Below are 72,089 nucleotides of genomic sequence, written 5' to 3'. Positions count from 1 at the left end.
TCACTCTTACCTCTGTTTCAGGACATACTGATCTGATTTGTAGCTTAAGGAAATACAGAATGACAACTCTCCATCTTCCACCACAGCATAGCTCTTACCTCTGTTTCAGGACATACTGATCTGATTTGTAGCTTAAGGAAATCCAGAATGACAACTCTGATTTATATGCTCTTACACCAAATGCATGTAGGTATAAGCAATCATTTTGGGCTCATTAAGACTCATTCATTTTAACTCACGGGCTCATGCCACATGTTTCTGCAACACTTCTAAGACAAAGCTGATGTCACTTGAGTGCCTGGGGCTCAAAAGTTAGGATGCATGCAAACAATGCCCTGAATAAGGTGTGACTGTGTTAAAGTTGACTGCCTTTGAAATTATAACGTGCCTCAAATAGATCTTTCATTCTGTCTTTTCAGTATACCCATTGTACCAACCTACAGTCCCTCAGAATCACTCCTACACAGGGAGTATGAGACTGGGAGTGATCTAAATGAGTCTGCAGGGGCATCAGGGAGTCTCAATTATGGCAAAGTAACTTCCGCCACTTCACCTATCATCTCTGATGTGGGTATTGAATGCATGTAAATCCCTTCTCAGTGGGCTCTCTCATGTCTCTTACCTTTAATCCTCTTTGTGAGACTTTCCCCCATCCTGTGCAGGTAACTGAGATCCACCTTGTTCATCTGGTCTTTGCACCTCATTGTAGAAATTGATGCTTGAGATAACATAGCTGCGTAATGAGCACAAATAGCTTCCAAGAGCCTATTTGGTGTTAAAATAACTTATTTTAAGGTACTTTCTCTTCTGCCTGCTGGGTTTAAAAACTTCCCATGGCACACATTACACGTAGGACTGCAAATTCTTGTTGCATAGTTTCCAGAACAGCTTTTCAAGGCATCAGTGCCTTAAATCTAATCAAGTACATTATCGAGTACATTAGTACAATTGCGAAAGTGATGCAGGGACAGCTCCATCACCTGCTGCAGGTATAAACATCCCCTGTACTACTAGTTAAACAGTGACTAGGGGGTAGGTTTGGCAGGAACTGAGCAACTGTTACTTAATTAAAATCACAAGTGTTTTATGCTTCTGAAAATTACATCTTGCAGCAACTTGCTGCTTGTTTCCTTCTGGGGCATAAGAAGTCTTTGGGAATCTGACTGCTTGAAACAATACAGACACACAACCTATGAGCAGACAGTATTTGATATGAGATTTTCACTGCAATAACTAGAAGTTAATTCATCAAATCCAAAAGGTTCTGATCCTCACAGTGTAGGATGGGGGAATCCCCAGTTCCCTCACAGCCCCTGGAAAGGTCCTAGTCATCTCTTAGAGCTTTTGGATAGTACAGATGAGAGACTAAATGGAGAAAATGATTCAGAATGGGAGGTTCACCTTAAATCTGAAGAGCTACCCTGTTTATGACACAAAGAATTCTTGGCTTTTTCTTCTTGTGGTTAAACTGCCATGTTGGCTTTACATTCCCATACACATTCTCCTGCTCAAGGAAACTCAGCTGCAGGCTCATTGTGTTTCTGCCTATATGTCCCTCCTTTCTTTACTCCTTTGTCTTTAAAGCCAGAGTCTACCAAAATCATATCTCTACGGAAGTGCATCTCCACTGAACAGAATATGTTCTAAGGTCAAGATTTAAATACCTGGAGTTTCCACAAAATGGTTCAGGAAGGAGGCAAGATCCTGAGTTTGGCTATTCTGAAAAATAAATAAATGAGTAAAAATAGCAGCCTCTGTGTTTGAGAAAAGGGCTTTGCGATTGCTATGAGAAGTCAGGCTCTTGGCAGGATGAGCCCTCTGCTGTTCTTTAATACAAAACAAAAGCCTTGCTCCCATTTGGCTGACCTAAGCCTGGGAGAGTGCTTGGTTATCACGGCCAAGTCCAAAGCTCAGCAAAGATGAGAGATGATCCTGAGCATGCCAGAATCAGCAGCACTCCCTCTGCAATGGCTCTTTCCAGCTCAGCAGAAGAGCACAAGGGAGCCAGTGGAAAGAAACAGCTTGAGATGGAGAAATAGGCATGAGGGATGCTGAGCTTACAGGGGAAGAAATGAAACACAGAGTATGCGAGGGATAGTGAAGAACATTAGAGGTGCCTGGAAAACATCCAGTTTTAATTTCAAGGAGTTAACTGCTTTTCAAGTAAAAGAGGAGAAGCGCACTTCAAAATGGGGAGGTGTAAGAAACACCGTGCAAAGATTTTGTGCTGGAATGAGCTGAGTTTTGCTGTTGCTGTGTTTTCCAATAAGAAGATTTCATCAAAATTGATCCAGTTTTATCAGACACTTTGATGTCCCTGGATCCACAACAGAGGTGCTACAGCTAAAAGCTGGTGCCATGCACTAACTATGCTCTCATTATTTGAGGTGCTACACATACTGCCCTAAGGAATTAGCTGTTTTCTTCTTTTGTGACTCTTCCCATTTGGCTGTGGAAAGTCTTCAGCCTCTAAAATATAACACACCTCCTGTTTCAGATCAGCAAGGAATCATTACGGTGAGGCTCTAATGCTACATGCGTTATCTGAGCCTACAGTAATTACTAGAGCAAGACTGCTGGTCTTGACTTATCTTGTTTGCTAACCTATCTATTGATAGTGAAATAAACAGCAGTCAACTTTCCTAATGAACACAATCAATCACAGTACACATACACCACAACCAAGGCCAAAATGTTAAGGCATTCTACAGCCCTGCAGAAAAAGAAGCCTCTGACAGTGTCAGAACAGAAATATAGGAAGAAGACACCAAAGCAAAACAAATATCAAATTGAAACCAACAACTGTGGATTGTTTTGCAAAATAAAAGTGCTGCTGTCTTTGTGACAGCTTACTGAGCCATGTGCTTTAGGCAGAAAGCCAGCATGAAAGTGGGAGCAGGGAAATTGAGCTCTCTAATGCTGCCTGCAGTAAGCATCCTTCTCTGAGCACAGGAAGCACCTTTCATTTTTCCATGTCATTTTCATGTTCAATAGCTAAAAATCTATTAACGAAATATCAGAATTCATTTAAAGAGGACACTGTGCCATGGGAGAAAGCTGTAAAGGTGTATGCCATGCAGGGCTCCCTCCCCGCTGACCCAAATCCTATATTTCTTTCGGAAGTGACTGCTACTGGTCTCTGTCACAGGTTGAATACCCGATACTGAAACCTCTTCTCTGACCCAAGTACAGCTCTTGTGCTCTTCCATGTCGCCAATCAGATAAATAGGGATTGAAGTTAAACACGCTGGCTGAAATTTCATCCTGGTGAAAAGAACTAGCAGCCAGCCTATGCTCAATACCTCAAAACAGGCATTAACTGGAGGTTAAGCAGGGCAGTGGCACCACATCACTCTTCTACTTGTACATGCTTTTCCTTTCAAGCCAAGAAAGAGAAGAATCTACTTCTCTCACCACTGCCCCTTGCAGGCTCCTCAGAGGCAACTGAGAAGAGGGAATGACCAGCTTGTCAGGTCACCCCGACATCTGTGGCAATAATATAGCATATAATTCAGAGCCCAATTCATTTCAGAGTAATTCCTCCTCTCCTTAAGTGTCCTTAATTAAATGCTGTTAATTATGTTCATAAATGCAGCTATGTAGCCCCATGCTTTTCACATCATGTTGGTATCAGTAGCCCAGATAAGCAACTTCTTCCCTTTCATCTTAGCTGTCGTTCCACTACAGAAAGCACTGCTGGTGGCTGTTGGCACAGACCATGCATGCCTGGCTGCAAAATAACTGCCGCAGCATATGGGACCATGTGTTCCTGAGCACAGAGGTGGGCTTGTTGGCAGCCAGACAGGCTTCCACCACCTCCCTGCAGAAAGTCACTCTGCAAGACAGACAAATGTCCAGAGACAATAAGGATGTAGCCACAAGATCTAACCTGCATCACGTGCAGGCAGGATGCTTTTAAGGTTTTGGAGATGACAAACATGCTGGTATTGGGCTTTATGTCACCGTGGTCATAATATGAAATTGTTGACTCTGTGTTGTTCTGTTCCATAAAATATTAATGCATTATAGAAGGAGGGGAATGAGGCTGCTGTCTTTGTGGACATGGATATTCAGAGTGAAGTGCTAGTACACTGGCTGAAGCTTAGGACCTTATTCCATCCCTGCATTTACTAAAATAAGATAGAATCAGTAAATTTTAAAAGTTTACCATACCATACAGCATGCGCATGCACGTATCACTCACTTATTCACATATGCATGGAATAAAAATGTAAAATACATCTATATATATAAAAATCATATGAGTTTATAGAGAGGATGGATATGCACCTTTGCGCATATGTGCACTCTTCATTTTCATCTTACAGTTTCCTTGGAAAAAGAAAGCTGTGAATGATAGGTAGATACAATTGGTTTTTGCTTGTTTTCACAGCACATAGTTAAAGATTGTAGCCAGTTTTAATAGCATCAGTATTATCATAAGACCTAGAAATCTGAGCCAAGGTCAGCAGCAGTGGGTAAATATAACCACACAGACGGGATTTTATCCCTCAGAAAAGGTGTTTATTGCACCTAGGCCTGTACTGGTGTGACCTTAGTTTGATTCTCCTGTGCCCACTATCATCAGCACTATCATCCTTGTCTATGCGGGTCTCTGGAGGACAGTAACAGCCCAGTGCATCCATGGATAACTTAATGTCTCTCCTGCGTTAAAAACTTCCTCTGCTGGTAAAACTGAAGGCATTATTGCTGGTTGTGTTGGAAGAAGTTTGAGTCAGAGCTGAGAGTCCCACTGCACCAGGACTGACCTATGCAAAGACATTGCATCCCAACTCTGAGGAATTTAATACCTATGTGCATGTTTTCAATATCAGGTCAAAGCAGTGTGGTGGAAACCCAGCCTATTTAATGCAATTTCCTCAAGCCAGGGGGAATGCATGTGAGACAGTGGGGAAGCAGAGGCCATTTTGCAATGGGGAACAAGTTGTGCTCTGCATCCCAACTAAGCATCAGTTGCAAACACTTTTGACTATGCACTTTTTTTCCCCCACAAGATGGCTTTTAAAATCCACCTCTGCTTAATTTGTCCTACATCAGGAACATTCACGACCTCACTAGGCACACCTTAGCTATCAAACACCTTAGCTTCACTCTGGTCCCCATCTACAAAACCCCACTTATTCCCTAGTACGCTGCTCCATAATAAATATTACTCAGTAATTACTGAGGGAGTCATAAAAGGGAATTGGCATCCTAGCGACAGAATTTTTGCACTCCTTAGAGATTTGTGACTTTAATATTGAAGAGATACATCTTGCCTTATAAAATACTCCCCAGGCTGCTTGTTTCCTTCCACTGAAGGCTGAGCAAACGCATCATAGTTTGAAGAGCATTCACAAGACAGCACGAAGTAGCATTCCATTTACAACCAGCATCACTGGCCAAACAAACAACAGAGGAGGATTTACAGGGATACATTCCTGAGAGCCTGCTGTTGAAATGTGTCAGCAAATCATCCACATTCTTAACCAGATTTGGCAGGAACATCGAGATTCAGACTATATTTTATTATACAGGTTCACAACTTAAGTGTACAGGCATGGCAATACATTAGAAATTATCATGACTGCGAATTGCTAGGAAATCAGCCTACATTTATCAAGGGAATCAATGCAGATTTTCATACCTTGATGAAGAGAAATTCATGGTTCTTTCTGCAAGAAACCGTTCGAAGAAAATCCCTGCCTAGATGAACATACACCTCTAAGAGAGCTGCTTATTATTAAGCTGTGCCTCCCAACCTCTTAAGTACTCATATGTCCATGTCTACTTAAACGTAGGATGCATCAAAACATTACACCGGTATAAAGAACAGTTCAGCATGATAAACTGGAAATAACAATCAGCAAAGATTCCTACCACTCTATAATTCCTACCACTCTTCTCAGCCATCGTCCTTTCTAAAATCCTGATTGCGCTCTTGACACATTCAGAAAGACCAGGTTATTTTGGCCCAGTTGGAGCCCTAACACGTGGACTCTATAGGGACATTCAATCTTGGGTATCTTGCCTGGAAAATGCCACTCATTCTCATGCCTCTGCTGATCACCAGTCCAGCAGATTCACTTCAGAGTCTCAGACAGCTCCCAGATCTCTAAGAGCTTTATAGGCCAATAACCAACAACTTAAAGTCTTTCTAAAAATTAATAGGCAGCCTGAGGACAGACAACAGTGCAATAGTGTAAAGTGTCCATGGTACGAAGCATCTCTCAACAAGCAACTGACTCAATTGCCCACTAGAGGCTTACTCCAAAGCCTACTAGCTAGGAAAAAAACCCTCTTTCCGACTTTCCAGGGCCTTGGATCATGTCCCTAACTTACTTTGGATTCACAGGAGAGTGACTGGAAGACGTGTGGATTCAGCAATATAGGCTAGATACAAATGGAGAGATGGCAATATTATTGCCAGAGAGATTAAACAGAAAACCAGGTCTGTACAGATCTCACATTAAGAAGCAGCAAAGCTTTTCTAAAAAGACATTGCTACACCTCAAATTTACTGATTATATTGAACAGAGCCGCTATTAATATACAAATGAAAGCCTCCACATCATAGAATTATATGATATATCTAATCATATTACCTTTTAAGAGGAAACTCACATGTCCATATTCCTTTGAGTAAAGGAGGTTCAGTACCTTTCTCCACACCCAGTTAATGATACCACCTCAAATCAGGAGCATCTCCTGACTTACTGTTCTTCTGTAATTAGTAAAACAAAAGCCTTTTCTGTTTGAAGCAAGTAGGAAGAGAAATGAACTCTGTAACTAAAAGCTGCTTGAGCTGCTATGAATTTGACAAGAAAATCTGCTCTGTTGTGGTCCATCAGGAAGGCACTGCCCATGCCCAGCAGCACCGTTTCATGCTGTATACCATTTGTATGGGACAGCAGGCAGCTTGCTCCCAGGAAACCTGTACAAGACGTGTTGCCACAGTGGTCTGATGAGGTTGGGAGCAGCTGGTCCAACTCGCTCCACTTAGCCTCTTCCCCACAATGGAGCTAAACAGGGACCTGTAATCAACAACCCTTCTGATGACCTCTTGCATGGTACTCAAGGATGTCTAGACATTTTCTGAGAAGCAGATGGTGCTGCTCACTGTGCCAACAAGCACAGCACAGAAGAGCAGGTGATGATGGTAAAAGGAAAACCCTGTGCTGTGGATTGAGACTGGGCAGATGCAGTAGAAAAAAAGTATTATAGATTGGAAAGAAGAATGAGGTCTTCATTTTTTCCTAACCTACCTGTAACAACCTTCTGATAGCTAATGGAAAGGATGAGGAGGCAATCATGTCGGTCTCTGTAAGATGCTTGGAGCCCACTTGTGACCGCACATGAACTGTAGACTTAATTTGTGTAAATGGGCATAAAAACCTGTACATCTGACTATTTCAGATTATTATGCAAAATTATTTGGAGATCAGGTTTCTTCGGAGCTTATATTCACTTCATCTTCACTTTATTTTAAGCTTCAATCATACTTCATTATAAAGCCAATACCATTAGAGAAAAAAAATGACTTAGAACTCAAATTGAATTAGAAGGGATTATCCACAATTATTTTCCTTAATTTAAAATGTAAATTTTGATTCAGATATCTGAAACCAGAATAAAAGAAATCCCTGTTTGATGATTCATACTGACTTCTAGGATGCATTTAATAGGAAATGACAAGAGCTCCTGTTCTGCACAGCTTGATAGGCTCCTCTCATTCTGTGCTACTACATTTCTAACTCAAACTTTACAATTTCCATCCCACTTCCCACGTTTGCAGACCACCTGGGTCATGCTGGACCAAGCATCTTCTGTGCTAAGTGCAGCAGTATATCTCCTATGAGGTGTTACTGACTACTCTTTAGTCTCTTGTACATGGTGGTCAAGGGAATGGTCACAAGGAGCATGGCTTCCACACAGGCCTGAGTTATCCACCATAGCTTATTATTAATTCATTTGGGTTATTTTGCTGCAAATGAAGCTTGAGTGTAGAATGACTGCTGTAACATCCATCAAAGCTACTTGCACTTGCATAGCTGTGAGGCTGAAACTTGTCCCTCATTCTGGAAGTAAATGCATTTTGGTTGAGCTTTTCATTGTTACCAGTGCTCTACATTCCCATCTCCCCCATCAAACTGAATTAATATGTAGTCAACATCTCTCAAAGAACATGACAAAACCACATGAATGAACCTGATTAAAATTCAGACAGCACCTGAACCATGATATTATCATCATAGATCAAGAAAATCAAGATAGAAATGAATTACAGACAAATTGATACATACATATTTACTCCCTTTTTTCATTCATTTTCTATTGTTCTGTTGTATCTGTGTATTTCTTGCTGGTTCTGGCTGCGCCTATCTCTTTAAAATGACACCTAGAAAGATCCACACTCCTATGTAAAAACCCTCTACAAATAATACTATTATTTGTATTACAGTGCAAATCAAAATGAAGGACACTAATGGTGGGAAAAAACACACTTTGTGTCTCAAAGGTCTTTCAATCCAGCAGAAAAGAACAGTCAGTGTTCTTTTCCTCTTACTCTCCTTTGTGTGTAAGAAATAGATGGAAGAGCAATAGGAGTCAAAACAAAAGAAAAAGCAGTCTTGAAACAAGTAAAGCAACTAAAAATAAAGTATGAACTCAAGTAGAGCTTGTTCTTGATGCACTGGATAAAATCAAAAGCCATCCTTGGAACAGGGCTACTCCCACCATGCAAGTTTCACTCTTTCCCTAAATACTACAGGCAGAGTCACAATATAGGTTTTGCCCTATGGGGTATCCATTCAGTATGGATGTAACTCCCTGGGGTAGTTACAAGCTTTGGAAAGTTCACCCTGCAGAATTTACCATCTGAAAGAAGCAGGAAAAACATAGCAAAGACACGGCATTAGGGCAATCACTCATCATGGCCACTTTTGCTGTATGAAGGAGTATCAATAATATGTCTGCAGTGAAGTTTTCTTTCTCTTTCTTAAAGCTCAGACCTGTCCTGGCTTTTTATGAGCTCAGTATAACATCACCCAACACCACACAGTAGTGACTGTGGAGCAGAACCTGCCTTTTCCTTTCTTATTTCATCCATCATTTCAAATTCACTGCAATAAGCCCACAAAGCCAGGAGAGGCTTTAAAAAATTAATAAGAAAGATGTAAGAAAAATGTATGACTGTTTGTTTCAGAGAGGCCTGCAACGTTGGTGGTTATATACTCTGAGACACAAATGTCAGTTCCACACCATGGGGTTTTATTGTATTACTCTAGCAGCAAACCAACATAATATTAATAACCAAATCTTTGTGTTCTTACTTAGTGCTGCTTTTGACAATAGTGATATCTGAATAAGGGGTTCAGGCTTGGCTTTAGTTTCAGTTTTCCAGCACAAACTGGGACGAATCTAACCCAAAAGTTATTAATACAGTTTGAGTATCAAGTAAAGCTTTGCATATTGCAGAAATCCTGGTCTCACAGCTTTTCTATGCTTTTCTGGCTCCATCAAATCAAGAACAGGGCCAAAGAAACATTAACAATAATAAAGAAATGATAACCAAAGATGTAACAGCCTTCCAAAAAAACCTGTCCCTACAGAACCGGGTGAAGGTGTAAAACTGGGAAACAGTTTTAATTTGTCTAAATCAATGTGCTTGTACTCAGAAACCAGCTGTGCCTCTGAAACAAGCCAGTCTTTATTTTCTGTAGATTCAGTCAACCCAAATAAAAACTGTTACTGAAACAGACATTGGTGGTAATGAGTTTTGGTCACTGCACTCTCTGCCACACTTACGCTGTTTTCAGTTCCTTCAAAGCCATGAGTCTGAAATCAAGAGGATTAATTTTTAATATATCCTGGGATTTTCCTTAATATTTCAACAAATTTACATCTCACACCTGTTAATTAATATAAATAATATACTACATCTAAAATAGCTAAATCTAAAGACTATTAATTAACCAAAAATAGAACTTCTAGCACCAGTACCATCTTCCATCTTAAGGAAAAATAGAAGAACCAGGAATACCAGAAGAACAAGTATCTACTTGTTGTCTGGAGTGCAGCTTATTCATTTCTGCTGCTTTACTTTTTATTGTGGAGTGTTTATCCCTTTTCCCTTTCCATCAAAAATGAATAATGGGCCATTCCTACTCCTACAGATGCCAGTGATAGAAGTCTGTGGTTTGTGTTACACCTCACTGACACAGGTTTGATTCATAAAGATAACAATAGACACATTATACATTTTCCAGAAGCTGAAAAAAATGATTTCTCATTTGTGAAAGAATATATTTAAACTTGTAACAATGGTCAAAAAGAATGCCACTGAAATTCATTCACAGATCCCTCCTGTTTTAAGTGGCTTAGGATCTGGACATGGCTGAGATAAAGGTTGTGATTTTATTGCCTCATTGTGACCAATGCTTTGCATCCCCCTATTCCTGACACTAAAGAGATAACTGAGATTGCCCAACTTTGTCCCTGCCCATGGCAGGGGGGTTGAAACTTGATGATCTTAAGGTCCTTTCCAACCCTAACTATTCTATGATTCTATGAAAAATACACATAATTTAGTTCCAATTGTTCCTACAGAAAGAGAGGCCCAAACACTACTTAAAAAGTTAGAAACAATACAAATAGAGGAATGCATCTATACACAGACACACACACAAAACACTGTGGGTTTTGGTTGGGTTGGTTTTGCTTGTTTTTAATATTAATTTTTAAGGTCTCAATTCATAGCTACCAGTGTCTAGGGCACAATTTTTATATGTAGGTCACAAATATATACTTAAGAGGAAAGGGCATGATTCATATAGCACATATAGTGGTTGAATAGTCTCCCCATAAAGCTTACCTGCTCGCTATGCCAGTGGGACTGTCACTCCAGATAGTGACAACTGTAGACATGGAAGATTTTCAATCAGACTTCATGCATCATGACCTGATGACACTTTTACTTTAGGGCATGACTGTGCTAAATCATACACTGTCTCTGCACACATATCTCATTGGATGAAGTCTGACACAAAACCACTTTTTTTCAGGAGACACATTTGATGAACAGACACATGAACATCGAAGACCCCTTCTAAAGGGTACAGTGCTGCTACTGCAAAAGGACCTGAGCTTTATATCACTGCACACACACATGAAGTCTCATGGAGGGCTCTTGCCTGAATAAGGTTTTATACAGGGGCTCAGGGGGAGGCAGGGAGCTCCCTCCTGAAAGAGCTGAGATGGCCAAGCAGAAATGAAGGGGATGTGCAGAAGTGTACCTGGTGTTAGAAGTGTCTGGGAGGGAGCTCTGACTTCAAGTTAGTTCCCTTCTTCCAGCTATTTAGCTGGGGCAGACTAATTCATTTTCCAACCACAGCTGCACTAGAGAGTTCATGGAAGCCGAAAATACTTATTTTGGAGCCATAGACTTGTTTGCTCCAGACAGAAGAAGATAACCCCTCCCTGCCTGCCATCTTATACGCAAAAAATCCCTCTCTGATTTCACCAACCAAAATGCACTAGAATCTGAATATATTTAACTTTTTTCTATGCTCTCTCTACTGCTATGGAATTGCTCATATGCATGAAACTAAGGCTGCAGTTGCCTATGACTGTTTTGCAGAAAAAGTCTACTTTATCATGTATATTCTCCCTTTTCTATGCTCTATCTTCCATTTTCATTATGCTTCAATTAATACACTGAAATATGCCAAGCGGTTTCACATGAAATATGCTTCTCATTTTAATCAGTTTAGCATCAAAGGTTTTAGGCTGGTATTTTCTAGGTTAGTGCGTAGGGTGTTTATTAATTTGTCTGCGATGCCTTCTCTCATTAGTGTTTAATGGCATTTCAAGCAGTCCCAGCAGCTAGTAGCTAATTTATTTTTTAAACACATTCTTATCAGTGTATTAAACAATCAGAATGTCTATTGTTTCTGAACATTCTGGAGTGCTTGTTTCATCTCTGCATTAGAAAGCTGCTACACTCTGGAGTCCTGATTGCTCAGGCCTGAAAAAGAACCATTTATTTGACTCTAGGATGGCTGAAAAGCAGCAGCATGACAACCCCTGAGGTTTGGATCCTCCAATATGCCCTTTGCAAAGAACATGACCAAAACAAATGCCATCGAGCCCTGATCCAGCTAATCCACTTACTGGCAAGAAAGGCCGTGCCACAACCTTAGCCAATGCACAGGACCTCTGTGTGCTGGAAACCTGCTCCAGCAAGGCAGGCTCAAACCAACACCAGCGCCCACTGCCTCTGTTGTCTGTGGCTCTTGCCTTTCTCCCCATATCAAGGAGGCCTGTGTTACGCAAATATTCAGCAACTGAGAATGTAGCAATGCCTACTGACCTTTGCTGCCCTTGAACCCAAGACAGTGAGTTCAGACAGCCGCGAGTTTGAGCATCCCTAAAATAATGTCAATCATTTAGAAAGAAATCAAGTATTCCATTAATAAAGTGATATTTTAAAAACTAGCTTGTGTCCCAAGAAGATTTTTAAAGGATCCCACAATAGCCCAAACAGACTTTTAAATACTTTAATGAGTGCTTAAATCATACGCTTGAAAATACGGACACAGTACTACAGATTGTGAGGGCATCATTTTTTCTCATTGAGGAACTTTTTAAATCTAAGAGTATTCTCTATAGTGGAAACAAAAAATATGTGTTTTCTATTTTTGGACGAAAGAATAAAACCCAAGAACACTGATGGGTTTCCATGGACAGAGCCTGTGAGCAGTAATCAAAAGGCATGATTTGGCATATGGAACAGTAATTCCAAATGTTGGATGGAGGTGAAACAATTACTAAGCAAACAAATTAAGGTTATTTTTGTTTTCATTTCTCTGACATTGTCTTCTCAAGCCTGCATGAATAAAGAACTGCATCTTCTTGATCACAATGCCATGAAATCACATTTACATTCTCATTCCCAGCTCATGTTCTTGTTTCACTTGGTTTAGTCTGCCAGACAAGAGTCAGAAACTGACTGCAGCTTGATGAAAATGGCTTAGCTACATGTGTATGAAAGACAGACTCAACAACCATTAAACCAGGTCTCATGTCTTTGTCAATGATCTATGTGTTGCTAAAGTTTTGCTAAAGAAGACAGCTCAGCTTTTTACGTGGAAGCTTGGTTCATCCCTCCTGGTACAGAAAGGGCAAGCTTCAAAACAGTGAGGCTACTGTTTTCCTGACCTGATATTTAATGTGTTGCTGATATTTACAGTGCTCTTTAGCTTTTAACTTTCCTCTTAGTCCCTTTTGACCTGCTTTTCTGTGCAGGGCTCCGCTTGCTTTTCCCTACTAGCGTGCTATCTAGCACAGTCCTCAAAGATGCTTTCCCCCGGTTATCTTCTTGGGGCTACTAGAAATGGGAAACACCACTGTAAAGACAGTTCTCAGGTGGACCAAGCCTCTTGTCCCCTGTAGATAGCCTAGATGCAGTATTACTCAGGTAGATGGGCTTGTATCTTTGATTGTAACACAGCATCAGAGATCCTTGCCACAGTGAACGCCCTTCTGTCTTTGGAAGCCTTGAAGTCAATGCAGAAATCACGCCAGCCCTCACAGGGCTGGTCCCTCTGCACTATGAAGGGGCACCAGCTCCTATGGTGGGGGGCTCGTAAAAGCAGGAATGGTGAGGAACAAAGAGACCAGCACACTGCTCTACTTCACCAAAAAACAATCGAACACTACTGCAATTGTGTCAAATGTTTGGGCAAGGTTAAGTGGAGAAATGACAGTAAAAGAGGAAGGAAATCTATCACTGGACTGCCTGACCAGTTGTTTCTCAGGAAAGTTATTCTTTTCTATAACAACAAGTCAGAAAATGGTCGAAATCCGGTTTAGAAAAATAACTGCAGCTGATTAACAAGTCCATTGCTTTCACTATGTTACACATTGAAATAACTAAGGATTTGCCTCAGTTACAGAGAAAAGCAGCCATTTTGCACTGACTGTAACGGAAGGTATTGCAGAAGAGATATACACGTTACATTTATCTCATGTAATGGTCAAGGACTTTTCAAATCAGATGCATATCCATTTTTCTCATTAGACAGTAGGTTTCAGGCGTCTTACCCAAGTCCAAACAATACCTTTGAGCGCATGATGGTAAGAACCTGGCTTATCTCCTGTTATTTTGTTAAAAAAATAGTAATAAAAAAGTAGTTTTGTTCTCATTTTGTGATGCTTTTCATCTAAAATAAGAGCAATTCCACAGGACTGTATCTTCTGGTATATGGGAGAGATGTGACTATTATCACTGCAGACAGCATGTCCTTCGGCATGCACTCCTTGACTTTTTCCTTCAAAGAAAACAGCAGCAGAAAAAACAATGGGGCTTGACACTCAAGGAACACTAACAAAAGGCTAACAAATGCCAACCTGCATAATTAAAATTATCTTTCTGTCAAACACCCAGATAATATGAATACGAAATATGGCTTTACATGCGCTCAGGAAATTTCCAAAACCTCAAGACTCATCATATTCTTCCTCTGACAGCACTAAAATAATTCTCTCATTTCTCTAAGCTCAACTTTAGCTATAGGAATCTGACCATTGCAATATAGGACTCAGCTCAAGAAATAGCACCTTTTAAGGCAAATTCCTTATATGATTACTGCAGAAAATCTTTGCAACACCTTAATGGGTTTACACTGGTTGGTTGATTTCTCAAACCATAGGGTTAGGTTTGATCACACAAAAACCGAGGATAGATCTGGAAATCCAGCCCGCAACTGGAAATCAGAATTTCCATTCCAGTGGAAATGGAAAGAAACTTTTTGTGTCTCAGATCAGAAAAAACACAAAAGTCACAAAATTTTCAGCCGAGCAGAAATTCGCAGTGATACAGTCCTGACAGTGTGGAAACCTTGCATTGAAAGGGTAATCACAAGGGACAATACACAAAAGTCCAAGTGGAATAAGGCGAGATGCAACGACAAAGTTAAATCTACTAACTTCCACATTTTTCCACCTATGATTTGTAAGAAGTTTATGTATCCCTGAGAAACACTTACATTTTGATTGGTTTGCATTTCCTGACAGGACGCTTGTGTCAAGAATGTGTACCTGTGCTACTCATCACATTTTGGATGTGTTGTGACAGTCATGGGAATGTTCCCTACAGGCGGCAAGTCAGTTCCCTCAGAATGACAAAAAGGAGCAGGAGACGTTTTCACTAGAATGAGACAAATTGAATGAACTGAAAACTTTCTGGGATATCTGAATTTTAAATTTTAACCCCAAAGAGATCTTTAAAACCTCTTGTATTTCTATCTAGAGCTATAAAATACACTATTTTGATGAACAGGATAGAACTTTATAGACAGGAAATACGGGACCCTCAGTTGATACCTTTCAATGGTTTATTTTTTTGTCAAAATGTATTTCAAATGTGATCAAGACAAAAAATGTCATTTGAGATTGATTTTTTTCTCCTCCACAAGATAAGTGCATTTAATTGCCTTTTGCCATGATCAATGTTGACTCAACTGGAACTTAACAATAATTCTTATTCATGAATATGCATATACTTTTCTGTACAGGTTGGCATTATTAAATTTGACTTTTCCCAAGAGCAGGGAAATGAATTGAATAAAAGGGGAATTAAGAAGAACAGGTGATAAACAAATGGATATGAAGAGAAACCTGTCACTTCAGCTGCTTTGGCACACATATCCCCTTCTTGCCCCAAGATTCACACACTGCCAGGTCCCATGTTGCTGTTTACTCTGTCTTTTGGTTTAGTGAATGTCTTGGTGAAAGCCTTTCCAGCCAACATTAATGTGCAGCAATTGATGATGGAAATTGCACCCAAATCTACTGTGCCAAAATGCCCTGGCCCTCATAATTTTAAAACAACTTAATTTTGCTTTCATCAGCCAAAGTTTACCATAAGTTTGCAGCTCAATGGAAAGTAAAACACTGACTATGCACTTTGTTTCCTTCACAAAGAGAAGCCATATCTGTCATTCCTGCCATAAAGTAGTTGTCTCCAAATATAAAACATTCTGTTCATGCAGGAAAACTGCCTGGAACCACAAAAGACTGATTTTTCTCCTAGAACAACTCTGACACATTTTATGTTAGCATCTGCTTTAGTTTACATGCAGCATATGCAGTAAGGACTTGGTATGCAATGTCCAAATCATGTCAAAGCATTTCTGAAGCAATGAATGGGGACCTCACCCATTAAAAATTGGGACAAAAACCTGTGAATAGCCTTTGATTCACTTAAACCAAGGCAGTCATCCTCTACCGTGTCTAGGATTTCAATCTGGACATCTGACTCCAACAAATATTTAAGGCTCTAGATTCTACTGCCAAGCACAGTACCAGGCTGTGAAAGCACCCAGCACCCTCAGCATTCAGCTATACTCAGTATCTGATCTGTGATTCTCAGACAAAGGAAGATTTTCAGTAGGGAATGTCATTACCCAGGATTCAGAATCGATAAGAACATTCCCCACCCTCTCATCCCCCAAACACCCAACCCAGAAATCTGTAAGAGATTAATGAAATTACTTCACTTTCAGGTTTATGACACTGAAGAGAACTGGGGTTCATGTATTTCAGACACATCCAAGGAGCCAGCTCTGAGCACTAACAGTTTTTCAGGAAAGTGAATTGTACTATATGTGAATAGGAAACTAATACTTGAGAAATAACAACAATTAAACAAGAAACAAACAAACAAACAAGCTACCAGAACCCAGTCAGAATATCAATAAGCACCCTACCCTGCACCCCTAGCTCTAGAGCTGGCATGAGACAGAGCAATACCAAACACAAAAGTGCAGCTTCCATTCAGGGAAGCCAATAAGTTTAATACAAGGAAAGTGAAGAGGAAATATCACATTTAAAAATTTGGTGGCTCACTTAGAAATAGAACTCCCTGATTTTCCTTTAAAATCTCCCCCATACATATGCAGTGCAGTGAATTATATTAGAATGGATGAGCTCCTGTCATCTATTATTTGAAATGTGAGTTGAGGTTCACTTTAAATCATTCCTCTGCCAGAGAACAGATAAAAAAAGAGGACCCAATAGTTTCGACTCTGAAAACCATTTCACCATAAATATGTCTCCTGTTGACAATATATTGGATGAGCTTGTTTATGGATTCCTGTTCCTATGGTCTTAGATAGTCCCTGGCCTCTTAGTTTTATTCTCATCACAATATGTATTTTAGGTAGTCAGGTATAGGGGAGAAAAAAAATGGTTTTAGAAATACCTCTACTCTTCTTCCCTACATTAATAAAAACTAAAAGAAATGAGTGGATGGCACATGAGAAGCTTGTATGCGGAGAACTGTACTTCACAAGTGTCTTTGCTAAATCATATTGCTGTGTGGACTCTGACCTGGGCACTGCCTCTTTCTGCAGAAGGACAAAAGTCACATCCTATGTATTTTATTTTCAGTAAACTTGCTAATAAAAATAAAAGGTATTCATGGAGGACTGGACAATGTAAGACACTCAGAGTAACAGAAACCTGGTTTAATCCTTCTTTCCTTCTCCCCCTGTACAGGATGTGTGATCACTCCCAAACTTGTACCCAGTGTCAACACCTTACTTCTTTCTCTGCTACTTCAAAACTCAGCCCCAGTGCTGGCCACCTGTTAAAACAACCTCAAGAAACTAGTGCTTTCCTTTCACAAAGATATGGACAGAGGACGACTTGATAACTTGGAAGTGTACTCACTAGCCATCAATCCACAATTTCATAATAACAATAAATATGCCATGTGTCCAACTGATGGATGGCTCAGTCACTGGCTGCTTCCTGGTTTTAGCATCACTATGACAATAAATATGGATGGGCTGCGATGGGTTTGGGATTTGTACTGTTTGTTTGTTTTTAAAGTAACACTCATTCTTCTCATACATGTTATCAGATAGAATTATCATCAAGTGATTTCCTTAAATAAAACAACCAAATAACCTAGCAATATATTTTCTAGCAGTGCTAGAAATTATATTCCATGCCAGCAATTGGGACGAAGACAACCATCTCCATTTCTTGCAACAATGCATGTGCGTTTTGATAAGAAGTAATGGAAATTATTTGCCTGAATTTTCAGATGTCAAGAATTACATTAAAATTAGAAGCTATATAGTGTATATCACAGACCAGTGGCTGAAATGTATACGTAACTATTGGGTATATGAAACTATCAGAACAAGGATTAGTATTTTTCATGGTAAAACATGAACAATTACAGCAGGTTAATAGATCGAGTTTTCATTTACATTTGAAGGATTATTATACACGTGTACATATACATGTATATACACACTAATTTCCAAATAAAACACACTTTGCCTATTGAACTATGAGTTAAATTACTGTTTTCTCTCTGAAAACACAACATTTTATCAGAAGTCCGTTCATTATGTTTTGGAATACCTTGGTCACTGGGAATTTTGCTGCACACGATTGTGCGCATTTCAATTGTGAGTTTTGAATAAAGTTTTAAAAGAAGCCCTACCTTCAGGAAAGAATTTAATACCTAAATAATTTGAATGAAATCATATGCCTAAATAGTGCATGCGGATGCAAATACAGGACCCTGCTTTTCAAGGCTGTCAAACATAGGTTAAACTGCTACACCCAAAAGCTTAGAAGGAAAAGATCATCTCAAGTGATTTTCTAAACATCTTTCCAGAGCTACTGCTTGAATCTGCAGCTTTCCCGCTGAATTTTGAATACTTACAATTAAATCAGACATATTTCTGCCACACATTTGCTTTAAAACACTGAATACATGTTGAATTAGAAACATGGCTTGTTTCAACATACGTTAAACATTCCATATCTCATTGAGCACAAAACAAACAGCTACAGCTATAACCACACCCGTGTTTTCTGTGCTAGGTTTTAATTACATAAAACTGGAACTCAGAGCATTGCTCAGTCCAGTAAATGCTATTAATAGCCATGGATTTTGTATATCATTCCTGCAACACAGTTTGAAACACTGGTATTGACGATTTCAATATTATAACTATTCACTCTAGGCTGTTTAATAGACTTATCTCAACATTGTTCTACTGATTGAAATAAACTCTAATTAATGTCTGTAAAGCACTTGATTATACAAGACATTAGGTGAATGCCAGAGATTTTGCCTGCAATGTAATTCTAACAAATACTTCTACTATTCATTATTTATGAATCATGAAAAGATGTTTGATACTTCACAGACACACAAAATGACAGATTTTCTGTCCTTGTATGTTTCATGATGTAAAACAATATCAGAACAAGTGTGTTGGTTTGCTTTTTGTCAGTTTATCTTGAAATAATATCAGCTCAAGGATCTGCATCATCAGAACAGCTTGGTGGATCTAAGCAGCAGCTTAAAACTCTTCTGATTTGGAATCAGCTGTGTTTTGATTCCAGGTACAGAGTCAGCCACTTCATACTTTGAAAGATGGTTGACTCTTTCTGCTGGCTGAAAGATGTTTAAAGGCTTAGAATAAACAACTTAAAAAACCCCAGCTAATTGCAGCAGAAAAATATGAGATTTGCTTCAGAGAATCATCTTTTATTTTTCCTAAGCTGGTAATTCTAGCATTTCTCAGAGGGAGTTTTTCTTCCTTTAGGTATGCAAATCAATTTTATACATATTACTAATTAGAATTATAATGAATGTGCCTTTGGAAGAGATGTTGGCCTATTTGCTCATTAACTGGAGGGTAAAAAAGCAGTCTTGTGATTTGCTCTCTTTATTCATCACATTGCACTCTCAACCACATACATCCACTCTGTGTGGTACTTTGTTGGGCACACAGCAGCAGCGTGAGGTTGGGGAGCAAATGTTGTTCTAATGCTAGAGAGGGGCTTAACCCCTATTGTGGTGAATATAGCAGATTCTGCTACTGTTTTTCAGAATTAGAGATTATAAACCCACCACCATTCCTGCTTTAAGCCCTTGCCAAAAGATTTCACTGTGCTGTACATTTTATTACAAGGCATTCCCATATACCAGCATCCTTATAAGAACTTCAAGTGAATGGTAAGCAGTCCATTAATGAGTAAGACAAACACTAGGAGAAAACATTAAGGGCAGTGAACATGCATGGAGAGAGTTGGCAAAAATCAAGAACAGAGCCATGGCTACAGCTTCAAGAAGATTCAGGAGTTTCTTATGAGAAATTGTTAATTTAAAGCACTCCAGCATAACCCTACATATGCCTCAACAAACCAGGATTGAAATGCTTTAAGATTACCAAGCGTTTGGAACCATCTTGGAGAATGCTAATTAAGAGACTGGAAATCAGCATCGATCAACCCTTGCACAAGGACCTACCTCTAGTGCATTTCTTCAATTTTAGCTCAGAGTCCACATTTTGCAATTGATAACTGAGCTCTTTCCAGCTCAGAACCAGTAAAAATATCTGCTTGCTCCTATGGCTACCTTCAACTTCAAATTCTAAATTCAACCCAGTCTTAATCCCTCTCCAGAATCCCCAGCTCACCCCAACCCTTATTCTCTCCCCAGATCCACTGCTACAAGATCTTCCACGTACAGCCACCTTTATACTATCTCTGAACAACCGAGGATCTGGTTTGCATTGCAAACACCTGCACCTGCAGTTTAAAACAATCCCCTGATGAGCTGCAAAACCTCCTACAAAACTATTCAGGAAGAGAGTAAATCTTGAACTCCATTACATCAGCTTTTACAGTCACTTGATGGGAAAGGTACACCTCACCATGAATATTTTAGTGAGAAGAAGCCACGTCTTATCACCCCATCAAAATATATGCACATAATTCTCTTCTATTACTGTTTTATAAAGCAAAACTGTGTTTGCATGTAACTGGATAGGAGTATTAATTCTCCACTCTTTTACAAGACTCTTCAAAGCACTTTACCAAGGCGAGCATTGTCATATTCGTATTTCCAAGGTCATTTGCACATGGCACAGCTAGGAGCAGGGTTTGATCCTCATTCCTTCTTTATTTACCTACTGCACTTGACTGCCAATGCAAAACATTCCTATAGTGCATACCGTGACACTGGAATATAGATATAAAGTTCTCATTGTAGCCATATTCCTTACTGTTTATAATATGGATGGAGTTTATCGTGAATAGGATGGAATTTTATCTCAACATTGCTTTAGGAAATAACCTTTAATGGTTAGTGACAGTACATTATCATACCACTTCCCAGATCATCTATTAAGGAAATGCAGAACTTTCTAGCCCCCACACTGATATCTCACACTGAGCTATTTGCTTGCCTTCAGGTGTTTGTTGAAAGGCTGTTTAGCATAATGAGACCCAGCTCCACTTGCCATGAATTCCACAGCAACCTCCAAGAAAATTTATGGGGAAACTATTGGCTGAAGTTATGTGCACAGCATACTTTTGGCTGCACATTGTGACTAGCAGACATGAGCATATTCAGGACCCACTTATGCAACATCCAACTGGTCTCAGTAGCAGAAAGAGGTAGGGATAAACAGTTCAATTGATTCTGTACTGGACAAGTAGTACTGGTCACTTAACAACCTTCACTTCTTGAAGAGATACAGATGGTTAAACACATGCAGCTATCTTCAAATTACAGACTAGGTTTTCCTCTCATGCCACTTTGACATTTCAAAAACTTCTTCCATTTTACACTGCTTCTTATGCAGCATCCTCGTAAGAGGAAGGCAAGTCATCAATCAACTACAGTAGCCAAGGCTGGAGTAACCCATTCAGTCACAATGAGTGTGTTAAAGCGAAAGTGAATATAGTCTTGGACACAGAGTGTTTTCCCAGGGATGGTTTTTGTTTTAACATCCTTTTATATAAATATAAGAGGAAATATCAATCTGTGTGTGTTTTATGCAATTCAGTCTCACAGCAACCTTTAGATAGCTAGAAAGAAACAAGAATAAAAAGATACTGACTTGACTGTCCCTTGTTTGGCAGGTTACATTTTGATTATTAACAATCTATCAGCAAGACGTCTGCACTATGTTCACTCCTTTTACTCCTCCTCTGCTAATTTCATAGGCAATATAAAAAACAGAGATTAAAGAACCACAAAGTACAGTGCTTTACTGCATATTACTGGATAAGTTACATACTTTGTGGTGTTTATCACTTAGCGACGGCTGGCAGTGTATGGGTAGTGTATTAGCCTAGGTGAGCAGGGCTGTATTCCTAGTGCTGCCATTGACCTGATGCATAAATTCAGGAATGACACATTGCTTCCCTCAGCCTCTGAGTGGATCCACAGCTTAGGAATCGATGTGGCTGATGTATCGAGGATGTGGATATTCTGCTGAACACTATTATGGTAACTGTGCTACTACTACCATTTTGCAGAGGGGGAACAAAGCTAATGAGCTCACATTCCTCTTCCCAGCAACACTAGATGTCATTCTCAAAACTGATAGCAAAACCGAACAATCAGGCTGTGGGATTTCTCGACTCAGTGTATCTGTGAGTCTGAGAGCTTACAAGGAGTTACAGAGAGATTAGACATCTATAATTTGGGTTGTAATTATGAGTTCAAAACAAAGGTCTCAAAGTGCTTTAGAAGGCAGATAAACTCCTGTGCCGCAGGGAAGATTTCTAGAGCTTTTTGTATCTTTGAAGATGGGAGAAAATTTCTCCTTAGAGTTCCTTAGACTACATGTGCCTTTTGTTTGGGCTGCCTCTGAAGCCCGCGGTTTAAACCCTGTCAGTGACAGCAATGTGTTACATAGACACTGCACTGATCCAATACATTAACTCCCATGTCTCTGTTCTGAAAATACTATCAATTTTATATACAACTTTCTGCTTTCCTCCTTCATCGTATTTACCGCATGAACGCCCCAGCGTACAAATTTAATCTCTTCTGAAAGACTGAAGACAGCATCCCAGCCAGATACTGATCTCAGGCTCTTTCATCTCTCCAATGGTCAGTGCTGACATGTATTTAAGGAGGCTGAGAAAACAATGACAAAATAAACACCAGCTAAAGAAAAATCTTTTCTGCTGCCGATTCAATAGCTCAGGATCTCTGCACATTACCCAGGCTGCTATGAGTGAAGTCTGTTATGAGCTACCCAGATACGATGACTTTGGTTGGCTGTGGAGTTTATTGCAATTCTGAATGTCAGTCTTGATTCGGACACCACTGACATTTTTCTGCATTGACAGACATCACTTTAAGAGCTGCTTTGTTGTTATGGCTAAGGTATTTGGGGGCAAGCTATTCACCAGATGACCATGGGCCTGATTTTCTACCATTATGTCATAGAACCATAGAACCATTTAGGTTGGAAAAGACTTCAGATTACAGAGTCCAACTGTATGTCAATTATATTCCAATGTGTATCTCCCTCAAGAAGGACTCATTATTTCATTAGGAATACTGGTTCTGTTTCATCACTGGTTTTACAACACCAAGGTTTCAGTTTATGGGTGTTTTGGAGCTTTTCCCTTAATTTGATAACCATTTTTTTTGGCAATTTAAGGTGCATGTGCACACGAGGATATGATGCAACACCTGAAGATGCATCAATGGCAGCCTTATGGAAACCATGTTAATAAAATGATCCACAGCACTTTGTGATGTGGATTAAAAGTGACCTCTGGTTAGGCTTTATTCTTCCTACAGAGTCAAGTGGAGATTTCTGGGGTCCTTTTAAATAAGTTCTCACTCTCCTATTGGACCTAATTTTACTGGTGCTCTATTTTTAAATAGGAATTATGGGGGTTTCTCATGATTATGTTGTGATCAAACACCTTAGGAACCAAGCACCTCACACTTTAATCATCTCAACTAGAGGCATGTTGAGATGTTGAAGCTGATTGAAGGAACTCCAGACCTTGAGTTTACCAGCTGTGTAAAAAGATTTTTAAAGCACTTCTATATATCCTCAGCTTTCATGAAGAAGTTACGCTGAACCATTTGTGATGACATACTAAAAAGTGATTTATTATCCTGTATAGCTCTCTATACAGCCAGTACACGAAGGCATCTGTCAGGTTTGCTCTTAGGACAGAAATAGACTTCATGGTTTAGATGCCAAATTACATTTGACATTTAATTTACCATCTATGAAGCTGTAATATTTCACCTAAGCAGAAAAGGAAGAAAACAGCAGGAAATTCCATTTGCCAATGAGAAATGCCAACACTCCCTGCTCTCAATAATCAGACATCTAAAGTAATAGATTATTGACCATAACAAAGTACATCTAAACACGATGAATGTAATGGAATACAAAGGACATTTTGTATATACAAGTGAAAGAATAATGCATGTAACAAGCGTGAGCATCATAATTCTTACCTCTTTTTCCTCATTTGATCTGGATGACAGCAGTAGTAACAGCATTGCCAGACAAGTGCTCATCCCAAGCAATAGAAAGTTCTGAGCAAGACTTATTTCCAGCATCAGCAGACTTGGAACCAGTCCTGGACCAGGAACAGGGGAGCATTCTGTATAGGATTCCTCACACCGGGCAGCAAGGAGCAAGCAGGGTCACAAACTGTTCATACATCAGTATTTTTCACGGTTGCTCTTTATGATTCTCTTTTACAGCTTTGGAAGGCAAAGCTGGAGCTGTTTCTGAGAGCTTCATGCACTGCAAAGAAAATAGAAAATATTCATTGCAGCATTTATCAAATGGATTCATGTTGTTTACACCCTTGAGGGGTTGAGTTACTTTTCCCAAAAACATTTTATTCAATCTCCTCAAGCTGTAACTCTGAAGAAGTTGGCCTGGATGACTTTTAAAGGTCCCTGCCAATCCAAGCTATTCTGATTTTATGCTTCTTCTTGGAGAAGCCACCTTTTCCATTTTCCTTGGAAAACTCTGCAGACATTCTTGCAGTTACCAAGCTTTTCCAAACATGAACTTAACACACACCTTCCTCGGTCTCCATTTTTTGAGGGACCAAAGTCAGAAACTATAGAACTGTTTTTCAGTTACCCCAAAATGCACATAAAGCTAGCTCTGCCAGGGAACTCACGCACTTACTCGTGGTATCCCTACTGACAGCATCGGCATTTTTCTGTTTCCCAGTTCTCTTCCCCTTCCAGACACACCCTAACATCTCTGTCCACAGGACTATTTCTCCAGCTCCATTCAGAAGCAGGTAAGGATTCTCTTAGGAAACCCTGTAATTATATTCAACCAAACATCATAAATACAAAGGGAAAGGTGATGCTCTCATGTAGACAGTTCATTTCAGTAGTGTTTACTATTCACTATTGTTCACCAAAGAACAACTGCAAACTTCTCTCAGGAAGAGTCAGGAAGTAAACCTGGACTATCCTAATGCCTTGTTCCATATCTGTTGTTGCCAAAGTGATTTGGATGTTCTGAGCTATCCAAGTGATGATGTCATTAATGGAGAAGAGAGAATTATTCTTACAGAGCATATCAAAATTAATTATTCTTCAAGAGCAGAAAACCGGAACAAAAGATTCAGAGGCAAATAAATTAATAACAAATCTCACTGAAAACAAACTATGGGGGTTTGGGGTGCAGAGAATGTGGTAGAACTTTGAAAATCTCTCCTGCAGATCACTGATAGGAACTTGTGCCCAATACTGTGCAAACACTGAAGCACTACTTCACATTCACGTGCGCACCTTAATTATTTTGCCTCCTTTTAAAGCTAGATAAACGACAGAAAATGAAAACCAAGTGAAGAAATGATAGAAAAAAATCAGGTATGTTTATGAAGTAAGGCCCTGGTGCTGTAACACAAATGCAGATTTCACTTCATTAGAAGAAGTGGTTTCACACAGTAGCTCCAGTTTGAGAGCAAAACACCCCAGTCATCATTTGATATTTGTTCAGAGGGATGCTTCACGTACGTGACCTTCTCAAGAAGCCTTTACTGTGAATCCTAAATTTTGTTGCTGCATAAGGATTAGACTCTGGTGTCAGTTTAAGTGGTACTGCAGGTGAGCACTGAATGGGCTTCATAAACAGTTCCTTAACACAAATACCAGCTTGTTTCATTTCCTACAAGCTATTAAATCTTGCTTTATTTTTTTGATGTTAACCAATTAAATAATTGTCACTCATCTGTGAGACAGAAATATAAATGTCTTATTGGACCTTTAATCAGTTTTGTTTTATCCGTCTGTCAGCGGCTACCAATAGTCTATTTGTCTTGACCTTTAGTTCTGCTATCATCTGGAGAAGTGAAATCAGTTGAGATAGTTTTATTTCAGGATACATAAGCTGAGGGCAATCATAGACATTCAGGTAGCTTGATGTCTCAAGCTTTACCTTGGAAGTTATTGAAGGCTCTAGGCCTGAGCCAGTAAAACATGCCTGATGTGAAACACACAACAAATATCTATTATCTAGCAGCTTTTCTTGTTTATATAATTTCACAAAGAATAAAGCAACTTGAGAAATAAAGATGCTGAGATGCAAATGAATCTGAAAAATATAACCTACAATGTAGTATTAGTAGCAGAAACAAAACTCTTTCTTGCTTCCCGGTCTAATCCTTCTCCCACACCACATGATCTCTATATTACTTGCTACAATCGATGTTCCTTTCTCAGAGCTGGGTGGGCTAATCTATTCGTACCTCATCCAACATTAATATGCAATCACTTTTAAAATGGTGTCTGTTTAATTAGACTGTACTGGATGAATCAATCTGCAAATACTGTAAAGAAAACAGGTTCTGATATTCATAGTTATCATGAAGAATTTACTGATGACAGTACACTACATCACCGACACTAATTTCATTACATATAAATTGTATCAGTATGACATTGATATACTGTAATTAAAACTAATGTTCCATTGATTCTCATCCAGAAATCCAGTTAAGATGACAAATATCCTCCTATTAAAGACCAAAGAATAAATATTGAAAGCATTTAAAGTTCCAGGAGGTAAATTCTGCATTCAGTTATGCCAAGGTTCATATGTCAGTAAAATTATTTAAGGCAGGGCTTACAGTATGAATAAAAGGGGAGTCCATGATGTTTTGGAAGCACACTGTCAGAAGCTGCATACTGCCAGCTCCCATGAGACATCAGCTGGAGCGTTGCTCCTGTTTCACTGTATGAGCTATCAGAGGAATTTTAAGCTATAAAGAGGAACCTCTTCTGCCCCCCAAGTTCACAAATAGTGTGCAGAGTCACTATAGATTAGAACTATTCCGATGTAAAGGAAAGAAATCTTATTTGAGTAACTTGTTGAATGCAGTTTCAATGTCAGCCATATCTAGACTCCTCTGTGATCACATCAGCTCTCTTGGAGAAAAAAGCTGTTGATGGCTGCCCGAGATCTAGTGCTAATAATCCCCAAATGCTTTACTATACTATCAGAAGAAAATGAAAAGGAACAACAGGAATGGATATGAATCAACCCAAAATGCACTGTTCTTCATTGTTTACCTTAAGCGTCATTTGGACAAAATGCAATGCAGATTCTTCTTTCCTCTCAGATAAAAAGCTACTAATCTCTTGGGTGACACAGACACAATTACTCGCATCTCTTGCTTTCATGCATCCTTTGCTTTTGTTACATGATTTTCCTACATTTTCAAAGAATTGACCCTCCTTTCACCATAAAAGACAATTTCTTCTGAATGTTTAACAAGAGGTAGTAAGAACAGACTACACAAAGTTTTTAGATGTTATAGTAGGGGTATCACCTAGATTTCAGCAGCTGTGCCTGGACCTACTGTTGACTTGTCAATTGGCCATGAAACAAATCTGCCAACTGTTTAAAAGCTTAAAGACTTGTATTGATTGCATAGGTACATGTGTATATGCTGCAGGCCTGGCACATTTAATTCTCAAATTAGAAAATTTGTTTGACTGAGATGGTCACAGAGTGGGGAAAACTTCTCTATCTGCATACCTGAGAAGGATAGTCAACCTGTCATTCATTTCCATGCTACCTGGCTGAGCAAGTCCCTTTACCACCAGTCAGTGGTAAAAAATTAAACACCTTCATGGAGGGATTCAGAGCAGCTGATTTAGGAGCCTACTTCTCCCATAAGCTACACAAACTAGCTATGCTACACATCAAAGTTATGTACTTTACACGACAAATGACCTTCTCTTCCCATATGCCTGAATTTAGATACATGATGTGAATGCTCTATCTAACACTAGGAAAGAACATTAACCAGTGTCACCCTCTTTTTCCTTGGCTCAGCAACAACCACCCTTGCACTTCACACTGCATTCACCATTGCTTTGGCAATACAAATATTGAGTGTGTGTTAAGATGTGCTGAGGACAGCAGTAACCCATAAAGCCCATATCTGAACACAGACAAATGCAATCAGAGATGCGTAGGGCATTTCCCGTGGGGCGGAATACATATGTAACTTAATTAAGCCTTTTCCTGCAGGCCTGATTCATTGGTCCAACAGCTATTGTTTTTAGGAGAGCACATGTTTAATTTACAAATTAGTGAATTACAGTAATATGTGTACCAACACATTAAATGAAGTATTACTGTAATACAACCCAAATGACACATGATAAACTGTATAAGCTTATATACAAATTTGATATAATACGTTAGCTTCTTTTGCCCTCTGTCAGTCTGATTGCCTTTGCATAATCCATGTTTCTAATTATCTCCTGCTATGCCTTGCATATAAATAGCTAATTAGGTAGTGTCCCTGTCACCTATGAAGTATGTAATATCTGAAAAAATACTCCTTTGGAAATTTAATTTAGGATAACAGATAGTGCTATCCAATTGAAGAATTAAAGCTTTCAGTTTACTGATATGTTTTTGCATTTAATATCAACTATTATATTAGTGCCCCCACATGCACACAGGAGATTTATTCTTTTATAGAAATCATTGTGTCAGAAGCTGGTAGAGTAATTACATTAAGATGCTTAAGATCTAAAAATCACATTGAAGATGATTTTACATGCGTGTCAACTGCTGGATGTATGAGAGGCGGAAAAACCTCAGATGCAGCTCTGTCATACAGAGTGCCACATAGTTTTGTGTGCAGCTCCTTGTCATAGACAGATGTTCCAGGGATTATACTGGTGTTCTGCCAGACATAAGGTTACCTCACATCAAATGCCTTTTTCATATCTTGCATTATCACAGTTATTGGCAAGTCTGAATGCCATTCTGATCACCTCCAATGCACACAGAATGCTTCCAGGACTGTCTTACATATTAAAATACACATATCAAATCTTGTTGACTATTCTCTTCCCCATTTGACCTGCATTCTTCTACAACTTTATACTTTTTTCCACCTTAGTCTTTACTGGACTTCCAGACTTTTACCTTAACCAGTTTAAAGAAACAATAATTTACTGCAGTGAAAAGAAATCCCAATCTGTTGCTATAAGTAAATTGTTGGCTACAACAATTAATTTCTCTTTCTTGGCTCCAAAGAGCAGATATTAAGATAGTAAAAGTTGGAAGGAATACACAGAAAGGGCCATAGGCCTGGAGGAGGTGTGGCAGGGCAGATGCAATGGATACACAACCACTTGCTGTCATCTCCCTGTACAGCCGAGAGCTCCAAAGCCATAGATGAAACTTAAACAATATTCCTTATTTTATGTGCAACAGAAGTTCTTCAGCTTTAAAAATCTATTTCTCATATACAGATATTTTCATCTGAAGGGAGCATAAGTGCCTTGTAAGGGCAGGGAACATGAACTACTCTGAAAAATAAATATAATTAAGCCACAGCCATGTGTTCCTCTCCCAGAATTAACTGGGAAGATTGCAATTTTGTCTTTAAATTAATCATTACTAGGGCAATTTAAAAAACACCATTGGATTTCTTACTCATCGTGTTGTGTCTGGTAGGTAATATTAATAGGGATACTCCCAATCTAGGCCATCCTGCTGGGAATGAGACCAAGGGGAACAAAAAGCCGTTGGAACATTGTGCTCTCTGGTTTGCATACAGCACACCAGTCTTCCCTGATGCAGCTTCACTGCAGAAACAGCTCACTATGTTCTGTTGCATGTATTATATAGCCGACGTAAAGGGCAATGATGCACATTACAGAGTAATTATGGTTAATAAAGCACTGGGATTGCAAAACAAGTTCTTATAAATAGCACAGGAATAAACATTAAAAAGATGGGAATATTTTCCATTGAGGGTGGAAGGGATTTTTAGCAGCAATTGCTTCATGAGTCCACGCTCCTTTTTAAAAGTGGCCCATGTGCACAAGGGAGCACAGGAACACGATGGATACTCTGGGATACTGCTGCGAGTTACTCCTGGTTTTTATAACAGATATTCCTTGTAACTGGCAAAGCAGCTGTACTTACTATAGTGAGTTAATGCACCTATGGTTTGGAGGCAGAAAAGTACTCCTTGGTCTCCTGGGTGTTATACGCTAATTTATGCTCTTATGTGCCAACATTTAAATCAATCTCTATCTGGTCAGAACAAATGTAGGATCTTTGAATCCCATGCAGCTTTCCTTACTTTACTCTGTTTTGGGAAGTCTTCTCAAACAATTTGCTTCCTTACACTTGAAAAGATGAAAACTATATTTATACCACTTAGCTATTCCCCCAGCTGAGTTCTTGCTGTGCTTGGCACAAAGCTGTTTTCTGCTCTGCCATGCTGCTGCCACGACTGTGCTCCTTAAAAGCCTCAACTTCAGAGAAAATCTCAGCATTAAATACAATCAACACCTTTTTAGAGAGTAATTGTTTATAGCCAAGATTGGGAATATCAGAATCTTCTGTAGTAGTATTGACTGGTTCATTAGTAACAGGTTAGCAGTAGGTGTAAGCATTTCCAAGCAGTCTTGATACAACAAGAAGTAATTACTAAGATAAAGACTTTGGAAAGAGGCAATGAGCACAAACTGTCTAGGACTCAGTTCTAGAGATGACACTGCCCCTAGAGTTCCCTCTATACAGGAAATCAATCTGAATACTCCACCTTTCTCATGAAGCATTTTCACTGCCAAATTTAGTGACAGTTTTTCCCACTTGCCTGATGTTTTTTTGCATATTACACTCCTTTCCCCATGTGAGGGAATTTATGCTTTTAATATTGTAATATACCACAGCAGCCTGCATTGCTTTGAGTAAATACATTTCTGTGATTATTGTGTATATCATCAGCAAGCTTAAATGAAAATGACAATGTCTAGAGATACTCTTAGCTGATAGATGTATTTATTCTCTATGTTTATGCACTGGCTGTCAAATACGCATATGTGAATGAAGATTTCCTAGAAACTTGGGAAAATGAGATAGGCCAGTCCACCCCATTGTAGATACACAGACATTGCAAAAACTATCTGATGTTTTTATTACAGTCTAAAGTAGGGAGGGTTTTTAAGGCTTTGTAGGATGGCAGAAAGAGGATCTCTATCCAATTCACTTCCCAGTTTCTCTGGTATCAAAATTATCAGGCTGTGACAACTCCAGTGATGTGGAGGAAACTCTAGAAGAGCCATGTGACACTTCTGTATTAATGCTTATATTTTGCTCTCCTCCTAAAGCAGATCTAATAGCTTTCCCTCAGTGGGGTGAAGTGATTCAGTGTTGTGCTTTGAATGTTGTTGCATGGAAAAGGTCAAACTTGGAAAACCATGCATGTTTTTCCCAGAATATTGTACTTTGCATGTACTTTGGAACTATGATATCCAGCTAAAAGCCAACATTAATGCTTTGCTGAACTTCTGCCTAAACTTAGGCTTAATCATCACTCTGTTCAATGTCGGTATCACATTTGAAGTGCAGAGTCCTGACTACAGGTCCCTGTCTTGGTGTATAACGTGCAGCCATCAATCAGAAATTATTTTTACCCACAGTGCTCAGCCCTGATGACTACATACGAAAAAAAATCCCTGCTGCTTATCCACATGGACCTACAGCTACCCCAAATCAGCCACAGAATATGAGAGTCAAGTGACACTCACCCAGCTGACAAAGCATCCAGACTCTTCTCTGTGTAAATTCACTGGATTGCATTAAAGATCTGCAGCAGTCAAGGGCGGGGTTTGTTTTTCCAGCAAAGATGTTTTGAGACAGACGCTACCCTGTGCAGCCTACACCATCAAATCTGCTCCTGTTAATCACGAATCTCGCCTCATCTGAATGAATAAGCATCTCTGCATCTGGTACAAGTCATGTTGCTAACATTTCTGTCAGGTGCTTGTCTTCATTTAGCAGTTAAACTAGCACAGCACTGAGAGAAGGCTTTTTAATTTGCATTGTGGTTAACTGCAATTTGTCTAGAAGCAGTGGCACAGTGTAAGATTTCAGAATAGGAAAATGAACAGAGCGAGGGTTTGGTATATGGGTCTTCAAAGAAAGCTCAGAGCCCAAGCAGGTTCCTGTTCCCATGGAATTGCAATGGGAACTGGACACCTGCTCGCTATTCTGCATGCGTGTCAGTACTGCTGGCTGAGCAACCAGTGTCAGGGATCAGGCACAGGCTGAGTAAACTCCTTTTTGCAGAAGAACCTTGATTCTAAACATGTTTCTGCAGTATTTCCAGATGATCTTCCATGTCCTAAAGGAATCTCACTTCATTTAACCTAATACATTCAAGAGAAAGAGAATCTCCCTTTCCCCTCCTTAATTCGGTACTTAGAAACTGCGGTGCAGCTCCAACACACATATTCCCAGCCTATGGGAACCTGCTGCTTACTTTTGGTCAAGACACACAGCCTTATGGTGCAAGCATGACAAGCATTCAGCTATTACACAGCATCTTAACCAAAAATGAGCTGGCACTTTTGCTTGGCTGGTTGTAGTCCAAGAGCTGCACACTATGACATCCATTTTTTATGTGTAAAGGTATATCACATTTGAGGCTGATAACAGAAGCAGAACACTGGAGGCTCTGAGTGGCAGATTCCCTGTTCTCATCAGCTGTCTCAAGCTCCTTTCCCAGGATACTCTGGCCAATGCTTTTTTGAGAAGGCTCATTTGAGATTGATAGGTAAAGGTGTAAGGCCTGGGAGAATCTAAATGTGAACCTGCTGTCAAGACACTTTACAGCATTACCCGAGGCAAGCTATACTTACCCGGATATGCACCGCCTGTCATCATATATTGCTTAAATACTTTAATTCCTTAGGGGCATCATAATTCATGGTAACTTTTCTCAACATTCCTACATTTATACCTTTGCTCCAGAATAATTACCTGCTGCTCTGGCTCTCCCTAGGCTGCTTCACTGAGTTTCCATCTGTCTTGATGACAGATAAATTATTTTGCTCCTCTGCACTATCTTTGACCTGCCTCCGGATGCAACTGGTAAGAGATCAGGGTAAGAAAGCGGGTAAGAAATCTCAACTAGATATTTTAGCCTGAAGGGTGTTCCATCGTTTCTGCCCTTACCAGTTCTTTCTGGAGCCAGCTAAAGGGAAGTAATTGTGATGTTTGCAGGAAGGAAAGGTTTTTTTGTGTGTGCACAGCGACTTCGCTGATTTCATAGGACTTTGTTTTAGCTACAACTGCACTTCTTTATTTTACCCTTCTTTTTAGCTGGACTCAGGCTCTGCTTATTCCATCCCCCTCAGCCAGTAACAGGTATCTGTTTCAGACAGATAACCTTCCCTTAGCCCCACAATCTTCCCACTTAGTTTTGGGTACAATGAAACTTGGAGAGCTTCACTGCCTCCAAAAGATTGAGACACCTGTAAGAGAGCAAGGAGGAAGAGAGGAAGCTCTCACAAATTTGCCTTCTAAGTTAAAATTAACAAGACTAGCACGGTAAGTGAATTTAGATATTCAAAAGACCTAATTTCTTGGGTAAGGGCCTTAATGAAGTGACCAGATGTTTCTCTGCAGGTACTGAGACCTACAGTTATGAATACTACGCCCACCTAAACATGCTTTCCTGAAAGCTGCTCCGCCTTGGTTCCCTCAAGTTTCTCAGATGTAATTAAACTGATATTTAAAAATAAATCTAGTTGTCAGATTGGTGAGCACTGCAACAGCTTTATGAGGAAAAGACAAAGCAGCAGCACCTTTTTGGGTATACACCATCCACTGACAAACACTGTACGGAGAGCAACACTGATGGCACCACTGGTACCTTCAAGCTGTAGTGACAGCACTGCCATAGTGACTACAGATAATCTGGAAAGATGTACACCTTCCCCTTTAAAAGCTGTGGCAACTATTTCAAGTCTGGTTGTTGCAATGGGAGTTGAGTTTTAAGGAGTTTGAAGTCTTCATATGTTTCTTTTCTTTTCAAATGAATTAAGGCTGCAGCACCAAAAGCTAATCTGTCCAGTTCCCTGTTGTGCTCTTCAAGTGGATCAGAATAAGGTATTAAATGAGAGCAGTGACCTGGGAAATCACAAGGATGATTAATATGTGGTACAACACTTAAATGCATACATAGAATCATAGAATAGTTAGGGTTGGAAAGGACCTTAAGATCATCAAGTTCCAACCCCCCTGCCATGGGAAGGGACACCTCACACTAAACCATGTTACCCAAGGCTCTGTCCAGCCTGGCTTTGAACACTACCAGGGATGGAGCATTCACAACCTCCCTGGGCAACCCATTCCAGTGCCTCAGCACCCTAACAGGAAAGGATTTCTTCCTTATATCCAGTCCAAGCTTCTCCTGTTTAAGTTTTAACCCGTTACCCCTTGTCCTGTCACTACAGTCTCTAATTGAGATGTCCCTCCCCAGCATCCCTATAGGCCCCCTTCAGATACTGGAAGGCTGCTATGAGGTCTCCACGCAGCCTTCTCTCCTCCAGGCTGAACAACCCCAACTTCCTCAGCCTGTCTTCATACAGGAGGTGCTCCAGGCCCCTGATCATCCTCATTGCCTCCTCTGGACTTGTTCCAACAGTTCCATGTCCTTTTTACGTTGAGGACACCAGATATATATGAAGGATGCATATTAAATACATATATCTCAAATAGCATAGGAAAAGTAGTAGCAACTAGCTTCCTGTATAAACATGTTCTATGTTTAAAAAATAAGAATCACCACTCTGCAAATTCCACTCTTCAAAGATTTCTGGATTGACTCTATCCAAGTCATCAAAATGTACAGGAATTACCACATCACATACAAGGAAGAACAGTTTTCCACAAAAGCCATGTATTTGTTGCACTAACACACCACTCATTTGCACTCAGTCACAGGTACTAATAAGGCCCCAGTTCCTGAGAGCTGATGCTATACTGCTACCTAAAAACATATAAAAATCCATTTATGTATCTCAATGCAAGGCTTGAAAGAACACATTTCCACATGGTCAAGTCAGCATTTTGGTTTAACAGTGTCTGGATTTCTCACCCTGAAGGGAATTCAGCCCTCAGTGCAATGACAGGACAAGGCCTTTGCAATGCTTACGCTTTCAATGCTGAGCTTAAATGATGTTTTTGCTGTGCACCAACCTTCTCACTGACCTTTCCAGGGCTGCATTTTAGCTGTTCTGAAGACCTTCAGGAAGGACCAACACCAAGAAGTAACAGTAAAGCAATGAAAATGAATCCTTAAGCCACACATTTCAAGACAACCTGGCTCTTCGGTTTGCACAAATTCAGGCAAGTCTCCCATCACACTTTGTCCAAAGTGATTTTCGTTAACTGATCGTGAAAACTTTGTCAGTCATAATCAGGGACTGAACTGGGGAGGGCTCCAAAACCCTGCAGCTCTGTACACTGAAGCTGGAAAGCCACGTGCTGCGGCTGGGGACTACAACAGGCTCAATCTCGGCAAATGTAATTAAACCGAAATCTATGCTGCAGATTTTCTAGGGTTTTTTCTGTCCCCAAAATATCTGTGTTTGCTGGGGTGAAGCAAAGCTAAACAAAAAAAGCTGATATTATCACAGCAAGAAAAAGAAAAGGCCTTGGAATGACTAAGTAATTTATGCAGGCCTTTTGATTAAAGTCAATTTGCCTTCACCATCATGACTTACAATGTGCCCTAGGCCTGCATTAATAACCCGCTAGCACATGGCTTCCTTGGTTGTTTAATTATTTATAATTTTTATTGCTTGTTAAAACAAAGCAACCTTAATGAGATTAATAAAATTATATTCTTACTTAACTTTTACTTATTAGAAGTAAAGAATGGAGTGTCAGTGCCCTCCCTGATAAACGGGAAGCAAACCTTTAGCTCTCTGGCCTGCCTGGCTGGAACATTTCCCTGTGTAATTAAGCGCTGCAGGGATGTTTTCAGGGGAGGGTGGGTGCAGTTAACCTCTCACTGCTGGAGGGACTGGAGTCAATTCCTGTCACTACCATGGCAGGGCTCAGGGAGAGGTACTCAACTGCTAATGCTCAACTAAGAATTTAAATAGAGACAAATAAGGTCATAACCGATCCCACATCCATCCCTGAAGGCAGGACTCCCCCGCCAAGAAGGGGGTCCAGTACAAGCTGGAGGCTAAATTGTGTTCACCAGGATACAACAGGAACATCCTCCGCACCCTCCTAAGCATCCTGCAGCTGTGTTCCCATCCGCGCACTCTGTGCACAACTAAAAGGGCTAAGCACAGGATTGAGTTTTAAATTGCAGCTGTGTTTTTCAGGTTACAGCTCTGGTAAAACCTGGCCAGAGCAGCTGGGATGTAAAATACAATCCGAGTATCTTTACATGGCATCAATTTATTTGAGGAAGCTGACCATTAAGAGCAGAAGCACCACTTGCAATTAGGGAAAACTTTACCACACACCTCACAACTTATTAGTGGTATGAAACCCCATCCCAGCCTCTGCACTGAACAAAACAGGTGCAGCTTTTCCTCTATGAAATTACCTGCACCACCACAGCAAACGTACCGCTAATCAAAACTGACTTCTATTTAGATTTCACCTTTGCAATCCTTAAAATGTCACACTTCCGAGATGTCAGCAAGGGAACGCTTCCATGCAACTCTTATCTAGGAAATGTTTGTGGTTTGCTTTTTTTTCCCTTCCCTTAGAAGTTACTGAATAAACTGTTTATTTTGAAACATACTTTAGCATACTTCCTCAATTCAAAGATGTTGTTAAATAACACTTTCAAGATCGGAGAAAGACACATGATGCATTTAGAGAGATCTCTTTGTAATTACTGGGCTGAAATTCAGAAATACCAAAGTTAAAAATACACGAAAGGAAACACTACTTAGTGCAATTTTGAGCACCAAGGTGTTCAAGTTTTTTCCGTCCGTATCTTCCCAAAGTGTTAAATTCCTTTGTGGAATGACTTTGGCATTTCTACGAAGGACACTGCACCCTGCAAAAGCATCTCCTAAGAGCTTTATTAATTGCAAGAAGACTGCATATGCAAAAGATAAAAATCTACTTGGGCAATAAATATCTTGTGTAATACATGTACATCAGCTCAAGTGAATTTGGATAGCTAGAAAAGGCTGTTCAGAATACTGATAGGCAAAAAGAATTTAGTATTCTCTGAGCACCTTTCTTTGAAATACTTGATTAACCTAGGAAGACACAAATAAATTCAATCAGACAAAGCCTGCAGAACCTATTCAGCATAAGGCTACCATTTGTGCCATTAAGAAGACTAATTGCTATCGATCAATTTGTTTCACTAGCAGTGGAGATGAAAAACCTGGAGCAAAGTAAGGGCTTGCCATTCAGAGTGGTTCATTGGTACATGCTCATACTGTAAATCACCTCACAGCTCCAACAGGATGAATCACTTTAACAAAAAAAATATGCAAAAAGAAATCTTGCAGGTATTTGCCCTTAGACATTCACAATTAGGAAAAGTGCCTTTGAATGCAAAAGCAGTATTTGAAGCTTAATTCAAAAAGGCATTTTGATTTCATTGATCCAGGTGAACATATTAAATATAGTCCCCCAGCTGCTTCTGAGGACCTGTGATTGTAGCCCACACCCAGATGGTAAAGGCTGCTTGAAGACTCAGACCTGGAAATGTGAAGGACTTCAGTCTGTCTTCCTACACCATCCTCTGCTACAACTGATGGTCTGGCTCAAACCATCCCTGCCCCTGCTGCCACCCTGCATCCTGCCAGACCTCCCAAGACTGACAGGGCTCTACTTTGGTCCTTCTCTTGAACGTGGTTGTAAGGAATTTTCTTTTTAAAACAGGCATTATCCTGCTTAATCTTTCCCGATTTCATTACAACCGACATTGTAACAACAGCATCCAGTGGCAAACAAACTCATGTGCACGGGATAGCTGCACCGCGTAAAACAGATTTATATCTTCCCCTGATATTATAACACTAACAAGTTTAGTACTCAAGAGTTGCAGGCTTCCTAGTGGCATCTTTATGAGGCCCAACTGACTCTCCACCAAAATTTATACCTGCTCAAACATGTTCCCTGAACCACAATCACAGACACAATAAATTTAAAGGCTCCTTTATATGACAGTAGACACTTTTCAACGCTTCCTTTACACGGCACAAGAGGGAAAGCACTCCTCTCTTATTCAGCAAAGCTCCACAGGGCATTCTGGTTGCTCATTTTGGAACTCACACATATTTTGCAGTTTAGAAAATAAAAGCATTATGGAGAAGAAGACCGAGCTCAATTTATTGACTTAATTATCTCTTAGCCAGAAGCACAGCCATGTATTTTGATCACTTCAGCTGTGGTCTGCCCTCCATCCACGCTGTCAGCAGGCTTAAAGTGACGGCTTTGAAGTGGCAGCCTGAACACCACAATAGCAGCAGCAATGGGGAGGACTAGAAAAAGGCTTTGAAAGCTGGCAGATTCACAGGACATCGATAAGACCTCGACGACTTCTCTTCATTCAAAACCCAGCAGTGAAGCTAATACGCAATACTGTCAATACTGAGTGATGTTCTATGGTAAAGTCCAAATTGCTCCAACAGATTTGCAAGCAAGGGTGAATATAGTGTACTGCAGACATTTTCACCCTGATCTTTAAAGTACTGACCTCCATTTGAACAAATAATGCGAGAGATCTGAAGAACCGCATAAAACCTGACCTGCTAATGTATTTTCACCTGAGACAGCTTCAGAAGAGGAATAAATCACGTTATTGCTAAAGTTTAAGTTGGAGGAAGGTTTTACCTGTAAACATAGCTGTTCAAAAGATAAATATTTAAACACAGACTTCATGTCAGAGTCTATAAAACATAATATTCACCACTTGGTTGTAAGCCAATGGGAAATTTTAACAGTGGATAGACTACTTCTTTTCACAGTCATTTAAAGCAAATTAACAATGACAGTAATGTAATTTCCTTGGCACGACTCTTCTTCATTTCTTTTCAGCTGCCTCCTGCTAGAATCTTCAGAGAAGTTTAAACTGATTTCAAGAAATCCTGTGAAAAACACGCACTTTACTGTTATATATCTTTCAGGTGTTCACGGAAGCACAGAAGAAAGAACATTTGCATTTCCACTTAAATGCTCTGTTTATACAGAGCTGTAGATGGGAAATGACAACGTCTATTTTCCAAGACCATAAATATTTACATTCACTAAACTGAAAAGTTAAAGTTTTAGATTGTGACCTATTTCTGGTAACTTGTGCAAGAAGATTCCTATGTAGGGTTTTTGTAAAGAGGTAAATTAGTGGAGAACCAGTCTGATACAAAGCTTAATTAGAGGGTACTGCAAGTTCACCATTAGCATAGTTTGAAGTAGACTACTTAAACCCATTTTTAGGGAGTTGTTTCATGCTGCTGTATTGTTACAGTACCAGTATTAAAATCAGCCTTCACCATGGCAGGGGGGGTTGCAACTAATCTTAAGGTCCTTTCCAACCCTAACTATTCTATGATTCTATAAGATGGAACTACTGATTGCAACAGAACCCATTCCAGAGATCCACTCATTCAGTCCAATAGCGATACTATGCTGTAGATAACTTCTGAAAATACAGGTCATTGCCTAAAATCATTGTTTTGTATGTGGCAAACTAAAAAAAACCTCTAGAACTAAGGATTCTCACCTACTGAAGCTAACAGAATTATTTTCTTTAGATTCAGCTGGATTGTGAGGGTCTCTTTTGTCCTCTAAAGCCTGATAAAAACACCTCTGAATTCAACTGTTATCTCTGTAGTAGTCCTTGGAAGATATACTTAAGGAATACTTGATTCAGAGCTATAAATCATATATGTCATAGCTGAAGCAGAGCTACAGTTTTCAGAGTCCACTGTACTTTAATCAGGATTTATGCTGTTAGGGAAAGACCTCAAAAGAATTTGGACTTTGGGCTCTCTCTCCTCCAGCTCCTGCTTTCTGCCACTGCAGATCCCAGTCAACAGCCCCTCCATTCCTACAATTCCACCTAGTGTCACTTGCCTCCCCCACTAAAACATCTTTTCTAGCAGCATCACCAGAGTTATTTAATGTAGAGCTCTGGCTGTTTAAGATTGAGGGGCTCTGGAAAAATCCGGTATTTTCACCTGCTCCTGTCCCAGACATTCATGCTGCAAACCTCTGCTTATTCAGGGACCCTTATGGTCCCACAATGCCTAAATGCATCCTTAATTTCCCAAAGTCTATTCATAGCAATCCTAATTAATACAGGTCACATCACCTGTGTTAAAGTAAGATGCAATGAAATTCAATCTCTTAACAGCAAGCTGACTTTTAGGGCTGATTGCCAAGAAACCTAATTACTGTAAGAGAGCATTTGCAGAAATCACAGGAAAACCAGCTCGCTGGTAGTACCTGTGCGTCCATTGGAGGGAAATCAAAGCAAGAGAGTTTAGGTGAAGCCATTAAATAGACAGAATGAAAACAATATGGATAGGTTTTGCAATACCTTTGCCTTAAATAATCAAGTCTATTACTACATTCTCAGTGGGCTTGTCTGTTTTATCAATATCTTCACTTTTCATGCCAGGATTATACTTGATGCACCAACAAGAAAGATGATGTATTTTGATCTCTACTGTAGAGAAGAGCTTAGGAAAAACTACCGTGTGAAAATACAGGAAACTGCTGGCATAAGTACTTACACGAGGGCAGCCTCAGAGCTGCACTGCAAAAATCAAAGTGTTGAGTGGAGCTACTTCATTTCTTATGTTATTACTGCCTAGTGTTGGACAAAACTTGCTCCAAGTGCAGTCCGTTCCAATAATTCAGTTTGGTTTTGTAAGGGCTTTTCTGGTTTGCTTTTTAATTTCTCCTTCAGGCAACATCTGGAAGTAGTAATAAGCAGCTGATGTTGCTTTTCAGAACTCGGATCCAAGACTAATTCGTGTTCTTTGGAGGTCCTGCCAGTGTTTGGACTCAACAGCTCTCCCTTTGCAAGTTTCCTGTTCCAGTTAAAAAGGTTTGTAACTCACTGAAACAACACAGAGCATGAAAGCAGTTCATGGCATTTCTGGATACATTTGCTTAAAGGTAAGCTGCTCTCACAGGTATTTTTATCCCATATTTTGTTATTGCGATGTGGTATCATGATGATACAAATGCAGCTATTTTAAAACTTTTCTCTCCCCTCTGAATTGTATAAATAAATAATTTTCCATAAAGCCCTTCTAAAATATTTCACTTTCGTAATTACCACAAAATACATTGAGCGCTCAGTAATTAATAGTTCCAAATGCCCATATTTTCCTATATGCAAATAAGCACCTATGCCAACAAAGTGCTAGCAGAGGGTACTCTATTAAAGCAAGACATTAGGGGAGTTTCAGATTTGTTTTTCCCTTCTTCTCTCAGCAGTCCTCATTAATATAGTAAAACTCTCATTATAAAATCATTAGTGTAAATGCAAATAAAGTTTTACATTGTTAATGTCCCCACCAGGTCCTTAATCACTTCAAAAGTCATGCTGCATTAAATGTAACATTGATTACACATGATAAAAGGGAATGACATACAAGATGTTACCTTACACTGAACTATTAAGAGAGCAGGATGGTCTGTGTGCTTTAGACTATTTTCTGTATTGTTCTTACATTGGAATCTAAAAAGCCCTAACTGAAAAGATAAGCAAAACTGCAGCATTCAGTTACCTAAGGAGCTGGGCACCTCCTGGACCCCTCCACTGCCTTTTCCATGTTCTGATCGAGTTCAATCCTTCCCTCTTACCCTTCCCCTGCATTGATTAACCAACGTGAAATAATGAAACCTTCACTCAGGGATTTAGATTAAACAGTGTAGCATAAAGCTATTGAATGCATTTCCATCATAGTATTTTTCCTGCAATCACGCTGTGTGTCCACATTTAACTAGGAAGCGTTGATGTGGTTGGATAAAGCCTTGGGTGACATGGTTTAATGTGAGGTGTCCCTGTCCATGGCAAGGGGGCTGGAACTAGATGATCTTAAGGTCCTTTCCAGCCTTAACTATTCTATGATTCTACGATATTTGCAGCAGTCACCATGAGACATCAAGACAGGACTGTGCTAAGCAACCACCAAATTACAGGAAACAGGATCTTCACAGCATAGACAAATATTTCTGATTTAAAGCAATACAGAGACAATGCTGCAGACTATTTTCAGCTTTGAGACATATATATGGTTACTGAGGAAACACTGGTGCTTACACATTGAGCTGTTATGCTGCATTACTCACAGAAAGAATTGCTATATACGTTGTAGATGTGTGAACAAGGTATGACGGGAGCATAGAAAACATCTTGATCTGGAATCTCTTTTTCCTTGGTTTCTACCTGCCCAAAGTTATTTTTGTGCTTCCAGAAGAAAATCATTAGGACTCTTCTAATTAATTAGTCCAAGAAGGAAGGGGGCTGATTGCAGTAATAATCACAAACAGATCAGATAGACAATTAACTGTGAAGCCTGGTACTAGGGGATGGATGAAAATAGCTCTTCCAGGATTGAAAGGAAGAGTGTATTGTAATGAAAGAATCTGGTAACTCCTGGACCTCCTGGTATTAAAATGTTCTTAGAATAATGGACATTTTCATAATACAAAAATCAAAGCAACACATATTGAGTAAACCAGCACCAAAAATGGAAACCAAAGTTCCTGATAGTCAACATCTGTTAAACCCAGCAACTAAGTGCCCATCTCAAATTAGCACTGGTCCAGTCATAGAACGGCAACCTACAGCCATTGTTATTCTGTTAGCAATCCAAGTGACAAGCGGGTCCAACCCTGGTGATGTTTTATGTGACCAAGAATTACGTGCTACTCGATGGCAGCTCAAAGTTAAACAAGCAAATCAATTCCCTTAGGAGACTGCTTGTAATTTTAAAGAGCCAACACTACTGAAGCTACAAGTCAAGTATTTGAACACTAGGAAATGCCAAAATTAAGGTTGTCTGTGCAGCTTTAATTGAGCCTCTCAGAGACCTTCTTTCAACCATGCCCTGTATGCATGATGATACACTCTTTAATTACAGAAAGCAACATCCAAATGAGTTCTGCCAAGAGACATGCCAGTCTTCTGAAGTGAGATCAAGGAAACGATCTCCTTTTCATCTCAACGTATTGTGTGATGCAGTCATTGTTAGCATATTGTAGCTGCTATTTCCAAAGGGGCTTCCAAGATCTACAGCTTAGAGAAGCACTGAATACCTGAGGCTTTCAAGTTAGTTAAGGAACAACAATGAATGCTCTCAACATCTGGTAAGTGGGGGGAGAAAAAACCTCCAACTAAAATGGACAGACTGCACCAAGATGAATTTCTCCTTTCAACTTCAGGATTTCCTGAGTTTTTTCCTTTCTGCTCAGATCAGCAATCTCCAAAACCTTTGGCAGGACAGTAAGTAGTACAATGGCTGTGCACAGCAATATACCTACCTTTTATACAAAATCCTGTATTAACAGGCTAGGTCTGGTGATCAGAGGAACAGCTCAGGAAACAGAGATTTACCTGTGTGTTACTGGAGTCTGTGCTCGCCTCGCACAGGTTATTTAGGGTTTATCTGTATCATGCAAAACAGCACTTAAGAGACATCTGAGCTAGCTGGAAATGAGCTATCACCAGAAGGGAAGGTAATACAGCAGCATCAGCTTTACCCAAACTCATTAGTTTGGGTGTATTGCCATGCTAATGGAGCTATATGGCATCTGGGACTTATGAAATGAGGAAGGCAGCTCAATCAGAGCCAGCTCAGGTATCTCTACACCACAGTGGATCGTGTAGTTAAACATATGTTAAAAGTGCAGCTACACTCTCAGAGTAAGATGATGGAGGTACTAAGCTGCTGCTTTGTGGAGCAGCCCTTTCCTCTTCCCCTCCTCTGCCTGCGTGCTCCTCAGCCCTTCCCTGCCTCAGCACCAGTAGCTGTGTAGCTGCACAGAGGCCATGATGCTGACCCCCTGGAGGCCAGGACTAGCTCTTGGAGCAGCAGCAGATGGAGCTGGCTGTTTATTACAAATGGGGCTTTGCAAAAGGGGGACAAAGACATTTCACTACCCCCCAGAGAAGTAGCAGGCAGTGAGGACAGGGAAGTCAGCAGTAATCCACTGGGGGGAGACAGGACACTCAAAAGGAAGAAACCCACATGAAGGCAAAGGAGCAAAAGTGTTCAGTGGTTTAAACAGCCTTCCCATACCTCCACCTTGAGCAGTGAAAGGAGTGTTTAGCGCATTATCTGTTCAATCCGCTGTACATATAGCTTTAGGGGTGAACCAGATTTGTTACTGTGGAGGCGGCTGGGGAAGCGCAAAGATAGAAGTGAGAGATGATTAAGCAGAGACATTAAGCAGAGAGATTGCCTACTGGGTAGAGTGATTGCAGGAAGGCTACCTGTATGTTCTGAGAACGAGCACCACTTAATTGTTGAAAGATTAATACTTAAGCTTCATCCCCAGGTGGCATTTCCTAAGGCTGTGGTTAATGCTTATGCATTTTTTTCTTCCCTTCCTATGAGGAGTGACACAGATTCAATTCAAGATTGAAGTTCAGCGTGAAGTAGGGCTCAAAAGGTATCAGAGCAGCCAGGGCAGCTGGGAAGTCTCAAATGTGGAAATCAGGCCCAAATGAAAAGGATGAGGTTTCTGTTGTTTTTGTGCCTTGAACACTTGGTATTACCCAGAGCTTCACCAATAGCTTTTGGAAAGTTTTCACCTCCAGACTTCTCCAAAAACCCTTAAAAACCAGATTCTGCACAGTGCAACAGATCTACCTCCCGGAGTTAGACCTTATCTAAATCAAGCTTGTCCAGGCAGCCTGGTTTGCACCAATTACGCTGCTGAGTCACAGCCTTTGTCATAAAATAAAAAGCTCACTGCTTTTTCAATAAAGCAGTTTGAAGTAAAGTGGGATTAACACACGAGACACTGCCTTCCTATAAATTCTCACTGCCTCATCCTTTCTCTTTCAAGGCTGTTTGCATGGGAATAGAGGATATATTTATATTGCCAACCTTGTTAAACAACTTAATACTCAGCTAATATTCAAGGAATGGTATGGAAAAAGGCAGAGCAGCAAGGCCCACTTCTGGCAATTTCCATGAGACCTATTTTCAAGTTTTAGCAAAAACCTGCTAGCAACCATGAAAAACCATAGCCTGTAATGAAGGGGAGTGTTCCTCTTAACACAGTTTTATGGGTGGTTTTCGCAGCATGTATATTGGCAGGTGCACATACTCACTTAAGGCTTGATTACTTGAGTGAGAACAGTTAAAGGACAAGAGTCAATTCAACAGCCTGTCCAGCACCCTGGTGCTGTAATAATGCTTGGGGAGTAGTAAGTGCTATATGAGGAACTGAACTTAATGCATTCTTATTGACCAGTGCCACTCCTCAGAGTCCCAAGTCAAAGGGGAAGGGGTAGGTGCTTGCTACTAGATACAACCTCTCAACAGCAAATGTATACCCAAGCCGGAGCCTCTAAATCCCTCACTATGTATTTAACAAACTGACCGTGATACTATTTGTGGGGAGAGTGCTCCCAGCCAGAATCACCAAACAGCTGCTTCAGGAGGTCTCATCAGCCTCACCCTTAACACTCAGGATCAGCAATAGATGAGAGGCTCACAATTTAACCTGATGGAAATGACAACAGGCAGTGCTGGCCCATACTCCTCATTACATCGCTTGTACCTGAATGTTTAATTGTCAACTGCTGTTCTCATTAGCACTGTCATGCCAGGAGCAGGACACTGCAACAGAATGTGGAGCACATCCTGTGTATCTGAGTGGGAAAATACTCTTTCCTTGTCACACTGCACCTAGGCAGCAGAAAAGCAGAAGCCATTTCAGGGCCACATCTGAGCTGCCAAAAGAACAGGGAACATGATCTCAACCTCTTCTGGGGGATTTGGTGGTTATTGTACTGTGCATCCAAACTCCAGAGCAAAGGGGCTGTCCCGTGGGTCACAGAGCTCAAGCTTATCCCATGTTCAGTGGCTAATGGAGCCCCAACAGCACTTGGACCTCTGTAATAAAGATGCAACAGGAATCACCACTAAATCTATTGCTCTTTTACAACACTCTCACATCTACCCTGCTTTCTCAGCGCAGTTGTTTACCCCATGTTGCTGGACCTGAGCACCTAATCTGAGGCTGCTTTTGGAATGAGTCTCAAATGGTGTCAACTAGTTATTTCAGAGAAAACCTACTTCAGAGAGGAAGGTAGGCTGATCCTTTCAACACTCCAAGTTACTCTTAGAAATAACTCACAGAAAGAGTTGTATGCATTATTAACTGGATCTCAACACAGATTAGTATCTAGTGTGAGCTCTAGTGGAGCCATGCATCAAATGTGAGTTCTATCACGTAATCCAGCTAAGCCATATAGGAAAAAGATCAAATATTAGAACATATTAAATATACACGTACAGCTTTCAAATATACAACAGAAACATTGACCTGATTCATCAGTGCTGCCTCAGTCTCCTACATGAAAAGGCTCTAAAGTCTTAAAAAGATACCCATTATGAGAGGCAAGGAAGGATAATGAATACAGGTATCACATGGAGGGTCTCCGTGAACTGCATTTATTTGACATATCTAACAAAGAATTATTAAGCCAGAAAAAGACTTAAGGATGTATAAAAATAAAGAAGTATGTAGAAGTGTGGCAACACTCTCTCCTACTTCCTACTTTTTAAAATACTCTTTTAATGACACAAAATCAAATGCTCTCCCAAGCCTCACTCTTGTATTCCCTTCTTGCTAATAGCTATCAACTGATTCCATTGGCTGCAAAGCTTCAGGAAACAGCTATCAAAGAAAATATTGGTATAAAAGAAGAAATGGGAACACGGAATTTGAACCATTGGAATCTTACAGTATCATTATGAGCCTCCTACCGTTTAAATACCTGCGTTTTTCTTTCGGTAGTTTTATTTACATTCCTTCCTAGAGTACCTTGGAAAGAAATAAAACAAAACCAGCCTAAAATGTAGTCAAGTCCCATTGCATTTGCTTTTTAAGTTACAGTTTAAAAGAATATATCTATTTGGGGATAAAAAGGAAGCCCAGGCTCATTCTTCAATGACGTGGGTTGGCTATGACCTACCTGCTCAAACCACACACATGCACAGAGCCTCAGAGCAGATCAAACCTGTTATACCGTGTCCTGATCTCTCTCTGAATGGTCGCCTGCAGCTGCCGACAGGCAACTGAAAGAAATGCAAAGGGCGCATTAAACATTTAAGTTACCGACTGCTGTATCTAATGTTGAGGTTTGTACTTGTATTGTGTGCTGGACAAGGAAGTCATACCTTTATGAAAGAATAACGCGCAGAAGTTTCTATGGCAAAACATCCGACTAATATTGTTGAGTGCATCTTGGTGAATTTCAGTTCAGCAGCCCCACACTAGGAATTCAGAGTCTTCTGTGAACCTGATCCATTTATATTCACCCATATGTGAAGATATGGAATGTTCTGCAATTATCTCCTAGCGCAGTACATTTTTCTAATGCAAAAAAGGATTCATTTTCATTGATGAAACCCTAAAAGGCAGCCTGCTGATGCCAGTGTTTGCAAACTATAGAGTATGTGCAATTAAAACTAGGCTGTTACTTTGGATGAGATTAAGACCTCTGCTTAGGGCTTATGCCCCAAAGCATTTTTCTCCTTAGTAAATGAGTGAGAAAGTTGTACTTTGCCAAAAGCAAAGGGAAAAAAAAAATGGAATAAAAAGCTGGGCTGCTCAGTGGGGATCCACAAGACTCTGGCTCAGTTTTTGCTGGCTGGCATTTAAACAGCAGAAAAATAGCATTAGCATTTTCATGGGCTATTATATGCCCCACAACTTAAAACTGATTTAGCTTTTAAAGTGAAACTCCACAGCCTTCAAAGCTTAATGTCTGTGGGAACTTTTAGGGCATAAAGGCCAGAAAAAACACCGTATCATCTTTGGTTCTTAAGTCCCAATCAAATATAAAAGCTCTCAATCTCCTGAAAGTCTGAAAAACACAGCTTGAAAATGCAATTATGTTTTCCTTTTTTTTCTGTGGTTGCCAGGAATTGGTGCCTTTGAAAAACGAGACAAAGTGTCCATTATTCATGGGAAACTTGCCCAGTCTTAAATAAGACCTTTAAGATGCACCTCCTCAGTAAAGGTTTTCCTCCTCCAGCTTGGTCTGATGCCATCCTCTGCTTGTTTTCCCCACTGGAAAGCTGCTCATTTGCCTGCAAACCACTAACGGCAACATCTGACCACAGCCACTCACAGAGAAAACCAAAACTCTTTCCAGTTTATTTTGACTCAAGCTGAGACTCAGAATTCGGGCCAGTTCCCTGTGTGCAGCCGTATCTGTGGCATTAGCAATCTGGTCGTCTGACAAGCATGAAAGTGATTTCTTACCAAGATTCAAACCTTGGCCCAGATAGATACAAATGACAACGATAATAAATAGTAAAGCTAATGATAAAACTTGATGGTACCCAATACTTTTCAGGTTAGTTCATGGGAAGGAGGACTCATCACTGCACAGGGTGGCACAAACACCTGAGCCAAGGCCAGCAGCTCTGGGAGAACATGTATGTACATGAACACATACATACACACATATAGAAATACAGGTGAGCATTTCAAGGAAACTTCAGGACAGAAATAACAACATTTGAATAAGATTTAAGTGTCTCCATTTGTTCTCTTCTGAGCAAGTAATTTATATTTTGCTTCAAATACCTCTATTTAGACATTTCTTAAGTGGTACAGCTGTGTTGCTCATGGTAAATATTGCACTGGACCTAAAATAACTTCATCTTGTAGGTGACTGGAGGTTTTGCTATCATTTCCATGCTTCGGAATGCTTTTCTATTTGTTTTTTTCATCACAACATCCCAGGAAACAGAGGTGCTGGACCCTTTCTGACATGCTGGAGGACCAGCAGCACCCCACGCAGCTGCAAGTTCCCCACAGAACTACTGCTGTTACTTTAAATCATTCCTTGCTAATATCTCTCTCAAAAGGGTGCTTCGTGTTTGCTCTGACCTCCTACAAAATAGGATAATCTGAGGTGAAAACAAGGAGCACAGAGGACAAAAACAGTGGGGGGAAAAAAGAGTCAGATGTGAGCCCTAACCTCACAGAAGCTCCTACTCTGAATTCAGTATTATCGCATGCAGCCTGCATTAGATATTCCCCTTGCAGGCAGCACAGGGATGGACATAAAAGCATTCTGCATTATTTCCTCAGAGATGATGTACCTGAACAACACAACAATGCCTTCAAAAGGAACAGTTTATCTCTACAAAGCATTAAACTTTTGAAACATTTTTCCTTCTACAGAGAAACCTCTTATTTAAAAGTGCACCGAGTCCCTGGATTAAACCCTGGGACCCCATTCTGCCGCCACAGTTTATGAGCAGCTTCTATTCTAGGGGAGTTATTCACATGCTGTAGGAGGGGAAAGGGCAATCCACAGCAGCAAGACTCTCTTATGCCTTCAGCAGAAGTTATTTCCTAAGCAAAAATTGTGTGATATGGGGTCTCTAAAATGTGAAGAGATGGGATGCGGCCAAGAAGAAAGAACCTGAGCATGAACAGAGAAGAGAGGAGATGATGTTACTGTCTTGGAAAACGTCCTTGTCCTGTGTTCTACAACAGTATGTCTGGGACACAGCTGCAAAAGCTCTTTTGATGGGTGCTCATGCAAATAAAGCCTGGCTGCTTGAACATACAGAGAAAGCAAACAGGAATGAACTTGCCAGGGTCACCAAAGCAGCTCCAGTGAAAACTGAAGCAAATAGTTTAGATTGATTTGTAGGAATTTGTGGTTGATTTGTGTGCATTTGGTTTGGGTTTCCCCTTCCTCCAGGATTTTGTCATCACTATTGAAAATGACCCCAAACAGCCAAATTAAGGCTGTGAACACATCAGCACACCAAGAGCGAGGGAAGGGTTGCTCATACAAGAGGGGCAGCTGAGCCTCGTAGGTGAGCTGGAAGCAGAGCAGAGGTCTGAGAGTCCACCCTGGCCTAGCACAAGGAATTGGATGCTGCATTTCTGAGGACAACGAGCCCTGTTTGTTTGCCTCCTCCTCTCTCCGCACTCCAAAAGGTGAATTGACTTTCAGCTAGCCTACCTGGGAGTGCCAGCTTGGTCCTCCACTGCACTAAGTCCAGATGTAGAGAGAAAAGAAACACAGTTCTGACCATTATTAGTTCAACTGCTGTCTAGTGCCTTTATGTACTCCCTGCAGGGCACTGCATCTTTTAGTTAAAAAAAGATAGTTTAAAAAATAATGATAAAAAAGGTAGCCTTGAGGGCTTAATTTAAGAGCTGGTCTTTTCTAATATCCTTGTGGATAAAGAAAGAAATAAAGTCAAGTAATACCATGTACACTGTGCTACTCGCAGTCAGGATATCTAATTCTTTCTGAAGGCAAGATGCATCGTTCCCAACCCAACATACCAAGAAGAAAGCCAAGGAAGAAATGGGATTTTCCAGACTGAGCTCTTTATTTCCAAAACAATATGTGAAATATCCCAGAAAATAAAATTCCTTCCTTTTTACCACTCCTGTGAATTCCTTATAAACAGCTATTAATTTAAACATCCTTTTTCAATATAGTGAGTGAAACTAAGCCAACTAAGAAGAATTAATCATTAGAATCTCCCTTCTCCCTCCACCCAACCCAGTACAGAATATGGCATGTCCCAAACACATAGTTTGATTTTCAGAAACATTTCCAGTGGAACAAGCAGAGTAAATAGGAGCAGAAGCAGGTCTAAAACTAAGGGGTTTAAGGTTTTTTGCTCCACAACTAACACAGTCCAAACCCATGGTGGAAAAGGTTCCTATGATCAAAACCTATCACTTCCTTCCAGCACGAGTAGTGCATCACACAGCTTGATATCATCAGCAAACTTGCTGAGGGTAAAGTGCTCAATCCCCCTGTCCACATCACCACAAAGAAGTCAAACAGTGCCAGTCCTAACACTGACCCCTGAGGAAAGCTACTCATCACATTTCATTTTACTCCTTCTCCTTCTGGAGCACAAGATGAAACTAGCAGAACTCCATCTTCCAAACATAAAATTGTGTTGATGTCTGAAAAGCAGCCTGATTTGTAAATATCTATTATGCACCACTTGTGCATAAGCAAGGATGTAATTATTCAAATTCATTCTGTGTTTGTGCTCTTTGATTGCCAGAAATCTTTACTGCAGAAGCTGCTCTAGCTCAGAGGGAGCCTGGGCTATGGTTTGAGCCCAGCTGGTTCTCCCTCACCATCCACCTCCCTCCTGCATTCCTACGGGATTTTGCCCCTAACAGACTCCTGACACGACCAGGTCCAAAGGAATTGCTGCAATTGCTTATCTTGAAACTGGCATTAAATGCTGTTTTTGAAAACCCAAATGAAAGCATTAAAAGGTAGATTGCTTTTCAACGTAACTCCAAGCACAACCAACTGAGCTTGGTTAATGGTTTCACTCAAATATTATGGGAAATATGTGTTTCTGGCTAAAGATGGATGGACCAATTTGGCTGGCTGCTTATTTGCTCGCTGCTGAATGTACTTCAAGCTACTTTTCAAACCTCATGATGACAGGACAGACTTTACCATCAATGGGACAATTTCCATGAAAAATCAACAGCAATGTCTTGCAGCAGGCAGGCTGTGCTCACAGGTATGCACAGCACAGACCCAAGTCCGACTTGCAGCTTTGCTTATGCTCAGTAGTTGTGCAAGTTTAAGTCGGCTCTAAATCAAATACATTTCAGTGCAACCTGCTCCTTGTTGTATGCCACTTTAAACTGAGTTTATACTGGTGTAGCTGCTTCAGTCAGCTACCTCCAAAAGCTATGTGGACAGCCAGGAACAGATTTAAAGAGCAGCACCTATGCATAAGGCTGTGTGTGAGTGTGTGTAAAGAAGGGTTTAATGTGTGGCCAGCACTTGCACATAGCTAGATCATGGGTTTGGATCATACGTGGGGAAGCAGTAGCATCTCCCATCAGTCTGGAAGCTCCTGTGGGTGGCTTAGGAATTGACAGCTGTAGAGTCTATCTACATCTACCTTTACGGTGAGGCTGTGATAGGACCCTAAGGTCAGAACTTCGGGTTTAGTTCTTTGTGCAGTTGGACATCTGTTCTTCAACATGAAAAGTATTATCCGTTTGGTATATGAAGCACTAACAAAACCTAATTTTATGCAGCCATTAAGAATAAAAGGCAGGTACTGCAGCTGGAAGGCTGAAATAAAGGCGTTACATTCATTACGCTATTCATTGTCTTTACAATGCCAGGTATGTTGTTAATTATACCAGCCATGTACCAAAAGGGACTGTTAAAATAGAAAAGTCTAGTGCTTAATTGAAATTTTGCTACATTGCTTGACTTTTCTGAGTTATTCTCCATCAGAAATTGAAACAGGATAATTTGCCTCACTTTTTATCTTGAATCTTTTCCATTTCCAATTCATATGCACCTGCTTTATTTTGCCGTGCTGGATTTTTGTGTAACACAGTATTTCTAATGTCATTATTTCCAACAGAACTTTTCATTGCTTTTCCTCTCCCAAATGAGGAAGAACTGACTCATTGGTATTTGATTCTGTAAATGCTAACTTTTTAAGCTTCAACAAAATTGACCAAGTATCATGCCCTTACAGAGAATGGGAATGCGAATGAACTAAATATTGTAAGCTACTGGACATATTAATACAGGTTTTTTTTCTGGAAGCAGGCTAGGAGATTGAGAAAACAGGGATACCACAAGACTTATTGACAGAAAGTTTGCTTGAAGTATGTACGTCTCATTTAATAGATAACATTTCCATCAGTAAGATTCATGTATGTGATAACTTGAGAGAAGCTCAGATTTATTTTAGCACCACGCCTCTAACAACAAAGCCACAATGCTGGCAGATACTGCAGATATTTGAGTTCAGCATTTTTTGAGTTATGCAAAGAGCCGCTGTATCTTTTATTAGAAGAGACATTAAAATACAACAATTAACAACAAACTTCCTGATTTGCAAGTTTGATACTGTCATTTGAAAATGGACCCAGTTAACTAAAGCCCTGTTCTACTGCAATGACACATTTTTAACACAAATACACGGTCATCAAGCATCAACAGTTCACACTGTGAACCACAAATTAATTCTAGCAGTGGCACCGATGCTCGAATTCTCATTTTTCACTGTCTAATGTGTGGCTTTAGTGTCAGAAGCGATACATCTAAGCCTTTCCCTCCCCCCTGCTTTCCATTCGAATAGCATGCTATCATACTGTGACATAATCAACAACCTTGAAAAATACTGAGGCATGGATTTGAATATAAGTTTATGTATCAAAGAGGTATATACCTTCTGATCCAATTTAAAGCTCAGATCGAGCAGTACTATGATTTGCTCCACGCAGCTTTAGTTGGCCAGGAACTGCCCTAAAAAACAAAATGCTAGCTTATGCAGTGAAGCTTTTATAGTGTATTAGTACCCACAGCTAAAGCCCAGTTACTGGAGTCTGTGCAGTACTTCAGTCTCAGCTACTCTGAGGGTGATGTTCTGCAGCACCCTGCTCCAGGCTCTCTGAAGAGTGGTGAATTCCACCTTGGCCAAGTCCAGCTTAGGATCCTGCTTTGCACATAACTGAAGAAGCTACTCTGGCAACTGCACAGGTTGACTGTCGAGAACCACACTTTGATGCAGGATGTGTCACAGCTAAGTGGTGTTTTGAGAAGGGGAAGTGTTTCCAACACACAGGCGATGGAAGGTGCGGATAACAGAAACTGAACCTTCCCTAAGCAATATAATTAAATACCACTGGGCTTAATTCAGTACCCTGGAAGATGTCCCAATTAAGTAGATTTTCTAATTAAGGATATCCTGATTACCTACTGAGGTGTCTATAACGTTCAAGTGACAATAAAAATAAAATAGAAGAGAAATGAGAAGTGTGCTTACCAGGCCTTGTCCCTTTTAGAAACAAGGCATAGTTCAGCTGTTAATGAAAATTAGCGTAGGTAGATGTTTTTTTCCAAATTGATCTGTGTTGGTAATTGCAGAGTGAAGAAGAATAATGACAGCCATGAGGTCAAATCTGTCATTCATTTCCAAGTGTGAGTCCATGTGAACTAATGAGAACTGGACCTGGCATATCAGCAAAATTGCATTTTCAAGAACAAATAGGCTTGAAAAGACAGGCTGTTAAATTTCTAGAGAGCTGACATTTTCAGTCCATTTTTATCACAGATGCTACTGTCAAGATTTGCTTGCTTTAAAACCGTGGAGCAATTAAAACCCAACTAATGCTGGGCAAGCTGCCTTGCAACACTAAGCTAAAATCTGGCTTTACCAAATGTAAGTTAACTCACGTGGCTTCACTTCCTTGGCTTCCAGCCTATGCGCTGATGCCCTGGTTAGGCACAGAAAGTTTCTGCTCACACAGTTCTGGATCTATATTAAGAGTACTTGGTGTGATTTTTTTGTATAGAAGATGTAGGTTGAAGCTTCCTGATACCAAACCACTCATTTTGAAGGTTGGTTTTTCTTGAGCTTACTATGTAGCTGTGCTACTGCTTTCTAAAGGCAAAAGGAGTGTAGCTCTGTATCTAAGAGAAATACTAGTCCTCAGTTTGGTCTGCAATCAGGCTGCACATCCAAGATACAATACCTTGACATGTGCTCCATAGGACTTGACTTTTGTCCATTTTCTTTTCTCTCTAAATGTCAGCGTTTCAGTAATAGTATGTCAACTGAAACCTGCAAAGAATTGAAAAAATGTTCCTACACATTCAAACTCTGTAAAAGGCAGGAATACAACCTTTGAGTTTCTGCTGACACAACCCATTGATCTTCACTTTTTCTAAAGTACAGTCTTATTTTTGTGGTTCTACTCCTCAAGCTCAAAAAGCGAGGCCACGGTGTTATTCTTTAGGTCATCTTTGGTAGTGCCAGGTGGATGTGTACTGCAAACATGAGTTATGCCAACTGTGAAGACATATTTCACACAAAGATCATATAAAGCAAAAAGCATCCTAAGGCGTATAGTGCATGGTCTGGTAAATGTTACCAACAGCTCTTTGATATCATGGATAGGTGCCTTTCTGAAAATCCAGCATGATTTTAATGGCTCCTTAGTCCAAGGGTGCTCACCAGTAACCAGGAACATCACAAGGCAAAAGGGAAAAGGCTTACTCATGTGTTTAAGAAAAGCTGCCAAGTACGTATCTACATTACAACCATGGGAGACAGGGTGGGCACAGATCAAACCACCGTATTAAGAAGGATCTTCATATGCCATGAACCTTTTGCACAGCAGGCAGCCCACACATATCAGATAAAACATGACTGAGACACAAAAGTTAGCATTCTGATACTATGAGAACAGTGCTCCAAAAGGGCACACAACCATTAAGACTGCTAAAGCACCACTGACTTCCAAAAACTGCTGGCTCAAACTCAGCGTAAGATCCAGCTATAACTGCAAAAGGCACAGCATCTGTCAACTCAGTCCTCAAGGAATGGGCAGCAGAGTCAAAACAAGAAATACAAAGAGAACATAAGAAGTTATGAAATATGTTATTTCTTAAGAGGTTTTCTCTCAATTGATACTAAGCAAACAGTAAGGACAAATGTAAAAACTCCAGTTACATTAGGAAGAAATCAAATCAGACAACACAGAAACTGCTTTGAGATGTCTGAATGGCAAAAGACTCCAGCAGCATAGATCAGTTAGCGGCACCATGAAGTCATCTTGTATCACTTCAGAATTGTGAATAACTCTGATCTCCTCCCATTGTCTGATCAGGCACCTAGCATGACTGTTCAACAGACAACACAGACAAGAGCATCTCAGGTCTGGTACCTGATAGATAACAGGCTTGTACAGCAGGTCAGTCAAATAGAAGAGCATTTAAAAAATGACCATTGCAGACAATAATGCTACGGAACAGAAACCACACTTGAGTGACTTAGTAACCACTAAAGAATCAGTGATGGGCACAATGCCTTGCCACCTACTCATCTGACAATACACAGCAAAGCAGCAAGAATCCTAACGCAAACAGTTTCTGAGAGGCTATCTGTACCACATGCTAGCCACACTGCAGCCAGTCCCTTCACCAGTCAGACACACAGAGGGACCGTGATCATTTGCACTGGTTGTTCCACTGCGGTTTATTTTTCTGGCTAAGCAGTAATGAGCTCTAATCCCTTGTTTCCAGCTTGAAAAGGGGAAGAGGAAAAAACTAACTCTTGCCAGCCATAAAACACTTCTCATTTCAGTTACTAACCTCAAGGAGCAGGATTTATCCCTCTGCTGAGGAGCACGGGGCCTGCAGAGTCCATGTTTACCTTTCAGCACACTTTTTGACTGGCACCAGGCTGGTTTGGGACTCACTGTTTTGCCTCCTTACTGTGTTTTGCTTTGTTCTTGTTAATATCAAAGTTGAAAAGACGTTAAACAGAATGACATATTGCAGCGATCCTGTCTTTCAAGCGCAGAGATGTACAAACAACCAAGGAAAACCACCTACCGCAGCTATAGCTTTACAATGGATTGATTCACTTTTCTGAATGACTAATTAATCCAATTAACTAATTAATGACCAATGAATCTCATTTACCTGTGAGCACAAAAACAAAACCCCCAAAGCTTGTATATCTTCCCTTTGTGTATACACAAGTGTCTGTGCATGGCTGAATTTGAAGCACGTGTACAGTGATTAAGACATTTGCTCCTGCATGCACTAACACTGAAAACATCCTAAAAATGGCAGTGAAGAATATGCCTTCGCCTAAATAAAATAACGCAGGACAACCACCTGCTTTGTGGCCAGCCTGACCACAAAATAAAAGTACAAAGTTAAATTCCAAGAATTGGACAGGACCCTAAGCACAGCTCATTTAAATGGAAGGGGCAACAGCAGCTTCATGCATTGCAACTTCTATCTTGGCATAGATGTGCATAAGAAGATGACGTGGAAGAGAAGGTCAGAGTATCTCTGAAGAAGGGAGCAGAGCTGTGGGCTTTCCCCCTCCCAAAGGAGGCACTGAGCGGCACATGGCAGCTCCTTGCTTTCCAGGCTAGCCCTGCTGTAAGAAACAGAGGATCTTCTTGTCCACAGGTTTATGAATAATTCTTTGTACAAGTCCTCCTCCTGTGCTCAGGTTGAGTTTCTTACCCTGTAGAAAAGCCAGAGAGCTTTTCAGGAGTCACGTCTCCTATCCTCAATCCGAACCAAGTTTTATCTCCTCCAAACCCCACAAAACTCAGCTTGTCTAACAAATGAATACCATGAGCACGGGGTGACACAGAGCCTTTAATGCTCGTGCTTTTCCTTCTTAAAAAATGCAAAGGCTAATTTGAAACACAGACAAAAGACAGACAGAGCTGCAGCCCAAACCCCTTTTGAATGAGTGTGCTTATGTGGGACAGGTTTTCCTAGCTGCCAGGATAAAGGCTGCTGCTCTGGAGCACTCAGGGATGATTTACTGCTGGGGCAGAGATATTTATGAACAAAAACTGCAGGCATCTGGGGGGGGTGGGGGGGGCAGGCACTCCCACCCTTTGCTGGTCTGAGCAACTTGGCTCTCAGAGCAGAGACATGAAGTTTCAAGACACATTACACTGCCCCTGCTTCCTTCTATTCTTCTAGAGGTTAACAACTTGCAAGATCACAAGATCATGATTCATTTGCTTCTTGTTTGTGTCTGGGTGAAGTCGTATATATTAATCATTGGCAGACTACATGCAAAGCATTCCTTCCCTGTCTGGGGTTGCTTAATCAGGGTCAAATTGGCTGGTGCTAGAGCAGGGAGATATCAAGCAGCGACTTCTCACACAGAGCTAAACTGGTGCCTCAAAGTGCCTAGGAGATGATGATGAACACCACTTCGAGGGAATGGAACTAAATGATGAAGTAAACCAGCAAACAGCCATCAGGACAAGGAGCCAAGCAACCTTTAAGCTCAAACTTGTGGCTCTGATGGAGTTTGATTTGGAGCTAGTGCATTAGCCTGGGTGTGACTTGTGTATAAAATGGCTATAAAAGAAATCCACTCACCCTAACTTAAATGTGCTATGAGGCTTCACATTTGTATTATGTAAAACTTGCTGAGATCTTTATCTGGAGTATGTTGTGTACAGCGAGTTCCAATTACTAATAGTATCATTAAAAAATAATTAGCTGGAATAAGAATGCTTTTTGGTGGCAGAAGCTGTCTGTGGCATCTTCCAGTGACTTCATATGAATGTTACAAAGCCAGCTTTCCAGTAAATCCTTGTACATTAATTAAAGAGACTAAAACCAGTTTCACTCTGGGGACAGAACAGCAGAATGTGACCCTTAGTGAATGCTCTGAGCCAGTTCATCCTGAAGAACCTTGCCTGTGGTTTCTGACACGAGGTAAAACTACAAAAACTAAAACGTGTGAACACTAATGGCTAATTAGGCAGCTACCACTGCACCTCTGCAACACTGATACACATCTGCAGGCCTACAATGATGAATAAAGAACAGTACGTAATGGGGGGGGGGGGAAGTGTGCTAACAGCATTTGGATAAATCCATGCTAGGCACTGCATGAACCCATCAGAAGGCAGATGGGAAAGAAGGAGAACCGTCTGCAGCTGCAGTTGTGTCTTGCACTCCATCCAGGAGCAGGTTACAGACTTCCCAGCTTGGCTGCTTACTGGAATTGTTCACCAATTAATTCCTGGCTTCGGTTCTGGTCTTTAGCCAGACATTAAAAGGGACACTGTTTGGTCTAGACAGACAAGTTGCCTACCACTCCTGACTACATGCTTCCGAGATTTAGACAATAGTCTAAAAGCTTCCTGCTGAAAGGGTTAAGAGGAGCTTTTCAATAGTGCCCCATCATCATCAGCCTCAGATCCTGCTATAGCAAAGCATATGAACAAGCATGAATCTTGGAGGTCCTTCTTCAAGGAGCAGAGCATCACAGCGCCCACAATCTCATGCTATTGTTTTTATATATTTTATATTTATTATATATTTTATTATTTATATATATATTATATATTATACTTACAATTTATAATATATTATTATATATAATAGTTTATATATAGTATATAATATGTATATATATTTATAATATATAATTTTATAGTAAATTGTATATAATTTTATATAAATTGGGATATAGTTTTTTAAATATATATATATATATTATATTTTATTTATATTTTATAATATATATTATATATTTTATAATTAACACAATACAAACCCTTGCAGTTTACCAAAGTCAAATACATACTTCCCTTATGAAAACAAGCCTACGTGTGTCTGTTTCTTAAAAGATTTTTCCATTACGGCAACAAGGACCCTCTAAAAAGTACTTTTCTTCCTGGAACATAATTCCAAGCTGCTGCTGATTAGCAGGGAGCTTGCTGGAGTTTTTCTTTAAGAGAAAAGCTCAAGGAAACCCCTTTCTACTCAAGTGGATTTTGTCAAACACTTCTGGTTTTCCCCTTTTTTATTACTGAACTGCCTCAACAAGAGGCTTCAATATTAGCTCTCTGACAATGAGCTGACACTACGTAGAGAGGCTGCCTAGTACAAAAGTTTTTACATAGGAATTAAAGTGCAATAAAGATACACATGATGCAAACACTCGGTATTTTACATCAAGTGACTCTAATTCCAAGTCTTCAACCTGGACCTTGGAAAAGCATTTGGGAAAAGGCCTTTGAAAAGCATATACTGTCGACACTGACATACAAAGAGCCAGTGAGAAACAGTCAGAATTAACACAGAGGAAGCTGGAAAACTTTTAAAGAAAGCAATTTTTATCAACCCCAGAGACTTTTTGATGCACAAAGTCGCAGGCTTTTGTCAAAGGGGAACCCTCATGCCTTATCTTTGCACAAAAGTACACACCATCCTGCCCACTAAAAAATAAATCTCTACAAGCACGACTGAAGATAATGACTGTTCTTATGTCTGCAGATACCAGCTTTGTAACATTAATTAGGCAAAACTGTAAGGATTTTAGCAACCAGTTCTGAGGCAGTGAGACAAGGAAGGAACAAGGGTTCCTCAATGGTTTCTAGCAACCTAAAGAGGAGTCACAGACAGGGGGTCTCTCAGGAGGGACAGGAGACAGCACCCTGGCAGTGCTGCCAGCTGGACTTTCCTAGGGAGCAGCTTTAACTGCATATCCATTGCATTTCCAGGTGGCATCATCTGCGTTCTTAAAACCATCTCTTGAATAGGAATGAACCAAAACACATGCTTAAGTGCTCAATTACATTCAGGCCCACAGGTGTAGACAGCACTTCTTCTTCCACATCACCCCTCTTGCCATCTCCCACAGGCCCTCTGCAGCTGCACTGACACCGTCTCCTCTCCTGAAGCCCCTAGCAAAAATACTTGCTCTGTATGAGCAAACAGGAAATTAGCCGTGCTTGCCTGTGCCACCCTTCCCACCCTGACATCACACACAACATACACCCCCATAACTGCTATACCTTGAGCAGATTTCAGGCCCTGCTCAGCAATCAGTTCATGGAGCAGAGAGCGCAGTGTGGCAGCTTTTAACATTACATGGGCTTGTGCCAAGGTTGCAATCTAAGTACCGTTTCAAAGTGATTACAACAGTCCTTTTGATTTAGATACAGGGCTTCCACATAGATAGATAATGAACAACAACAACGTGGCTACTTTAACCACGACCAAATACGAGGACATTGAGCAGTGCCCTTGGAATACTTCAGGGCTTTTCCATTTTAATAATTTCTCTGCAGTAAAGAGGATTGCTGCAGCTGTTTACCTTGAAAACTAAAACTCTCTCAAGCTTTGCTCCACAGAAGCTCTTCTATTCCTGTTCAGTTACCACACTGTGCAAACAAAAGATGCTCATCACATGTCACACTTACTATCTCTGGACATGGGGACTGGAAGAAACTACACAGGAATCAAAAAACCCCAAATGGTTTAGAACTTGAAGTGACCTTGCAGGAGATTTCTGTATGAAATGCATAATAATCTGCTTTCACACACCTGGCTTATACATCAGCTGGTTGGCTTTAAGCTTTAATTCCTAAAGCCCTCAAGATAACAGCTCTATTTATGGCTTTGGTCTTCACATTTATCTTTCATTATTCCTCTCTATCCCAACCCCTCAAACTCCAAAAATGGAACCGATTTGGGCATTAACCAGTGACCACTTGCCTTGGACATATTTGATAGTTTTGCTTTTTTAAACTGCCTTTATGAAACATGCTGGAGAAACTGGCCAGGAAACTTCCTTCCCTAATCTTGATTACTCTATCCATTCATTTTCCTGTATAACCACTGAATTTTTATAGGCATGAAGTGAGTTTAGACTCCTCCCCATCAGGAAGCCTCTGAGCAGCCTATGAGCAACTTCAGGTACAGGAAAGTCTCAGGGAAATTCAGGAGGAAGAATTTAAAAGCAAATAATTTCTTCCCCAAAATTTCATGGAAATTTAACACTGAAGTTGTGATTTGTGCTTTGAGGAGGGGAGTGAAGGGACAAAAAAGAACCACTTGTAGAGCTTCTGGGTGATATCTACCTCATCCGGAGATTCCTTTAGAACCCGAGCAGTAACAGCAGCTATAGCAGTTGGCTCTTCCCCGGTGCAGACAGACCCTCACCCAGCACAGGCTGACTGGAGGCTTCACATGGATCACCGAGCAGCCTTGACATGATTTGAGACTTCAGATGCTCCCGGAGGAGATGTCTGCACCAACGCTTGTGCACATGAAAGGTTCCATAAGCCCCATGCAATTCTCAGCAGAGGCTCTGTGCTCTTCCACACTGCTAAATGTAATTAGAATTTAGCAAAGAGTTTATAATTGATTTAATTGCTGCTGCTTTTCAGGAAAACATCTAAAACCAGATCATTCACCCTGCGCTTTCGTTACTCTCTAGCATTATTCAGTGGCATTTCCCATAAGTTTAAAATCCCATTTTACTACTTAAATCTGAAGTACTGTACCTCAATGTACTGTGCGTATATGTACATTGATAAGGGTTCTCTTAGGAGCAACAGTACCTGAAGTTCTTGAACTGGTTGTTAAAAGACCAGAATAAGAAAGGAAACAAATAAAACCCCAGCACCTTCATAGAAACTCTGCCCTTAACAGCTCTTCTCCTCCACACAGTCCTGGTTTTGTCTCCATGTTGCCTAGGTCTCAGCTCTAAAGTCATTGTTACAGTGACTGGATGCACATTTCTTGTCCAACACTACCTCCCTACCCAGGTACTCTTGCAGAAATGGAAGTACCAAGAGGAAATAACAAGTCAGACAACATCAGAAGGGTAACCCCTGCGCTGAAACTTAATTTGCACCCTCATTACGTGAGCATCAAAGATTGAATCTTGGAAAATGCCACTAAAAAAGGACAATGAATGGGTGCAAACACAACTGAAGGGAATTAATTTAAGACTCTGGATGAATATTCATGGAAAAATATTTTTGCATTGTTTGCCTAGCTCTAATTGTGTTCATTAAAGAAAAACTTCATTAGCGAAGCCAAGAGCATATTGTTGTGCACAGCAGTGAACAAAATACAATCCTAGAAATAGCACTTACTGCTTTTTGAGCAGTGTGTGCAGATTTGTCAGTTACTGGTAACAAAGGAAACATTTCAGAGTTATAATGAGCTCAAATGTTCACATTAACAATTCAAATTCATAAAAGGTATAGGCGCAGTTTGAGTTTCTTGCAAAACAAACACTAACACCAAAACATTGGCATTGAATACTAAGGAAAAGGGTTAGATTCCTGGAGGAACTAATGGGTAAGTAATAGAACTGTTATTGCCATGCATTAGAGTCTACGTGCATCGTTGCCTGATGACGGATGACTTCTCAGTGTTTGTGAATGAGATTCCATCCAGCTGTTGATACAAAGGTATAATCTCGTGTATTAGTGCCAGCTAACAGAAGAGGGCTCTGTATTTCAGCAAAAACAACCTCAGCTCTGCAAACAGCTAGCACACCAACAGCCTTGCTTCATTCTGTAGCAGGCTTGAGACTGGGTGTTTACACAGGTATTGGGTAAAATCAAGGGTCCCTTCCTCTCAGAAACACTCTACCTTTCTCTGTCATTACCAGTGTATCAGTAGTCCACCTCCGGGTTACACTTTGGGCATGCTGCTCAGCAGTTCTGTTCTTTCCACATGCTGTGCATCACCCCAGGGCACCTCCCTCCATCCTGCTCAGGCAAACCGGGTGTCAAAGAGTCTAGAGCTGTGCCCGACATAAGGCACCGCACTGCTTAGCATTGCAATAACCAGGCTCATTTGCAGAATGGGAAGCTCAAGGGACATCGCAGACCATCACTAACATAACACTTCTTCACAGCCTTGGGAAGATTAAACACAACAGGAGCCACTTTTGCAGGATCAAGGGCCACACAAGTACCACAGTGACAGATCATCTTTGACAAACATTCAGTGTGATGTCCGGAAATTCACCCAGGGATTTTATGTAAAGCACAGGAAGTTCTGACTGAAAGTGCCTGCCTCAAATGCCCTCAGCCTTGCTATCAAAGGTTTAAGTGACAAACAAGCTCATTGTATCCTGCGCACATCAGAGAAGGATAAGGGTTGTGAATCCAAAGCTTCAAGCCACTTACATAGAATAATTATGGTACTTCTTTTGCTTTACCAACAGCATCTCAGGGAGAGCCATCCCCTGTCATTAGCAGGTTTCACAGAAACTGGTTAAAGAAGAAAACAATGCAATTCATCTAACATGCTTCCCTAGATTTAATGTTGATATCATCAACATTCAGCTCACTGCAAAAAAGGACATTCAGATAGCAGATTAACATTTTCTTGGCATGGATATTTGCCCACTGTGTATGCATCTCAGTTATATTAATGCTTATTTTTGTACTTTTCTACTGTTTCTTTATGTAACAGGCCTCTCTGAAGAACAATTCTATGTTTATTTCCCTAAATGGCTTATTATCTAGGATAAACAGTACCCTTCCCTCCCTCCTTTCTCAATTTTCCCTGCTGAGATTCTAGATTTTCCTCTTTGCAGTACAGTTGCTCTATTCTTCAGGATTTGGACACATTACTTGTACTTGCCCACAAGACTGCAGCTTCTGCAGGTTATACAGTACTTATTTAATCCCAATACCATTTTTGTTTCTCCTCCTTACAATCACCATTGCAAACAGAACTCTTATAAAAGAGTTTACATGTAGCAGCTCAAACGATTCCCCCTAGTTATGTCTGGTGTATTATTGGAAAGGCCGTGTAATGCCCTTATTCAAATTCCTATCACAGTAGCTCTACTGCTGCTGCCTTAATTTCTCTAGGTATTTTTGCTGAAGGTTCAGCCTGGAGGAATCAGACTCATTGGGCAGTATCCCAACCAAAGCGCACACTAGAGCAGCTCTACTGCACAAGCTAACGTGTTGTGGGTGCACGTCAAGCACACGCCATGGTCCCTCTGCGAGTATCCAATACCACTGCTGAGACAGGGCCAGCTTGCATTCCAGCCTGCTTCAGAAGCCACAGCAAGGAGGATGAAGCTTCAACATTTTTAATAATACTTTATTTCATGTACTCTAGCAGATGAGAGCTTTCCCTTCTTTTTAACTGTATAGGAGAATGACTCCGTGTTCAATAGTTTCTGGTACTGACAAATGGCAAAGTTCCCATTTCATTTCATTTTGATGTGTGTGTTAAGTCATGACAGGTATCCATCCTTGCCAACTAGCTCTAGCATGAAAATAAGGAGGCCCAGGAGACTAGTGTTATTTCAAGTAGTAAATAATACAAATGAAATTTGAGAGAAAAAGATAAGCCTGCACTTTCTGTTAAAGAATACCCAGATGGAAGAAAGCATTCTGTGAGATACAACATAGACTGAATCAGAGCTTGTCTAATTCTAAGAGCCAATGAGCTACTCTCAACTAATAATGAGCAAAAAAAATGTATGGTAAATAGAATGCGATTTATGAACTTGATGTTACTGCCTTCCAGAACTCAGCTCTGCCAGCTTTTACTCAGCATCAAGCATGGTAAGTTCTTTACCCATACTACCATGTTGCCCCACAGGCCCTCTACTCTGTTGTGCCCTGCATACCTGCCATTACTGACTGGGTTCACAAGGAAAAGATAAACTGCTACATGCTGTGGGAGTAAATCACACTGGTGGGATTTGCTCTGCATCCATCAGGATCAAACAACGTATGATGGAGGAATAAAAACACCAGTGTTACAGGAGAACAAAAAGTAGAAGAAACCCCTGCTGCTACCTGCCAGCCCAGACAAGCTGGAGCCAGTATTAGAAAGTCAGAGAAAGTCTGATGAGGGCTCCTGAAACTTTATGACACAATTCAGGGAGTTTACCTACCCTGGGATGCTTCTATGCACTTTTGTGATGGCCTGATCTCAGCTCTTTTTTGTCTCCACCAAATGGAGGAGATCGATGGGAATGTCTATTAAATAAGCTTATGGGAGGGGCTTGGCCCTCTGATGTCAGTTCTGGGATGTTCCAGTCATCTGGGAATTAGTGTTTTCAGGGGGTTAATGAACACGGCTCCCATTAATCACTCTAAATGCCATGTATGGGGAAAGAGCAAATAAACACACCAATAACATTCTCTCAGCCTCTGGGGAACAAAGTGGTATTTCAGCACTCAAACATTATGAAGAGAACAGTACCCAAACTGCATAGCACAGTATATAAATATACTTAGTGCAGATAAGGAGTTTCTGATTATTTTTGCTAGGGCTATATGTAACACCACTTTAGGTTGGATTAGATCTCTCTCCTGACAGAAATATCACCAGACAAAAATCAATAAAAGCTGTTAAAGAACCCAAAGGATTTATCACCTACATACTACACCTGATATTTTCACATGTCCTACTCTAAAGTGCAAGCTTCTGTCTATTGGCATTTTCCAAATGTGAGAAAAAGATCCAGAAGCCAGCACATCAGGAAAAGGGAGGCTTAATGGTTAAATCAAATTAGACTCACATTACGTGAAATAACAGGAATGTGTTCCAACAATTACTTTTTAACATACTAATGGCTGAATTGAACATTCAGTCTCAACAATTTTAAATGGCTGGTTTAGTTGTCTGCATTGAAAAAATAATCAGCTAGGGGCGGGATGGACAGTGTGAATTTCCAGCTTCAAGTCAACTTCTAAAATCAGATCAGAGAAAAACAGAGTCAAAAATAACCTTACCTGCCTTGGAGTACTGCAAGGATAGTAGAAACAGTGCAAAGAAGTGATCCTCGCACTGGGTAACAGGTACCACCAGCAAACAGGCACTGCAGTAAACACTGCATTTGTGTGAACTCATTTACTCGCACAAATCTTGATCTTGAATGACCAATAGATCCCCACTGGTTTATGAACAGATGGATCTAAAGGAAAATTCCCCTCCAGTCCCTGAGGTAAGAAAAATGGCTGTTATACGACAAGACTCACCAAAACCCTGCATGATTATTGCTTGCTATGGGAAGAAGCACAGAGAAGAAAAGAACAAGACTGCAGCCTCCAAACTTTTGCCTCAGCAGCACAAAGGTGCAGTGAGGATAAACCTGGTGCATAAGGTGAAAGACTACCATTGTCCCCTCACAATTACTCCCCTTCAGCTATGCTGGTTTACAGTAAAGTGCCTACACATTTGTGTTAGAAATCTATTCCATGGCCCGCTGCCTAAGCTATTCGCACACACAGATGTACTCCAGAGCAGCACGTTGCTATTGGCAATCCAACATTCAGTCTTGTGCCGATAGTGAGGCAGTACTAATGCCCATTCTCTAGTCAAAGACTACCAATAACTAGCAATACACAAACTCATAGCTTCTGGGGGGTTATCCCTTAATACATCATGGGGCCATTCTGCAGAGAAGGCCTGGGCAGCCATCTGATGCATTCCCACAGCTATCAAAAGCAGCAACCAAACCTTAAAGAGGCAGTATGACCCAATGGATATAGCGTCATCTCTGCTACTCACCTGCTGCAGAACTTTCTCAACACTGATTTTAGTCTTTGTCCACTCTTCCTATGACATTCTCTTTCCTTTATTAAACAAATAAATAATAACTTCCAAAGTCCAGAAGTGCTTGGTTACGTGTACTTGTGCAGTTTAATACAATGGGGACATTCTCTTGGATAAGGCATTTAAGAAGCTCCATAATAAATTTACAACAAAGCTAGATGAAAATTCCCAAGCCAAAAGTTTTCCTATTTTCTCTCTCTACGGCTACATGTGACAATTTCCTCCTGGAGTTCTCAAACAAGAATTGCACATCTGTGTGATCTCTCACCATTCAGTACCATGGTGATACATGGATTTGTGATGTATAGAGCATTCAAGTCAAATTCCTGACACCTGCATTCAAACTTCCACCTTTTGCTTAGTGCCTCCTTTTCTTCATGGATTTGTTTGGGTTTTGTTAAAGAACCAAAAGGAAATAAAAGCTTACTTGAACTCCTATGACAGTTAACTGGCCTCTTGGAGATAAGGCAGCTCCTGCCAATTCATTGTGCTTGTAAGTAATCTTCTTCCAGGTCTCAAGACACTTCACAAATATCGTGGTCTCACATCACGCAAGAGCTCTGCACCCACATGCTGAGACACTGAGGCACATCACTAGGGAGCCAACCGGCCGGCTCACACCCAAGGGTAGAATCCAAGTCACCATGCTCCTATTTACAGGTTTTTCCCACTAGATTTAGCCTACGGCCACTATGGAACAGATCACCTGAGACAAGACTGGGCACATGCAGCCCCAGCCTTAACCCAGTGTAATGCTCGGTTGAGGAAATCCATTAATATTACCTTAACAAGGGGTAATATTAATGCTGTCACAGTAACACAAACACTGGAATTAACACCTAGACTCCAAATGCAATCAGAATGCTGATTAAGTGAACTGTACTGTGAAAACCAGACCCCACTTAAAAATTATTAAAGACTTAGAAGGTACATGTAGGAATCAGGGAAGAGGAAAGGGTTTTTGCTTTTCGACGTGGAGAACAAAGACACAACAGGGTCAGAACTGAATGCATGTCCTACAGCTCCCCAGACATGACCTTAATCTATAGGAATATTTTTCCTAAGACAATTTTTAAGATGAGCTTCCAGCCACCCTGTCCCTCTTCCTTCATTTTCAGCCCTATGTTATACACGGTGCGGTGATTTTTGAATGTCTACCCCAAGAGATTTCTTTGTTTAAAGAATTCTATTAGGCACAGCATGTAGGAAGAAGATGTCATAAGCATCAGCCACACCAAGAAAAACAAGCTTAAAAGTAATAAAGCATAAAGTGAAATAAATAAGGGGGAAGAGGAGGGGGCTATGTGTGGTGGTGATGGTGAGGGCTGGGGGGAAGAAATCAGGCTAAAATGAAATTAAAATATACAGTCCTCTAATCTGCAGAATTGAATTTAATTTATATTCCTAATGATCACATATTCCTTCCTTATTACATTTCCTCTATTTAACTGATATTGACGTTGTCCCAAATGTAATTGCCCTGTACTGGCACCAATACAATGAAGCTCAGCTTCAGTAGTTTTCCAAAACCAACTTTCTATTATCATCTTTCCAGTTTCAATAATGCAGTCCTCCCCACAATGCAATATGGATGACTTCTCATTTGTATGCACAGCTTCTATATCGTGGAAGCAGTCCAGGATCACATCCAAATGTCTTATGGACTTTTTATAGCTACAGTACATTTGATTTACAGCTACTCCAGCAAACTGTTGTACTCATTACTGTTGTAAGTCAAGGCACTTACATCCTTTTTGCTTTTCATGTCCCTTGTATTATTGCAACTTTAAGAGGCTCTAGTGATAGATCATTGACAAAAATCAGACTCATCCTATATTTTTCAGCTTATAATTATCTCATTTTGAGGACAGAGAGTATTTCCTGGCCACAATGTGTCCAAAGCACTATCTTTATTATTGGTACTAAAATTTGTGTAAAATGCTCCTTTTTATTAATACACCCCCCCCCCCCCCCGAATCATTTGATGGAGTAACAGTTCCTCAAACACTTAATACTATGGCATTTTGGTGTTCCAAAGTAAATTTCAGAAACTTGAACTGCACTTTAATTGCACTGATGTTTATCTTAGATTTACAGGAACATATGTATCCACAAGGGAAATTATTTTGTTAATTAGAAGACAGGCATGCTTTTGTTTGATTAGCTGACAGGGTCAAGGATTAGAAAGAAACATATCCTGACACGGGGAGATTTGAATAATAAAAACCCAAGCAAATCTATGAAGCACCTTTGGACACCTATAGTGACTCCATTTTTAATTAGCTTACCTTAACTTCATTCTTCCATCAAGGAATTGAATCTACTTTATAATTACACCTGGCAAGAAGCCAAGAAAAGGAACTGTAGAACAGATAACCCAATAGCATCATTAGCCCATTCATGTGAATGCAAAAAGGCTTGTTCTAGGAAAAGTTTTCTAGGCAGTAAAACCAAAGAGATGCTTAAAATAAAAACTTTTCAGAGAAAGCACTTTCTTTTTCCCCTCTCTCAGCTCAGTCTTCAAGAGAGTCATAGATCCAGCCAATAGACAGGGAGATCATGAGCTCCAAGTTGCCAGAAAGGGCACGCATGCAGGGTTTTAAAATGATTTTGGAGGATCATCTTCACTCCATTGTGATTACAAGACAATGGCCCCAAATTAAGGCCTGATGTACGCTTAAGAGGGTTTGCCATATATCGGTCCTTTTTACCTTCAAGTGTAACTAATGCTATTCTTATATGCAAACTGATTACATATTTGAAGCTGCTACAATGGTTAGCAGTTAACCATTCCCCTTTGCAGATTTTCATTTGGCTTCAATTCATAGGCAGAATCCATGGCTAGGAACAAGATACACACATCAAGGTTATTTTCAGAGCCCTCATAATTTCACCTCAGATTTTGATCAAAAATTGCCTCCTTTTTCTCAGAAGAAAAAAAAATTACTCACCTTTGAAATCAATGGTGTCCCCTGAAAAAAATCTTTGCTCTAAAAAAAGGATTGTAGCAGCAACTTCTACACCTTAGACTTTAAGAATAATTGGGATCTGTAGGGATTTCAGAATGCTATTTGGATGCATATTTATCATAGCCAAGTTAATTAGCGCTCTTCACTAAGGACAAAATAATTAAAGTAATCATGTTTAATGAAATTTCTGCGATAGTTGATGTCTCCAAGTAGGAAGTCTAAAAGACATTAGTTGAGCTGATTTGTTACTAGTCAAATTTTTACTAATTAAATGTCCTTCCTCAATTTATGTTGAACTCCCTTTTCCATTTCTACTGCTATAAAATAAAGACATCAGAAGCTCCCAGCCACTTCCTGGGGTGTTTGCAAAACCACTTTCAATTTCACATTTAAGTGGAACTTTTAGCCAAGCACTAAGTTTACATGCATATTTCTTGCATTCATTTTAATTATTCCTAGATATTCAATAGCTTCTCCAGGCTGTACCAAAATCCCAGGCATGGGGTGAACCACCTTTCTCTCCCTGTTCTCACTCTGGCTGGTATTGCCTCAGTACAGCATTGTGCAAGTGGGGATCATGTAATTGCCTAGACAAACTGCCTCTGTCCCATCTGGTATTTATTTAAATTAGGTATCAGTGTTAAAAACCGACTTGGAGTCAACATCGTTTTGATTTCTATCAACTCTGCAACATCTCAAGCGATGCCATTCCATGGGCAAATCGCTGTGGGTTACGGCACATGCATTTTCTAATGAACTCAAGCAGCCAGCAGCTGCATGTGCTAATCTGTCCTCCACCTCCCTGGATGCTTTTGAAGGACAGAAACAAGAGATCCCACTTGCAGAATGGGTAAAAATGAAGACAGAGGATTGCACCCTCCCCTCTGTTTTGTCTAGAGCTAGAATTAAAAGTAGTTCTTAGTCATTAGCTGACACCTTTTCTCCACTGCACTTCTTCACCATATGGTGCAGCCCTCCTTTGGCACAGCAGAAGCCAGGGGAGACTGGGGTCACCAGAAGCATGCTACAGATCCAAGGTCATTTGAGATGTCTAATTTCTCCATTCAGACAGCCTGGCTGGCCTCCTAAGAATAAGCTCTGGACTCAGATCAAGTTCCCTGCTAATTAGGAGATAGAATCAGTGCAGATCTTTCTTCTTCCTTAGCCACAAAAGCAGTGGCCCAGCAACTGGTTATGACACAATTCCCCTTTACTGGAAAATTATCCCTTCAGAAAATACTGACTGGTGCAAAACCCTCAAAATTCAATACTGCTGCAAGACAACTATTTCAGGCAGGTTTATCGATCTGTTGATGATCTTTCTGTAATATACAGGTATTTTGGGTTGTCACACCATGTTAATGAATCTGTTGGCTTTTAAAATCATGTTTCCCTCTGTATCAGCACAAAGTATTTAGAAATTACTAAATAGAGGAAACAGCATTGATTTAATAGCTTTTACTCCTGTATAACAGATTTGTTTTCAAGAGCTTTATATACTTCAACAAAATCTTTTTAGTGGTTTAAAAATATACTTGTTCTACCTTTCTGCTGCATGGTACTCCAGTTGGGGGTTAAGTACACGATATGGAGGTAAATGGTTTCACAAGACTTCTTGTATGTGCTCTTCATGGAGAAGAGCAATAACACAGTTAAAGCTCAGACAAAGGCTCTAAATAAATAAATAAATCATTGTGCTCATTCCTCCTCCACAGGTCATTTTTGTGTCTCACCTTCTCATTTGCATCGTGAAGATTAATGTTACCATTAATCTGGTGGCATCCATTGAAGGTTTTAATCTTACATATCCTTCAATGTGATAATGGTCTCTTTACATAAATTTGAAAACCTGAAGGATGCTCT

Source organism: Pezoporus wallicus, unplaced genomic scaffold (assembly GCF_028554395.1).
Source record: "Pezoporus wallicus isolate ANWC-B61680 ecotype Strahan unplaced genomic scaffold, APGP_CSIRO_Pwel_v1 contig_3710, whole genome shotgun sequence".
Taxonomy (NCBI): domain Eukaryota; kingdom Metazoa; phylum Chordata; class Aves; order Psittaciformes; family Psittacidae; genus Pezoporus; species Pezoporus wallicus.
Note: the sequence above shows the minus strand (reverse complement) of the source record.